Source organism: Tachypleus tridentatus, chromosome 12 (assembly GCF_004210375.1).
Source record: "Tachypleus tridentatus isolate NWPU-2018 chromosome 12, ASM421037v1, whole genome shotgun sequence".
Classification (NCBI taxonomy): domain Eukaryota; kingdom Metazoa; phylum Arthropoda; class Merostomata; order Xiphosura; family Limulidae; genus Tachypleus; species Tachypleus tridentatus.
In genome coordinates, this window is record NC_134836.1 from 112,124,869 (window position 1) to 112,183,042 (window position 58,174).

The 58,174-nt window shown below is 36.0% G+C and overlaps 1 protein-coding gene across 1 annotated transcript; it reads left to right on the forward strand.

The window, feature by feature from the left end:
- Positions 1 to 14,538: 14,538 nt before the first annotated feature.
- LOC143234348 (glutamate receptor ionotropic, kainate glr-3-like) lies at positions 14,539 to 38,124 on the forward strand. The gene is made up of 9 exons (XM_076471637.1): positions 14,539 to 14,921; positions 15,549 to 15,629; positions 19,594 to 19,694; positions 21,125 to 21,218; positions 23,522 to 23,680; positions 27,696 to 27,849; positions 29,935 to 30,152; positions 33,533 to 33,819; positions 37,520 to 38,124. The coding sequence occupies exons 2-9, from the start codon at positions 15,594 to 15,596 to the stop codon at positions 37,743 to 37,745; spliced, it is 1,275 nt and encodes a 424-aa protein (XP_076327752.1). The 5' UTR covers positions 14,539 to 14,921; positions 15,549 to 15,593; the 3' UTR covers positions 37,746 to 38,124.
- Positions 38,125 to 58,174: the final 20,050 nt, after the last annotated feature.

Below are 58,174 nucleotides of genomic sequence, written 5' to 3' on the forward strand. Positions count from 1 at the left end.
TAGACCCAAAGATAAGTGCTACAAGATGACTAGTAGACTTGGTAAAACAGTAAAAGACCAGAGGAGCTATCCATAACTGCGTTATATCAACAAACATCAGGACCGTAGATAAAACTTCGAAATTAGATCGAAGAGCAAAATCGAATAAAACAAATATTTTTGATTAATGTTTATGTATTTTTATCTTATCAACCACAAGGTTCTACTGCACTTTTTTCATTCTTTACAAATATCTATTAAGTGAAACATAGAACTATAGACGTTCGTTGGGTTTGTTTTTAGAAAATTCCGCGGAAAGCTACACGAGGGTTATCTGCACTAGCTGTCCCTCATTTAGTAGTGAAAAAAAAACAAAAAAAACTAGAGGGAAAGCAGCTAGTTATCACCACCCACCGCCAACTCTCGGGCTATTCTTTTACCAACGAATAGTGGAACTGATCGTCACATAATAACGTTCTCATAGTTGAAAAGGCGATAATTTCTTTGTCTGGGGATCGACGAATATTCGAACCCGTGACCCACAGATTTTTATTCAAGCATCCTAACCACTTGGCCATAGGCATTAGAAAGTAGCATGTTAACGCTATTGGAATACATCAGGTGCACCATAGATTTAAAACCATAGGTGTTAGAAAAAAGTGTATTTACCATATTGGATTGCATCAAGTTCATCGTAACTGTGACATATGATTTCATAAAGTGAATTTTGTTTGTTTGTACGTATTTGTGTTTTATTGTATTGGACAATAAGTATTTTGTGTTTACATATATTTACTCAAGGCACCTCCCAGAATTTGATTTTCCATAAAATCAATAACTTTATTCTTATTTGCATACGACACTTATTAAGAAACAAGCCAATTGTATTGATTATGTCTTAATAGCGAAGGATGCTAGTTATTGGTTAGTATTCTAACTCGGTGAGATATGAATAAACTTCCCAGTAAAAGATTGTTCCCTAAACAAGTCAGTGTGACATTATAATGCTGCATTCTTCTCAATTTTAGGTACATTTGACCATTCAAAAACTGAAATAAGTGTCAAAAGGGGTGAGTAATTTTTTGTACGTTCCACACTTCTATCTCTAAAAGAATAAATATTTTATTCTGAAATCGTTTTCTTAAGTTACTTTTCTGAGTTGAATGGTATTCCAGTAATTATTTCTCTTCCTATCTTATTTGTTAAAAACCGACATTAGAAAGAAACGATTGCAAATACTACTAGAAGTATAGTTAGCCTTAAACGTAAACCTAAATGTACTTAATGTCATTATACTTATGCTTAATTTACAGTAAATGTATGCTAATTCTTAATAGACTGTTAAGCAAATTAAATGCGGATGAACATTAAAAAAGTTAATTAGTTCACTTGTTGGTTTCCTTTAAAGAATTATTATATCACTATTTTAAAGTACCAAAAACGGAACTAGGCAAGGTCAAGGTACTCGGATTCTAAATTAAGCCTAAAACCAGTTAGCTTCAAGCAGATTTGAAAACGAGCTGAGATGCTATTGTGATGATATAACAAATATTGAATTGTCATTGGTTTAGAAATTTTTGATAAATATTCAAATATCTGTTCTATTCACAGCCTATTTGCTGTACAAAAAATTATCTCTAAGTAATAACATTTCATTATATAATTTTATGTCTATTGATACTTGAACGATAAGTTTACGGACCTACAGTGGTAAATTCTGGGGTTCGATAATCCGCGATGGGTAGGGCGCAGGTTGCCGTTTTGTAGTTTTACATTAAAAACTAACAAATGTATAATTTTATTAAATACATGGAACACTGAATTGTCGATGAAAGATACATAGCATTTACTCAATATTACACCACAAAAAATTTGATATTGAAATGTTTGTTAAGAATTGAAGGTTTCTCCAATTAACTTGTATTACAAGTTTTAGAAATCAATAGTGTAAAGAACGCGCTAAGATCTCCGAAAGTACTCAACAAGCTCGAAAAAATATTCATTATGATTGTACTATATTTTTTTGCACATACAGAAATGATGAGTCATGAGGTAGATCGCTGCATTTTTCGAAACAATCCTTCTCTAGTGACTCTTTTGCCCAAAAAATGTCCTGAAAGCACAGTGGCGATTCCTACAAAAAGATGGGTCAGGTTAAAATGGTTTGTTGTAGCGCCTACACCAAGACATCAGCAAAACCAAGCCAAAAAGATAGCGACAAAAAGGCCTTCATAAATCACGTACAAAACTGCCTCATAAGTTCGGCTAACTTTCCTCGATGCTTAGAAAACGGGTCACAAAAATATCAACTTTTTTTTTCTTCTCTGTCATTTGTAACTTATAAATACCAGCGCAGCCTAAACACAGAAACTCTTCTCAAGACGGCTGGTATGGGTATTAAAACTTTAATTAGAATAAAGTAGAGAACAACGTTTCCATCTTCTTAGGCCATCTTCAGGTTAACAAAGAGAGTTTGTAATTAATCATTGTCACTCTCGTCTTCGGGACGAGAGTGTAAACAAGTACTTTATTTTAATTAAAGTTTACATACCCATACCAGCCGTCTTGAGAATACATTTTTACTTCCAGTGGGTTTCTCGTCATCATGAGTGGACAAAAATACGTCACTGTTCCCTCGGATGTACCTTTTTCTTACCAAGACTAGGAGGTGATTCTTGATGGGTTAGTTACAGCCCAATGTACTGATCATAGTCTCTGATCAGTAAGTCCTAATGTGCGTTATATGGAAGTAGATAATTTACCGTATGTTCCATAACCGCGCCGCGCATTATCCTGGTTACGACTTACCATAAAGTCTGTAGAATATATTATGGTTCCATACTAGAATAGAATAACATAGTGCCTTCCACTCAGAACTTACAGCCACACTGGAAACCAAGACTTTGATTTGTAAAAAAATGCAGAAATTAGTAACAGAAAAATTTATTCTAAAATCGTAGATTGAAAAAAAGACCAGAAATCACAGAGCGTTTTGGATGGGAGGAAACTTACATTACATATTCCAGTGTTTCACCACTCACACTATACTCACGGGGTGGGTGCATGTATATGTTAGGTAGTGGAATGCAGGATGGGTAATACAGAATATTTTTCCCATCCCAAATACTCTTTAATTTCTGATTTTCCCTTCATCCTTACATTCCAATAATTTTGGAATAAAAATATTTGTAACTAAATGCAGTGTGAAGTTTAGAAGTAGGTTTGAGTCCAAAATGTCTTTCAAAAATTAATGAAAATGTTATTGAGTATTAATTACCTTTTGAACAGTAAGATGAATAAGATAACAATTTATACATAAATGGAGAATCCTGTAATTTTTTACTTGTAGGAGCCTCAAAGGCCTTTTTCAGATGAGCTTTTCATGAATTTAAGCTTTTGTATCTCAGGACAGCTGGTATGGGTATTAACACTTTTACCAAAATAAAGCAAAAAGTTTATGAGAAAAAGTTTATGTTGGCAAAACTGTAAGATATTTAGAGAAGAAAACTTGCAGAACACGATAAGGATGATAAAAATAGTCAAGCATATAACACTATTTTGCTAAACACAAGGAAGCTTGATCAGCAAGTAAACTGGAAATCAGTCAAAGTGTACATAAACTAGTAATTATGTGGAAAGTTGGTTAATCCAAATATGAACAAACTTTAACACCTCTGATGGTCATTCCTTTCTGACGTCAAATTTATTTCAAGGAAATCGAAATTTGCATTAAAAATAAACGGTGAATATTTTTCTATCACTAATAAGTGTTGGTCTTAAAAAAACAAGTACACATGTCACGACTTCTGTCATATAAATTTACCGTTGACCTGTTGTTGTGAACTTAAGCTTTGTTTTAAACATACTTCAGCTTCCAACAACAGTTGTTAGGGGGTGTACGTTTTACAAGTAGGAGAATTATTATAACAGTCATACTTGCCAATAAACCTCAGTGACACAACGGTATTCTGCAGACTAACAACGCTAGAATCCGGGTTTTGATATTTGTGGTAGGCGGATATTTGTGTAGCTTTATGCTTCGTTAACCTTCTTAGGTTATCTTCAGGTTAACAAAGAGAGTTTGCAAACTCAACTCTGTTAACCTGAAGATGGTCTAAGAAGGTCGAAACGTTGATCTGTACTTTATTCTAATTCAAGTTTTAATACCCATACCAGCCATCTTAAAAATACATTTTTAATTCACTGAAGTTGAATGGTTTGTACTGTTCGAAATCTGTACACGTTCGTGGTCAAATTCTGTAGTTTTTCAGTTAATAAGCATGAATCACAATTATGGCGTCCGAGGCTTATAGCACACTTACTGTAGGTACCATTAAAAATTTTCTATTATTGTCTCTCAGCTAGCTGCTTTGATACGAATTACGCGAGTTTATCGAAGTTTCAACAATGTTTGAAAACGCGTTATCATTTTCATAAAACAAGTATTATTGGTTCTTACTCTCAAGAATTTTCTACAAATTTAGAGAACAGGCGGGACTTACGCAATACACATCAAACAATATACGTCACACGCATCAAACCGAAACGAACAAAGTTTTTAAATAAACATAGAACAGTAAATCCGTTACGTAGGCTTTCCGTTAGAAATGATAAATGTATACTGGCTAAATATATTATAGCTTCACAGGTTTGACTTGAAAAAAACTGGCCAACTAAATTTGTTCATCAGAATATATGACAAATGCAAATTTAGCATTGAAATAAATGTGAAGTATCAAAATACATAATGTGAGAGATAAATAAATTCTGTCGGTTGTGAAAGATATAGTCAGGAAAAGTTTATTGTCTATGAAGTGTGTTAATACGACAATGCTAACACTAAAATAACACAAACAGGAATGTTTAATGAAATAGAAGGGTGAAGTGTTAGAAACAAAAACTCTAATACTGTGTTACATTATTACTTCTTTAACACTTTAGTAACTGGACTTTATTACATGTATGTGCTACAAAGGTAGAAACATAAAGTTACTCCTACAATCGTTTATTTTGAATTTCGAGCAAAGCTACACGAGGGTTATCTGCACTAGCCATCCTTAACTTAGCAGTGTAAGACTAGAGGGAAGGCAGCTAGTCATCATCACCCACCGCCAACTCTTGGGCTACTCTTTTACCAACGAATAGTGGGATTGACCACACATTATAACGCCCCCACGGCTGAAAGGGCGAGCATGTTTGGTGTGTCGGGGATTCGAACCCGCGATCCTCAGATTAAGAGTCGAACGCCTTAACCTACCTGGCCATGCCGGGCCTAACTATTTATTCAACCATAGAAAAATTGCACTTGCGTTACATTCGACTAATGTAATTTATTTATTTAACCTAACAACTCAACACATAGTGTGATGCTCCCCCTTCCGTGGCTCAGCGGTAATTATGAAGGTTTATAAGTTAAAAACTGGTTTTCGATACTCGTGGTGGGTTTGTTTGCTTGGAATTACGCACAAAGCTACACAATGGGCTATCTGTGCTCTGCCAAACACGGGTATCGAAACTCGGTTTCTAGCGGTGTGAGTCCGCAGACATCTCGCTGTGCTTCTGGGGGTTGTAATGTTCGAAATCTGTAAATGATCCTGGTCACTATGTAGCCTTGTGTTTAACGGCAAACAACCCGTTTTATGTCTAATTTGTTGTTAGTTTTAACACTCCAGGTAGGTGCACAGTGCACGTACTAAAATTTGAGTAGACACCATCTTAAAAATATTTACAATAATGATTCGAAGAGTTTAAAGAATAATTACAGTCACATAGTAAGACAAATTACACTAATAAAATGTGGCATTAACCATTTGATTATAGACATAGTTATAGATTTCTTTCCACTAATCGATAAAACTAGATTCTTCTGAATATTTATGTATATTGTACCAGTCATTAGTTGTCATGTGAAAAATGGTAGGCATTTTTTTCCATGTTGTGCAACTTGGTACCTACTACGCATGCGTGTATCATTTCAGAAACATTAAATGCACGAAACTTATAAATAATCAGGGAAGTAACACTTTGATTTGAAAATTTTTGAGGGTGATTTAATTTTTATTATTATTAATATGTTTCAATTATTTGTGTTAATTACTCAGCTTTAAATATTCGTTTAAAGACAGTAATAATTTTCTATATATTAAAATGGTGGATAGCTACAGAATAATAACGTTATTTCTTTATGTTTGCGATACGTAAATTACATTGGGGAAGGTTGGTTTTCTGTTAGAGCTCTGGTTTCAGAGCTGACAATTTTGCTGTTCTTAGTGCAGAATTACAATAGGCCGTCTGCACCTCTGTCTACTGCGTGAAATCGAACCATAAATTTTAACGTTGTAATTCCGTAAAATTACTTCTGATCAACCGAGAAACGAAGTGGAGGGAACCAGATTCGTATCCGTACGATAACACAAAATGTTATCTGTAATTTAAGCTGAATATGCGTTATAAACGTGCAGTCAATCTCTAAGCGTGAATGGTCGGTTATTGAGAGCTGCTGATTGGCTGCTTTTAGTCTAGTGAGTAATTCAAATTTGCTGACGACAACAGATAGTCTTAATAGCTTCATTGTTTGTGTTTTCTTATAGCAAACCCACATCGGGCTATCTGCTGAGCCCACCGAGGGGAATCGAACCCCTGATTATAGCGTTGTAAATCCATGGACATACCGCTGTACCAGCGGGGGTCTAACTATTAGGAAACTACATGAACAGGACCCATAAAAATGTCAAACTTGTGTCTATGTAAACTGGGGCTCGGCATGGCCAAGCGTGTTAAGGCGTTCGACTCGTAATCCGAGGGTCGCGGGTTCGAATCCCGGTCGCACTAAACATGCTTGCCCTTTCAGTCGTGGGGGCGTTATAATGTGACGGTCAATCCCACTATTCGTTGGTAAAATAGTAGCCTAAGAGTTGGCGGTGGGTGGTGATGACTAGCTGCCTTCCCTTTACTCTTACACTGCTAAATTAGGGACGGCTAGCGCAGATAGCCCTCGAGTAGCTTTGCGCGAAATTCAAAATGACAAATAAATAACTTAATGGCTTCAACATGAAAATGAAAAATTCAAGTTTATTTGTTTAGAGCCTTGAGTTTTCTTGTTGCTTAGCGCCAATGCATTGTCAGTGAGTGTCAGGTTATAATAAATGGGAATTAATGCATGCTGCCAAAGGTCTTTGCCAAGTATTGAAAATTTAGAGAGTAAAATGCATATTAGTTTGAAGACATTTTCGGAAAATGCAGCTACTTTTGGCAATCTTCAGTGTAATTAAATCGAAAATAAAGAGTGAATATATATTGTGAACCGTAATGTCTGTCCGAGCTTTCGTTTGTCTCCCGTTTGAAAAGCTGTGCACGCAGACAAAGCTCAACATTCACATTTGAAATGCCTGTAGAACAGGTATGAATGATGTTGATGTCAAATTTTATTTAACAAGCAGGATATTCTACTAGTAATTAATTATACTATTCTTTATATTTCAAAATGTGACGTAACTTAAAGAATGAAAAATGTAGAGTTAATGTGTGTTATTATTGAACGGCTCTTATTATGACTGAAATGTTCAATAATTACTTTTCACTTTGGAAGGTGTAAGTAACTCTGATTTGGATCTGAGTGAAATCAATAGCGCAACACAGTTAACCTTTTATAAAGTCCATGAAATAATTTAAACTGATAAGATAACTTAAACGTTTCCAGTCACTGGGCACTTTTGCTTATGTATATATTATACGTTTATATAGAAATCAAACTATTCAACAGTGCCTTTTTGTTTGTTTAAATTAAGCACAAAGCTAGACAGTGTGTTATCTGTCCTCTGCACATTATGCGTATCAAAACCCGGTTTCTGGCGTTCTAAGTCCGCGGACATATCGCTGTGCCAACTGGGGGGGCACAATAGTGTCAAAACCTGTAATATAAGCTCAAACTTTTGGAATGTTTTGAAAAGGTTTTAGCAGTATTCACATTCAACTATTTAGCACATAACACGTTAATCATGGATTATATACTGGCTGTTGGTGTTCTCACGTAACTGGAGTAATTTAGAATTGAAATTCATCAAATTAAGTGGAATTTATGATAGAAAAACGGACAGTCGCCGACTGCACGATTTGTACGAAAACGGTGCGAGCTTACAGTCAATATTTTTACAGTATATAGAATAGAATTATAAAAAACGATGTCCGTTTCTTTAATTGTACGAAACATGAACTGGAATTCTCTATCAAAAATACGTTTTTGTATGCAGAAGTATCTCATTCATCTATATGCTGTAATACATTGTGATATAAGTTATCAGATTAGGAGGACAGAAAAAGAATCGTGAATATGCAGTAACAAAATTAAAAGATTAATTATATAGATTTTACTGGTAACAAAGTAAAATTTACATTACTGGATATATGTATATTACTAATAGTATAACCACCGAATATACCTATATCACTAATAATACGACAACCGAATATACCTATACTACTACTAATAAAACCATAGGATATACCTACACTGCTAACAATACGACCACCATATATACCTATATTACTAACAATACAACCACCGGATATAGCTACACTGCTATCCATTATTGATTTGAGTTTGGTTGTTTTTATACACAACTGGGTTATCTGTGCTAACAACGGCTGTCGAAATCCAATTGTTAGCGTAAGCCTGATAGAGCCATTGGTAGCACAGTTATGGATTTTCTTTTTGTCTTGTACAAAAGTTAACTTTTATCAAGGTATGTAGAATCGTCATAATCTGATTGTGACGTCATAACTTTGACTACGATATTATAGAAATTTTTTTTCAGAGGACGCTCTTAGGAGACGTTATACACGATATAATTCTTTAAACGGTTAATAACTACTTTCTTAATCCACCAATGAAAATGGATTCAGATCAGAACATTTTGTTGTATAGTACAATTTTTGTGGCATGAGTTTTTGTTGTACAACAGAGATTGATTTTTCTTTATTATTTTCAAAGTACCACAAAGATTTAATGTTAACATTTTGCTTTCAACAAAACAAAGTTCTTCCAAGTACTTTATATCTTCGGGTAAAATTATAAAAACACGTTTCCTCCAGAATATTATAATAAAAGATGTCTGTTATGATGGGATGTAACTGAATAAACATAAAATTCCAGGAAAAACCCATCTACCAATCCAGTTGTGTGGTTCAAAGCTTTTATTACCCCTTGATCATAGGTATTTATCAAAGTTGTTCGGTTTAAATAGAATATTGGAGTAGTAATTTAAAATGGAAGAAACCCTTAGTGTATTACGGTTCGATCAGATTTTCTTTATGAAATTATTATTATTTTTAGTTGTTTTTTCTTCAAAGTTTATAAACCTATAAACTTACTATATCCTACAATATATGTCCAATACAACTGAATTGCTGAGGTGGTTATTGTTATAATTTGTATAGACAGCTTTTCAGCACTTGATCTGGAAATCTTCTATGATGTATAATTATATTTGTCATAATGGTCAAAGTTTTTCTTGAAAAATTACAGTCGTACCTTTCACATTATGTAGTAGTTAATTTTAGTAATATTGTCATTTTTATGCATACACGTTTTACTTTAAAATAATTTGTGAGGTATAAGTTCAGCCTACGGATAATCTGATAATATTTTGCTCGTCCTTGATAATTCGTTATCAGTAAATTGATAGCAACTACGTAGCGTATCGGTGAAACAAATTTGGACTCGTTTTCTTTAAGTAGAAATTGCAAATAAAAATTGTTGAAATAAAATAATTGCACATACATGTATGTGTGCGTACACATCATTGAAATGTTAGACAACTAAATACCGAATGGCGTTGTTAACTTCACACACTTACGTGGTAAAATCTGGCGTTTGATTCCCCGCGGTGTACAACTTCTTTAACAAGGATTCAAACCCGCGATCTTCAGATTACGAGTCGAATATCCTAACCACCTAGCCATGCCGGCCCAATTAACTGGATTGACTGTCACTTTTATAATGCGCCGATAGTTGGAAGTGAAGAACGTCTTTAGCAGTATCACGTTTCGAACCAGACCCTGTGATCCGCAGCCCGATACGTGAGTCATTAGTCTAGGCCGGCTTTCTTTTGTCATAAATACGTCACTTAATAACCATTTAATAGACATTATACACAAAGCTCAGACATTGCTTTTAGAGATTCTTTGTTTGCTTGTTGTTGAGTTTCGCGCAAAGCTACTCGAGGGCTATTTGCGCTGCCGTCCCTAATTTAGCAGTGTAAGACTAAAGGTAAGGCAGCTAGTCATCACCATCCACTGCCAACTCTTAGGCTACTCTTTTACCAATGAATAGTGGGATTGGTCGTTACACGGCTGAGAAGGCGAGCATGTTTGGTGCGACGGAGATGCGAACCCGCAACCCGCAGATTACGAGTCGCACGTCTTAACCCACCTGGCCATGCCGGGCCTGCTTTTACAGACAACTTCAAAAGAAAGACATGGCCGTGTTGGGCAGGGACACGTGTGAAGAAGCTTTATTTATTTTTCTAAAAATAACCGAGTTTATCTTAATAATAAAACCACTTAAAGCTGCCATAAAAAATTCCCTTAATAAAGATTCTACCAACTAGTGTTGTTACTGGTTATAAAGATTCTACCAAGTAGTGTTGTTACTGGTTCACATGCATTTTCTGTTACAGAAGAAATTTGTATTTAATAGTAAGAAAACAGCCCCTGATTTATTTAGCTAGAACCCAGGTTTCGATACCCGTGACGAGCAGAGCAAATAACAAACAACAATAATGGTAAGAAAGCAACACCAGGAGAAATGGTACAACCTAATATGAGGAATTAAGGCTGAATTTCTGAATCTGGATTAATTTAAAGTAGAGACCAAAGACACAGTTTAAAGCAAAGTGAACATGGATACTTATTTGCCATTATAAAGATCAAAGCAACGACTGTATTCAATACAAGAAAGTACTGTTTTCTGATTTGGAGAAAGATTCTTACTTCAAAAAATACAGAAGAACTAAATACGACAGGTAGAACATAATGGCAACATACAACAATGTCATCTCTCTATCTCTCAGAGTGCTTGCACCAGCTACTACGTCATTGGTCGTTCCCTCAGTAAAAAGAAAGGGAGAATAGGTTTTCGGGAGTTACTAAACCTGGCACACCATTGAAGTGCTACAAAAACTGTTTAATCGTGAAGCGCCCTCTTATATGACAAACCTTTAAGTGACGTCTGAGAAGAGTGACCCACAACAATAAGTAACCAGTCAACCGTAAGTTATCCGTAACCGATCTACCGTGTTAAGTTTGTTTTCTTTCAGTTTTACCGTGCCTATTTTATTCGTTCCAAATTACAGAATAATCGTGAACGACTAGCTCACTTTAACAGCATATCTTTAAGAGAAAAGAAAGTGTGTTTTAATACTTGGTTGAACTCTTCAGTCCTCGTTCTTTTAATAACAGTGTCTAATGGCCTCGTTAACTTCGACTTAATTGCGACTACCATGCCTTATACAGTTTTATCGTTTACTTTTATTATATTACCTTTTCTTGTTTTATTAAAAGCAGATAGCTTTGAAAAACACGTGCAGCTAGTAAATTACAGTTGTAGATGAAGAATGTTATGGCCTTGAGAAGCTCATAATCTTTATGTTCGTTTTATTAGTTCTAGTTCCATTTCTTATGCGAGGCTTGCAAATATAGGTTAAAGGTAAAGCACAATTTATTATAACCTCTCTATGAGTCTTGCTTCGTCAGATACTTCAGTTAAACATCATTTGTGACTTAATTTCTGCCTATTTAATACCTAAAGGACGACACCTGTCGGTAGCCATTTTATCTTTCCCGTAACAGCGCTGAATGTTATTTTGCCGGGTTGAGAAACCAATGCAAATCGAGGAGGTCTGCATTGGTGTCATGCTTTTGAAAAGAATTGCTGGCAGCAAATCGCTGAAATTGAGTTCTACATATACGTACGCTGTAGTTAGTGTTTTTTATATATTATATTTTTGTATATTTGATCGGTTTATCTTGCTAGATGTACTGATAAATATATTTTGGATTTCGGGTGTTAATGAAATACGATTTTCGTCAGGAGATTTTACTTTACAATTAGTTCCATTGACACGTGTTTGTTATAATATTTAAAATATTATTTTCAAATCCATTATTGAATGGTTATAAAGACAATTTTGCATTTTTAGCTTAATATATAGATTAAGAACCAAACCAAATCTTCTAAGCTGGTGTATTCTGTTGAGATATCTCCTCTTCTTCCTATTGGCACAGCAGTATGTCTGGGAACTTAGAACATTAGAAACCGAGTTTTGATGCCTGTAGTGGGAAGAGCAGATATAGCTCATTATGTAGCTTTGTGTTTAACTTCAAAACAACCTTTTGAGATACCAGTGGGTGTACGTATGAGAATATTGATGGTATACAAACGATAATTGAATGAATTATAGTCGTTGTTTGTTTTAATTCGTTGTTTGTTGATATATGACATGATATGTTGTATACACTTATGGTCTGACAGAAGTTAAGTAAAAACATAATAAAAACAAAAATTTATTTATAATCATATAAATGGTTCATTCTATGTACCGGCCGCCATTTTCTTATTTATTATAATAATTCTTCAAATAAGTGTTAGAGTGGAGAGAGTTTCTACATCGAATAAATATAGGATCAAAACAAGATCTGAAGTGTTAGAGAAAGAACCACGGAAGTGCTTCACTTTTATGCCAAACCAAGGTCTTATTTTAGCATCCCGCAATTCAACGATTATCCACATCTTATATTTATACAGATTATTTTTATATTCGAGTTGCAGAATATATAACATTTATATACACAACAATAATATACTTTTCTTTTCTGAAATATTTAGCACAGAAGTGGTTTGAAATTTAGAAATAAACAAATATGAGGTACGAATGATCATTTGGTTTACCTTTCATCAGCAACCCTAACTAAGGGTAAAATGAAGTATAGTTTTCTTTGTTTTTATAATTTCATTCCAGTCTGGCATAGCCTGGTGGTTAGGAAGCTCGACTTGCAAAATGAGGGTCCTGTGTTCGAATTCCTGAGCACTCGTCCTTTCAGCTGTGGAAGCATTATGATGTGATGCTTCATCCTTCCATTATTTGGTAAAAGTGTGGCCTGAAAGATGGTATTGGGTGGTGTTAACTAGCTCCCTTCCTTTTAATCTATTACTGAGGAATTATGGGTGGGTAGCAAAGATGACCCTCAAGTATCTTTGCAATTTATTAATTTATACAAGTACGTACACGCAAGGTGGCGCTTAAAGAACGTTTTAACCTAAGATCTCCAGTTGGAAGAATGTTAGGATCCTGGCAATCAAGAAACGATATTTTATGAGGTAACAACGTAGATGTGTGGTGTTCTAATATATTTTATCAATTAACAACACTTTAAAAATATATTTTGTCAACCTGATCGTTTTCTTAGCTTTTGTTCTCCAATGATAACAGCGACAATAACGTCAGTACATCTTCCTATTTAGTTAGGACAACAGTCAATAAATACTCTTTTCGGTTTATTTAAAATAGCACAATTAAAAGAAAAAATAGTTTGTTCATAGCCCAACGTTGAAGAATGAGGTAACTGCGCCGTGTTTGCATCGAGGATTGAACCTCCGTACTATAAGCCTTCATACTAACTGCTGCGCCATCTAGTAAGGAGGCAAAAAGAACAGAAAGGAAGAAAAATTAAACAAATAATACACGGTTAGAGTGTACGCTACTGAAGTTTAGTTTTGCACTTGAAGGCTCGGTGGTTAGGAGGAAGCTCGACTCGCGATATGATGCACGCGGATTCGAATCCCCGTCGTCAAAGATATCCTTTCAGCGGTGGGATCATTATAATCTAAAACGGGTAATTTCACTATTTTTTACAAAATAATATTGTAGCCCAAGTGTTGGCGGTGTGTGGTGTTGACTAATTGCTATTTCTTTAGTCTGTCCCTGGTAAATTAGGTGCAGCTAGCGAAAATGGCCCTCGTGTAACTTCGCGCGAAATTGAAAACAAACCAACAAACGCACAAACTTTGTACTTACTGAAAACAAGGGATGCATTATACTTTTATATGGACGTATAGTGAGCTTCACTTGTGACTGACTTATGATAAACGGTTTCTCAATTTATATCTGATATTATTGAGATTATGCGAATAACAGCAAAGGAACCCAACTGATGAATTAAGACGTTTTAATAATAAGGGTTTGTTTCATTATCTAAAGTTATTGGTAATCGTTTGCAATGAAAACATGAGGGGTAGACGCTTGTTTCTTTGCTCGCCCACGTGTGAAATGTGATTAACTACATAGGTTTGACAACACGTCTCAGTTGCTGTCTCAGCAATTAACGACCTGTCAAGAAATATAAAACAAATACCAGTGCTTTTTATTAAGTTGCATTAACAATGGCATACGTTCGTGTCCCGTTGTGTCGAGCATGGCTTGGAAATAAAGTATGCCCACTGGCGTCCAGTTACTATAAAACAACAACAAAAAACCATGTCGTCCTTACTTTGGAGCTATAGTTAATCTACGAAATAGTTAGCTCTGTGTTTATATATATAGGGTGTTCGGAAAGTCACTGTGCAGTTTTGTATGTTAATAAATATATAAGTGCACAGTGACTTTCCGAACACCCTATATATAAGACACAACGATCTATAAGCAATGAAGTATGTTAATCCATACTATATGGGCCGGCATGGCCCGATAGTTAGGGCGCTTGACTCGTAAAATCAGGGTCGCAGGTTCGAATCCCCGTCACAACAGACATGCTCCGCCCTTTCAGCCGTGGGGGCGTTCTAATGTTACGGTCAATCCCACTATTCGTTGGTAAAAGAGTAGCCCAAGAATTGGCGGTGGGTGGTGATGACTAGCTGACTTCCCTCTAGTCTTACACTCCTAAATTAGGTATGGCTAGCGCAGCTAGTCCTCGTTTAGCTTTGCGTGAAATTCAAAAACAAACAAACATACTACATGTTTCGACAGAGCATCGTCTGCTCTCTTTAGGCGTGAACCAAATCTAGGTTTTTGCAGTAGTATACATTAAAATATTTCACTACGTTTACAAATTGTTACGTCATATACGTACAAGTCTTTTAGCGTAATGTGCTTCTCTACACTGATAAATAAATGTTTGTTATGTTTATACGAGCCTTTATCTTTCTATTCCACATAACTATAATAAGGTAAAGAATAAACGTGTACGAATTATATTAAGGTCATAATCTATTGAAAGTTTAATTATGGGTGTGTTAACTTATTAAATATTTAGCACTTTAATTATTTGTAATTCATTCCTCATTGGCTGAGACAAAGAAGTGTAGAAAATTATTTGTTATCCATTTCTCATTGGCCGCGACTAAGAAGTGTTGAAACTTAATTATTTGTTATCCATTCCCCATTGGCCGCGACTAAGAAGTGTAGAAACTGTTCAATTTTTAGATGAAAGATTTGAGGAAATCTCTTTAAATGTAATTTACTTTGAGTTGTCAAATACTTACAAAAACAGTATTCTTTCCTTTCTGTTTGCTGCAGCTTGCGTTATTGTTATCGGTTACTGATTGCCGTCAACGAACCTTGATGAATTCCACAAGCTTGATCATCGCTGTTGAGCAGGTAGCGTTCAAAGTTCTGTGATCTATTTAGACGTAACTTCTCATTAGATTTGTTCTTGCTCTTAGTTTCGACTATGATTTGTTTAAAATCGTACATGTGTGATTTGTATGTTTTCTACAAGGTAGAATACTGTTTTCATCTATTAATTGTATAATTACCATAACAGCTGCACGAGTCCTAAACTTTCACGTTTTGTACCATGTTTTTAATTTATATGTGTGTGTGTGTGTACTTTCTAGACGTGTAGTTACAGCTTGTCTGATTCTAAAAGTTTCTTTTATTTTGTTTCTATTACTCTGTTTATACCAACGTTTTATCACAAAATTACAAGTATGTTACCACGAAAATTTCGTTTTTTTTATGTAATAATTAATAGCTAAAGACATGTATTTTGTACGTAAACCTAAGTAGGTTAGAGAGAGATTAGTTTGCAATTTTTTTCCTAAGTTGCTAGTAGCATAGAATTTAGGCTTAGCAAGTGACTCAATAATAGAAAAATAAAAAAAGGGATAAAGAAACAATTGTTTGTTTGTTGATTGGCACAAATTTGTCCAATGGGTTATCTGTGTCATGTACTCACTGCAAGGATCGAACAGTGAACTTCAGTATTATAAACCTTAAAGTCTGTCTCTGAGTCACAGAGCAGAAAGTCAATAAATATGAAAGGGTTGAAGAATTATTTTGATTATTTACCCACCCATCATCCCACCCTCCCAGTATCTAAAAAACAAAAATTAATGAATAAAAGCAAAGAAGTTTCAGAATGCAAGATAGGAATATTCTGTATCTTCTACTAGTTACTAATTGACTACATATGGCACCAGTGCTCACTTGGGGTGCCACCAGTTGGTAGGGATTACAATGCATGGTGGCTATAAGTGTTTTGCAGCCTTGTATAGTAATCTCTGTTTATTTTTCTTGTCCAAATGCATAGACATGACAAATACTCTGTAAATGTCAAATCTGCACGTGGCCTCTTCACCTTCGTTTTGCTCCAAGGGGAAGTTTTTTTCCTATACATTCGAATGGAGAAACGGAGGAATGGAAATGGAAACGGAGGCGAAACGGGAGAATCGTGACCCCTATTGCAAAACTACGTACACACAGGATACAAATGTCCCGAAGTTGGGGGTTGGACATTGCATAATAAAAATGTTTTTCCAGTATCATATATATAAGTAAGAGTTTCATCATTGTATGATATTTTACGAATTACACCATCTTGTGTTTTTTCGCTTCTTATTGTCTCACAGAGTACGATATCATATTGTGAAAACGACTATTTCGAAAGCGTGAGAGAATGAATATTTCTTATAAGTCCTTGCTTATTTTCACCTGAGACATTTTATTTTCAAGCGGAATTATTTCTCTTTCTGCAAGTAAGCAACAGGTGTGGAAGATATGGGTTGTTGTTGAGCTGAATAATTTCCCAGTTTTTCATTCCGTAGCAAACGGAGTGTATCCGTTTCGCTGTGTTCGTCTTCCTTCCAACGTTATCTCTAAAATCAAGGTTTACGCTTTCAGCGATCACTAAGTGACATATTTATGACCAAATAAGGCCCGTTCGGGCCTGGCCTAGTTATTCGCTTGTGGGCTGCGGATCGGAGGGTCTGGTTCAAGACATGATGCCCGCTGAACACGCTCTTCACCTACAATTACCGGCGCCTTTTAAATGTGACAGTCAATCCAGTGAGTCGGCTTGGCATGGTCAGGTGGTTAGTATGCTCGACTCGTAACTGAGAGTTGCGGGTTCGCCCTTTTAGCCGTGAGGGCCTTACAGTGTGACAGTCTAACGATCAATCCTACCATTCGTTGGTAAAAGAGTAACCCAAGCATTGCTGGTGAGTGGTGATGACTAGCTGCCTTCCCTTTAGTCTCACACTACTATTTTAGGAACGGCTAGCGCGGATAGCCCACTTATAGCTTTGCGCAAAATAAATAAAACACCACAGAAAACAATCCAGTTATTCGATCCAAAGATCCAGACAAAGTCCTTGAGGTGGCAGGTTCTGCTGACTTCTCTTCTGGACCTTTCATCTACACATGCATAAGGTGCTTTTGAAATTGAAAATTCCATTGTTCAACTGATACAAGTCATTAGATTCATGTTTATAACAGTTGGCTGAAATGTTAAGTTTCATCTTCTTTATTATTACTTATTTTACTTCGGTTATAAGAATAAGAATGTTACACTTATTATAAATAAAACAGATGGGTGTCTATGACGAGTGATGGAAGGTTTATTTATTTGCTGAAGTTCGCGCAAAGCTACTCGACGACTATTTGCACTAGCCGCCCGTAAGTGTGAAGCGATACACTAGAGGGAAGACAGCTAGTCAACATCACAGACTGCCAATCCTTGTGCTACTCTTTTGCCAACGAATAGTGAGATTGGCCGTAACATTATAACGTCCCCACGTCTGAAAGAACGAGCATGTTTCAGCCAGTTTTGAAATTTTTGTTGGAGAGTATTTTGCAACGATCAACCAGAGACCCAATTTAACGATCCAGATAATAGATTTGGAAACGAAATCAATTGTTTCAGTTTTACATTCGAACAGTGGCATGTTACAGGAAGATGCTTTATTTTTGTAAAGATACAACTCGAAAGTGTCGTCTGAATTCAAAATATAGTTTAAAAACTAAGTATTTTATGCCGAATATAAAATATTATTTTGAATAGATTTGTGTCTGCAATCCTATTGAGATCGTCTAACGACTTCTGATAATAAAAAAAAGGCTTTCTGGATAGCAACGCGTGTTGGTGATTTTAATAAATATATGTATACATACACTGTCATTTTTACCCGCCTTGAATTTTAAATCTGCAGTATTTAATACGTTCTACTATGTGGAGACCCGGCATGGCCAGGTGGTTTAAGGCACTTGACTCGTAATCTGAGGGTTGAAAGTTCGAATCCCCGTCACAATAAACATGCTCGCTCTTTCCGTTGTGGGGGCGTTATAATGTTACGATCAATCCAACTATTCTTTGGTAGAAGAGTAGCCCGAAAGTTGGCGGTGCGTGGTGATGACTAGCTGCCTTCCCTCTAGTTTTACACTGCTAAATTAGGGACGGCTAGAGCAGTTAGCCCTCGTGTAGCCTTGCGCGAAATTCAAAACAAACCAAATCAAATCTACTACATGGAGCCCCCTGGTGGTAAAGTGGTAAGTTTACGGATTTATAATACTAAAATAAGAGGTTCGATTTCCTGTGTTGGACACGGCATATACCCCAGTATGGCTTTGCTTTCAAACAATCATTTGGAGCACCAATTTCTGAAAATATTAAGGACACTTGTTAAAAATGGATCTTTTCTCTAATATTAAAAACGTTAAAGTACGAAGATAAATAACATTAATTTATCACAGGGTGACTGTATAAGGCTCAAAATGCAAATCTTAGAACTGAAGAAATATATTACCGAATTACACGAAAACTAAATTTTTGGTTCCGGTAACTCGCAAACATCATTTGCTTTCCTTCTCCTCGTGTAGTTTTCCGTGAAATTCAAAACCAAACCTTCTCCTTAAAAATTAACAAACGTAAGTTTATTTTTAGAGATTCACATAAAAACAAAAATTCAGACATTCACAGTCAACCCTGCGTTTATTGTTTCATGTTTGAAACATATATTTTAACACAACTTCAACCCTGTTTAACATTTAACACTATGACGTTTCTTCGATTTGCCCGGTATGGCCAAGTGTGTTAATGCGACTCGTAATCCGAGGGTTGCGGGTTCGAATCTCGCTCACACCAAACATGCTCGATCTTTAAGCCGTGGGGCGTTATAATGTAACCGTCAATCCCACTATTCGTTGGTAAAAGAGTAGCCCAAGAATCGGCGGTGGGTGGTAATGAATCCATTTAATTTTATTTACCTTAGAAATAACTCGTTGCATCTCAAAGTTCTGAAAATATAAATAAACACTTTTCTCATTAAAACATTATTTTCGACAGTGGTTTCCTTGGGTAGATGTCCACGAAGAGAAAGGAAGTCTTTCCATTAGTGGACCAATGGCAGAAATATTTGATTTTCTCATTTCATCACTGAATCTCAGGTATAATAACAGAATTCCTTAATAAATTTTCTTTTGATTGTATCGAATATTATCAGGTATTTGTTCTATTATTTATTGAATTTGTAAATAGTAACGTTCTCAAACAAGTTTGAATTTCGATGTGTCCTAATTGATAAGAATAACTGCCATCATAATAAGTAAATATGAACATCGACTAATTTGTAAGAATATGTGAATATAAGGGAACTTCTTTCATTGTAGCTAGCTAATGAAACGTGCCTTTTAAGAGTTTAACAGTTTAAGTTGTGAAACTACTGTCCATTTGATACAGCGATGTTATACGTATAGGTACATAATAATGACAAAATATAGGACTGTCTAATAAACTAAAACCAAGAAATAACCGTTAACATAAAACCGGATAAATGGCTGGTGTTTCAAGCTTCTGTCTGATGGACTTGTATATATGTATGCAGTTTTCTTATCTACGAGCGTTGTACATCCGCTGATGTGCCGCTGTGCCACTAGGGGGCACCACTAGAGGAAGAAGTAACATCAGAAAATAATAATCCGGTGATTTATTTTTCAAACAATCTTTATTAAGCACAAGGTTGATCAATGGGTTGTCTGTACCCTTAACATTAAAGTATTTTTGGGTGCTAATAATTTAAACACTTTCAGTTATCGTTGTCTTTCTCTGCCACCAGGAAGACCAGAAGCACAAAAACATATAAGTGATTGTGTAAATTTTATCTTTCAATCGTAATATTTCATTAATAATAAAGTACTCCCGCTAGTGGCACAGGTGTATGTCTGTAGACTCACAACGCTAGTAACTTGGTTTCGATACCCGTAATGACAAAGTTTTTATCTAATTAACAGCGGAGATGTGCATTTTGTAAAGTAAGTGACTAGAATCTTGTCACAGGACGCTCATAATATGTGAAAAAAATATGTAGTATAGAAAGACGACTAACCTAAACTTAGACAGAATTCACAACGTTTTTTAAACTGATGTTCATAACTGGTGCATGAAATCGTCACAGCGCTCTCTTGAAGAACGTTTCAACGTACAGTAATGTTGAATTTTGAATCGTTCGATCCTTTGTTTCCCTAACGAAGACTTTCTGTTGAGAGAATAAATGTCGCGCCACGTTTTAGTAACTATCTGTAAAATAGAACAATAAAATATATATTAACTTCACATCATGGTGTAAAGGTGACGCCATTCACAATTCCTCACGTTCTGCTCTTCGTTTAGAGCTAATTATTATTATTATTTTTTAGATTAGTACAATTAATGGTAATCAGGTGGCGTCAATGTGTGAAACGTAAGTTTTGTCATGATAGTCGTACTTACTAAAATAAAATATAGAAACTTATAATCTAGAACATTTACTTTTAATGTTGGCAAGCGGGAGTTTTATATAGATAGTCCTTTTAAAATAATCCAACTTTTATTTTTTCAGTTATTCTTACAAAACACCGCAGGATGGAAAGAAAGGCGGCGGAAAATTGCGTAACGGAAGTTACACAGGAATGATTGGAATGCTCCACAGAAAGGTTAGGAAAAGTACGCTAGGTGGAGAATTTTTCTTAAAAGCCACAGATAAAAGAAACAGCAATATGTGTTTTTAAATTCCGGTTCCATTCGTTTATAAAAGTTATAAAAAAATTCTCATTTTGAATGTTGTTTACTAGTTCGGATTTCATAGTGTCAGGCCGAGGAAAAATGTTTGTACTTAAGGTATGGGCTCAGATTAAAAAAAGGTTGGGAAAGGTTGATATATATCTCACCTCACTCCCTTACTTTAGCTGAACAGCAGATAAGTCCATGTAAGTATAAAATTTAATATTCTTGCAAGATCTGTTTAAAATTTAGATTTCTTTTGCCATCCATTGTTACTTTTATTTAGAATATAACTGGTGGCATTATATTACAGAACACTCTCCAAAACTTAGTAATCAGAATTTGTTGAAAACTTTCTTTAATACTCTTATTATTTGTTTCTTTTGATTAGAAGTTTTTGTTAGAGCTTAATCACTTTCAAAACAAAAGGAATGATGTATAAAAACGTTTTAAACCAAAGCACGGTTGACTTATTTTGATTGTATCAGTCCTTATTAATTTATCTTTAACTTCAATAATCTACATTTCTCATTCATCATACTATAATAGAACTCTTGCTTATATGATACTGGAAAAAAAAAACTTTTATTGCGTGATGTGCAACCCCCAACGCGAAATTTTTATCTTGTGTGCGTGTAGATTTGTAATAGGGGTTGCGATTTTCCCATTTCGCCACCGTTTCCTGTCACGGAGAACTTTATTTTTCTCCATTCTCAGGGTACAGATATGACGCTATTAATATGTCATAGGTGGATCTAATGCACTGGTGCTGCGGGTAATAAAAAATAATTTTTCTACTTACTAAATAGTAAAACTGATCTTCCAGACTAAATAGGTAAATCTAGAAACATCATTACGATTATTTGAAACTCGTTGTGACAAAGAATGTGAAGGTTTTGAAACCAGAAAAAACGTTATTTACTTTTGTTACGTAAGTAGAAGCACGTGACTTCCTTATCCTAATGATCATCCTTTAAGCTCATTCCAATAATTCATTATCCTTTTTCAAGTAAATAGCCCAAGAATAAACACAACACTTTAAATGGGTCCGGCATGGCCAGGTGGTTGAGGCGCTCGACTCGTAATCCAAGAATCACAGGTTCGAATCCTCATCACACCAAACATGCTCGCCCTTTCAACTGTTTAGCATTATAATGTTAAGGTCAATCCTACTATTCGTTGATAAAAGAGTAGCCCAAGAGTTGGCGGTGGGTGCTGATGAATAGCTGCCTTCCGTCTAGTTTTACACTGCTAAGTTAGGGACAGATACCCTAGCGCAGGTACCCTCGTGTAGCTTTGCGCGAAATCCAAAAACAAACAAACAAACACTCCAAATATGGCCTAACCAGTGGCTTTTACTATTTTGTTATAACCTCTTTAGACTTGTATTTAATATTTCTGTAGATCCAACCAAAACATTTATCTGCCCTTCCAATAGAAACAGCATATTATTTGGACTTATCAACCAGAATACTTCTTCGAAGTGCATTTTATCAAGTGCCCCGAGCTCACAATACTATTTATATCATTGTTTCTCATCCGGATTTGCCAGACGACCTACATGGCCGGACTTTGGTCGTTACGACCCTCAATTACTCTACAAAAATGTCAAACCAGTTCGTCACAGTTTACAACAAAGGTGGTACGTGCACCCTCTCAGACACCCTGAAGATGGAAAAACAAATGTTGGCTCAGTGATGACGAGAAAACCCACTTGTAGAGAAAAATATATATGTAAAAACGGCTGGTTTGGGTTGAGAAAATTTTTTATGCAGAGGATCGAACAACGTTTCGACCTTGTTCGCTCCTCTACGTAAAAAATTTCTCAACCCAAACCAGCTGTTTTTACATATGAATGTTGGCTCAACGCAGACAGCTCGTGATCCCTCGGAAACCTGCTCGCGACCCAAAGTCAGAGAAACCTTGACCTACATTTTTATTCCCGAATTTAACTTACTGACTAATTACTGTGATTAAAAAAACAGTCTCTAGAAATTCTTTGTTTTTGGATTTAAAAAAAATCGAAGTTATTAAGAAACTCACGTTAAAGAAGTACGTTTAATAAGCAAGTTGTTAAACATTAACAAAGGGAGAAAATATTGACTGAAGTTAAAGATAATTACATCATATTACATTCAGGTGGTTCAGGTCATATGACGTACATTTATTTATTTTTGACTATTTAGTAACGTTTTATTGTTTATATTTGGCTAACATCTTTTATTATATTATTCAGGAGGCTGATATAGCTGTGGGACCTTTCACTGCTAATTTTGACCGATTTCAAGCAGCTGAATTCACAAACCCAATCTATGTGGATTACTTAAGCATCCTGACAGGAGCCCCTCACGTAAAGAACGAACTGTTTAGTTACATGATGACTTTTGAATGGAAAGTTAGTCCTTCTTTTGCTGTTGTTTTTCTTACAGCCTTGGTAAACATTCTACTGATATAATAAAAGTCACTTGTTATTCTGAGGGAAAACAACAGATAGTTTAAAGGAGATACTCTTAATATCGGCCAGGAAGTAAGGGCGCTGGACTCGTAATCTGAGTGTCACAGGTTCGAATCCCCATCGCACCAAACTTGCTCGTCCTTTCAGCCGTGGGGGCGAAATAATGTAACGGTCAATCCTATTATTCGTTGCTAAAAGAGTAGCCCAAGATTTATTGATTAATAGTGTTCCCGTTATTGTCAACCAGTCTTAAACACTATATTTATTACGTGCCATAGAGTCCTCATTATCACGGATAAAGTTTAAGGGATACATTTATATTATGGAATACAATCCTTGTTGTTTTTGATAAAACTTAAGGCATAATTTTACAATAATAGAATCCTTAAATAAAGAATTAAATAAAATGATACGCTACCAATACGAGGGTTAATTGAACTAAAATACTTTACTTCGTTAAGACACATTGTACGATTGAATTCTGTTCAGGAAACACCATTAGGTCCTGTTTGGCATTCTATACACGTTTCGGCAGCGACCTACACGTTATCTTTAAAACGATTAAGGAGTTACAGTAAATGAAAATTGATACACGTGTATATGATATTTAAATGATTTAGATAAGTATCAAACCTATTACACAAACCTATTACTACATCCCCCCTCTTCAATGACACAGCTGTATGTCTGGTGACTCGAACCACCAGAAACCAGATTTCGATATCCGTGGTAGGTAGTGCACAGATAGCCCATTGTGTAGCTTTGTGTTTGGCCTGGCATGGTCAAGCGCGTAAGGCGTGCGACTCTTAATCTGAGGGTCACGGGTTCGCGCCCGCGTCGCGCTAAACAGAACTATGGAGATCTATTTTCTATAATAGCCGGACCATAATTTTTATTTACAACAATATTACAGTTTTTCATAATTTCCGAAAATCTTCAATATGTCATTTGTTTTTATAATCAAGTTGGTTATCCAATTGCACATTATGTAAATTAAAGTTGACTAATAAAGTAAATTATTTAAATGGTTATATATGAACATATCTGTTGAGGTATATATATTGTTTTTTATTGTATCTCATTGCTTATTTTGACGATGATGGTTTATATCATCGTTAATTTACAAATGATCTGACTCCCCTCATATTAAAAAGATGTAATACAGTATGTGACAGAAGTGTTAGGACAAGAGAATATTTTGTCATTATTTCAAGTTTATGGGACTAATTCTTCCATACTATTAAGAATGTAAATTTCAACACTGTGGTAATTGATTCCTGTTGTGAACTGAATGAAGCAAAGTGAGAGTACTTAACATTCCGTAGAATTCCCATATACTTGTACCAAGGGCATGTCATGAAGGTTGTACTTGATTAAACATGCTGATCAAATATGGACAGAAGCTAGTATGTGGTACCGGTGTTTGCTAGAATAAATCAATTTAATAGCACTCCACAAATAAACCTTGATAAAAACAGTGTTTAACACTATATATTAACAATATATACTAAGTTATGTTGTCATGTCACGGCCTAGAAAAGCATACAAAATTTCAAGTAGAGCGAAGAGTTCGTATAGAAGCTTTATGATGCTGGTTGGACTCTCCAACAAATTGTTGCAGACGTGAAATGCTCTCCAAACATTGTCAACTACACAATAGATCGTGAGACTGAGACAGGTAAATCTGAAAATGGGAAAGTAAGAGACAGAACATCCAAACTGAGTGGTACTGATGTTAAGTATCTTTGTTTATGTCACCATCAGGACAGAAGGAAGACTGTCACTGATATCAAGAATGAGTTAAACAACCATGTACCAGATGACAGAAATTTGTCCAAACCTACAGTATCAAGATGACTCAAAGAGAATGAAATATATTAATGTGTAACAGTTTAAAAATCCTTTCCTTCGATGTCCGGATGTTGTCAAGAAACTGAAATGTGCTAAAAAGTACACAAACTGGAGTGTTTATGATTATAAAAGAGTGTTATGGACGGATGAATCTAAGTTTGGTAATATTTGATTCAAAGTGTAGGTGTTGTGCGTCCGGCGAAAGAAATGTGAAAGATATGCATATCTCAATGCATATCACCTACTGTGAAGTATGGGGGAGGCAGTCTGATGGTTTGGGAATGTGTTTTTGTTGCAAAATAGATGAAATAATGGACCAGAACAAGTAACATCAGATATTACTCCATCATGATATACCAGTTGTTTGTGTATTATTGGTAAAAGATTCTATTACCAAGAAGATAATGACCTCAAACATTCATCCAATCAATGTAGAAATTACTTAGCTAAGAAAGAAGCTGCTGGAATCATTCAAATGGTCCCCACAGAACTCTGATCTTAACCTGATGAAACAGATCTGGGATTTGATAAATCAGAAACTTGACAAACCAAAGGTTACTTTCAAAGAACTTTATAGGAGTGTATTTAGAGAGGTTTGGAGTAAAATCCCAAAGGACATTTTGATTAAATATATTACAATAATGCCTGAACGACTGTCTGCAGTTATTAAAGCAAAAGAGAGAAACATAAAATATTGACTGTTTGCTGAACTCAACCACTTCCACTGAGTTTCTGTTGTACCAAATTTTCTCTTGTCCTAACACTTTCGCACGGTACTGTATACTTAAACTTCATAGTGTCCTGTCACAGGGAAAAGCTTTGTTTTTTGCACTGTTATAATTAATGTTTATATTTTTTTTATTTCAATTGGTTTATGAACTATAAAAGAGTTGAGACTTTTAGAATTATTAGATTGTTTGTTTGTTTTTTTGTCTGCGCTAGCTTCCCTAAGAATAGAGTGTAAGAATAGAGGGAAGGTAGCTAGTCATCATCACCCACCGCCAACTCTTGGGCTACTCTTTTACGAACGAATAGTGGGATTGACCGTGAAATTATAACGCCTCCACGGCTGAAAGAGCGAGCATGTTTGGTGCGACGGGGATTCGAACCCGTGACCCTCAGATTACGAGTCGAACGCCTTAACCCTCCTGGCCATGCCGGGTCTTGAGAATTATTAGAAAAGCTCAAAATGATATTTTTCTACATCCCCCCTCTTCAATGACACAGCTGTATGTCTAGTGGTTCGAGATAGAGCACAGATAGCCCATTGTGTAGCTTTGTATATAATTCCAAAGAAATAAAAATATTATACAATTAAGTGGTGAACATTACTATAGTGTTGTAACATCAAATGCAAGTCGGAGAAAGAGGAAGTAAACATTTTTAGGTTGGAAAAACAAATTATCATAAAGAATGAACATTACATGCTAAAACCGTCTAAAGTTTTATTAGTTAGCAAATGACGCTTTTCGCTTTATGAATAAACGCTAGTGTTTCTGAATACCACCTCACCCCTGTGGTACAGTTATACGTCTGAGACATATACCACTAAAAAATGAATTTCGTGGTGGACAGAGCACAGATAACCCATTGTATAACTTTGTGTTTGGCCCGGCATAGCCAAGCGCGTAAGGCGTGCGACTCATAATCCGAGGGTCGCGGGTTCGCGCCCGCGTCGCGCTAAACATGCTCGCCCTCTCAGCCGTGGGGGCGTATAATGTTACGGTCAATCCCACTATTCGTTGGTAAAAGAGTAGCCCAAGAGTTGGCGGTGGGTGGTGATGACTAGCTGCCTTCCCTCTAGTCTTACACTGCTAAATTAGGGACGGCTAGCACAGATAGCCCTCGAGTAGCTTTGTGCGAAATTCCAAAACAAACAAACAAGCTTTGTGTTTAATTAAGAACAAACAAGAAATTTGTGAATAAAAGGTTTTGTGCTTATGAAATTAAATAATTTAAGAAAAAAGATACAGATCATAGCTAGTTATGATAATGTCTTCTGTTTGCCTGTGTTATGACGTCATATTTTTCACAGCACAAATACTAGCTTTCACTCATTTTCAACCCAGAGTTTACTGTTCCATTTTTAACTCGAAACACACAGGTTTGGGTGGCCATATTTACAACTATAATTCTATTGGCTGTTACGTCAGCAATAATGGAGGACGTCATCGTAGGAAAGCGCCAAAGTTTTCGACGTATGTATGTTCAGTTTCTGCATTCATTTTGGAGATTCTATCGTTGCCTGTGGCACCAGAGTACGTATAACCTATTTCTAGTATTACGAGAAAATTATACAAATAAATATTTGTTAAAATAATAACACTTTAATCCTCTAAAAGTGGAGCCCAGCATGGCCAGGTGGGTTAAGGCGTTCGACTCGTAATCCGAGGGTCGCGGGTTCGAATCCCCGTCACACCAAACATGCTCGCACTTTCACTCGTGGGGGCGTTATAATGTTACATTCAATCACACTGTTCATTGGTAAAAGAGCAGTCCAAGAGTTGGCGGTGGGTAGTAATAACTAGTTGCCTTCCCTCTAGTTTTACACTACTAAATTAGAGACGGCTAGCGCAGATAGCCCTCGTGTAGCTTTGCACGAAATTCAAAAACAAACAAATTCTCAAAGTCCTATGTGTGTTTTTTTTATAGTAAAGCTACATCGAGCTATGTGCTTAGCCCACCGAAGGGAATCGAACCCCTGATTTGAGCGTTGTAAATCCGTAGACTTACCGCTGTACTAGCGGGAAACAACGTCTTGTAAAAACTCTTGTTTGTCACACGCCCTCAGATGACTCTGAGTTGAACCAGAGTTCGATAAGTACGATGGACGGATCACATATATTCTACTGTGTAGCTTTGTGCTTAACAAATAGTACCTGTTGTCACAGAAAAATCTTTCACTCAGCCACTGACAGGAAAATAACGGTCTATTCTTACAAATTATTGATTCTTAATGTCGTTTTAATGTAAAAAAAATATATATACATAGACCAATATTATTTACAAACATTACTATGGTTACTGAACATTATTGTTTACGTGAGGTTTAAAGGTTTTGATATGAATATTTTGAAAACAAATATTATATTTTAATATTGCTTAATAGCGCAATCACTTAACGTTTTGGAATAAATTTTATATGTATATGATTCGATGGTAGTTTAACATTACCATAGGTAATGCACTAGTTAACGTTTAGTAACTCAGAAGTATCTATAATATTATAATACATATTATATGTAATGCGCTGATTGACGTTTTAATATGCGCAGCCTCTCAGTTTATACGTACTTGTATTTATCATTTTATTGTGTGTTTTCTGTCTTAATCAAAACCATTGTGAAATTTCCTGTTTATGGATAATTTAATCATTTTTTTACCATCTGTCTGATATATATATATATATAATTAATAACACTATGTAACACAAATTTTGTTCCTGGATAGTACGTGTTATTTCTTAATTTCTTATGTTGTAAAATTACAGAAAATGGCCATTATTCACTTCAAACTTTGCTTTTGTGACCTGAATAATGAAATTTAGAAATTAATTTATTTTCTATGTAAAAACGGACAAATTTGCATATTTTCATTTACATAAGGTCTGAATAAAACAACATATGAATCAAGATTTACATGTATTTATACTAAAGTTATACAAAAATGTTTAGAAGTGAGTAGTTTTTCGAGATTTGCGACTGTAATGTAAATCACTTTCACGTATCAGCCCCAAATAGTCTTCCATTATGTTTTCGTTATATGATCCCAGGTCACAAAAGCAAAGTTTAAAGATAAAAATAGGTCTTTTCCATTTATTTTCGGCATAAGCAATTGGGAAATAACACTTTCTGTCAAGGAACAAGAAAAAGTAAAAAAATTTTGTTGCATTGTGTTATTGTATGATACATAATAGTCGACAATGTGATTGAAATTTACAAAATAACAGCTAGAATATTTTAACAAAAATATTCAAAATTAATTTAAGGTTTTGAACCATTACTCTGGGGTTATTGAATACAGTTAAATGAAATCGTCATATTAAAATATCATCAATTTAGAAATGTGGTAGTAAGTGTAATTATTATTTATAGATGTTAGGGTTAAGGATGACACACTGGTAAGGTTATGTATGAATATGTTTTTATTTCCCTAGAAAAGCTGGTTGTTTGGTGTCAAACTTGTAGAAACTGGTTTGGTTATGTCAATAAAAAGTATCTTTAATTCCATTTGTTTCTGTTTATATTCTTTAGTTACGTTTTTCAGTGTGGATGTCCAGCAATTGTGTTCGTGACTCATGATGAAACTTTTAATTTGCTTCCAACTTGTATTATTTGTTTAAGGTTTACAACAGCTTCCTGAGGTCACTTCTAAGAGGCTACTACTAATCACATGGTTGCTCTCAGTTGTCGTCATCATGGCGAGTTTTGGCGGCCATATTCGGTCATCTCTTTTAGTCCAACTCAAAGGCGATCACATAGAGGAATTGAAAGACGTCCTCAGGTTTCCAAAGATTCAACCTCTTCTAGAAACAGGAAGTTCTGCTGAGACCCTCCTTCAGGTGAGTCAGTCCATCAGTTTAATGAAAGAGGGCGTTACCCTTCCAGGTCTACACCTGGTGGAGACATGTTAATACTTCAGTCCTTTTAAAACTGCTTTACACCAAATGCCTTCATTTCGCGACGTTTATTTCAGGAACCATTCCATTTGATTTCTGTATGTGACACATTTCCTGTGGGGGGGGAGACATATCCCTGAATTACCGTGTTCAGGTCTTGCATGCACTTTATCCCCCATTCCCACGTGACCTTTTCCTCTTCCGTTTCCATGTTCCCCTTTCAACAATTTGTAAGATAATCCTAGTTTCACGAGTCGTCTCCTCAGTGGCACAGCGGCATGTTTGTCTACCACCAGAAAATAGGTTTCAATACCCTTGACGGGCAGAGCATAGATAGCCCATTGTGTAGCTTTGTACTTAATTCCAAAACACTCATTCACGAGCCAGTCCATCAAGTTGATACTGATTAAACACTTTTTATAGAAATATTTCACTTGTCCATGTGTCAAACCTCTTGCTGTGGTAACGATTTAGGAACCGAAGTGAAATTATGTTATTTGTACATTTGAAAATATTTTGATTTCCGAACTTTTTGTTGAAATAAACATTTATTACTTTAAAGTTTAATTACGTGTAGCAGTAACGTGTGGTTGCCATAATAATTTGCCAATACATTATTGTATAATGCTTCGTACAGGTACGCATATAATATATCTACATGTGTATTTGTGCGTGAGTAGATATATACATTTGTGAGTGGCATGTTCTAATATGCCACATTTGTTGGTTAATATATATGCTAGTTTATTATTCTATCATCCAACATTTCTTAACTGAATCATAATACTAAAATACGTCTGTATTAAAAAAATGTTACATTTGGTCGCAAATGTGTGATACTAAAATACGCACGTTCGTAATATTCTAATGTGCTGCATTTGCCAACTGAAATACGTACAAGTGTTTTTATAACATGTAGAATTAGTAGCTGAAACATAACTCTAAAATACGCTTCTGTTATTATTATAACAGGTAGCATTTGTTAGCTAAAACGTAACACTAAAATACGCTTCTGCTATTATTATAACAGGTAGCATTCGTTAGCTAAAACGTAACACTAAAATACGCTTCTGCTATTATTATAACAGGTAGCATTCGTTAGCTAAAACGTAACACTAAAATACGCTTCTGCTATTATTATAACAGGTAGCATTCGTTAGCTAAAACGTAACACTAAAATACGCTTCTGCTATTATTATAACAGGTAGCATTCGTTAGCTAAAACGTAACACTAAAATACGCTTCTGTTATTATTACAGGTAGCATTCGTTAGCTAAAAACACTAAAATACGCTTCTGCTATTATTATAACAGGTGCTTAGCTAAAACGTAACACTAAAATACGCTTGTTATTATTATAACAGGTAGCATTCGTTAGCTAAAACGTAACACTAAAATACGCTTCTGCTATTATTATAACAGGTAGCATTCGTTAGCTAAAACGTAACACTAAAATACGCTTCTGCTATTATAACAGGTAGCATTCGTTAGCTAAAACGTAACACTAAAATACGCTTCTGTTATTATTATAACAGGTAGCATTCGTTAGCTATAACGTAACACTAAAATACGCTTCTGCTATTATTATAACAGGTAGCATTCGTTAGCTAAAACGTAACACTAAAATACGCTTCTGCTATTATTATAACAGGTAGCATTCGATAGCTAAAACGTAACACTAAAATACGCTTCTGCTATTATTATAACAGGTAGCATTCGTTAGCTAAAACGTAACACTAAAATACGCTTCTGCTATTATTATAACAGGTAGCATTCGTTAGCTAAAACGTAACACTAAAATACGCTTCTGCTATTATTATAACAGGTAGCATTCGTTAGCTATAACGTAACACTAAACTACGCTTCTCTACCTCTAAATATTTTACCTTTGGTTGAATGTCCTTGCATGTGTGTGTGTGTTTGTCCACTTTCTCAGTTTGTACTCCCGTCACACCAAACATGCTCGCCCTTTCAACCGTGGAAGCGTTATAATTTACGGTCAATCCCACTATTCGTTGGTAAAAGAGTAGCTCAAGAGTTGGTGGTGAGTGGTGATGACTAGCTGCCTTCCCTATAGTCTTACACTGCTAAATTAGGGACGGCTAGCGCAGATAGCCCTCGTGTAGCTTTGCGCGAAATTCAAAACAAACTAACAAACAGTTCGTACTTTGTTATTTTATACTTCAAAAGAACAGTAAACAACATATTCCCAACATATGTACATAAGTATCTTTGTTTTAACCGGCTTATGTTTTGCTTGAGTTACACACGCTTGAATATTTCATTTATATGACCAAGGCCGGATTAATAGTTTTATTGGCTCATGGCTTTTCAACTTACAGATGCTCCCTCGATACAACACCTCTACGTGCAATACATTTATAGTCAAAGCTTTAGGTCCCCTAATTAGTGTGAGGCTCTGGGCTTCAGCCCGGTAAGCCCATGTCTTAATCCGGGGTTGTATATGACCCTTACAAGTTTAGAGATTAAAAAAATTGCATTCAACTTTCACCTTGTTTCCTTGTTTTTAAATTTGAATTTTCTTTAAACTACAAAGCTAAACAGAGACGAAAATAAACAAAATAACGAAGACAAGAGATTTCTTTTTCCTCATCAATTTGTTTTCAACCATTAACTGGAGAAGGATGCGACACAGGAACTAGAATCGTCTCGTGAGGACGTTAACCTTACACTGTTATACTAGTAAGAATTTAGATACCTTTAACTCTATCACCATACATCGGACGAGAGTTTGTAGTAATATATCTTGATTGCTAACCACGTGACTTCTTTACGTAATCATATTGTTGAAAACAAAATAAGTCAGCAGTTGTTAACCTTTCAACTGCGCGCAACATTTTGAATGGTCCACCCACGAAAACATCGCTAATATTTGCGCATGGGGTGGTTGTCAGATTTACGTAAACCGTCGATGTTTATTTGAAGTTATGCACAAAGCAATACAATGGGCTATCTGGGGTCTGCCCACCACGGGTATCGACACCTGAATTCTAGCGCTGTAAGTCCGCAGACATACCATTGTGCCAATGGGGGACAGTCGGAGAGGAAGGGTTAAAGAAATTATAATTTCTTATCTCTTTTTATCCAGTTTTTATTTGCTTATCTTTTCTTCATCTAAAGACGAGCGTAAATATTTATATATAATAGTATGAGGTTAGTTATATTATTTTGCACACATACAGATATATATGTATGTGTGTGTATGTGTCCAAAATAATGTTTTTTTTTAATTTTCAGATTTTATTATAAAATTGTTTACAGTTTATTTAAATAGATTAATTATAAATCGATTCCTCGTTTTAGCTCGGTGCACATCCTACTTATAAAAATGTGTGGACAAGGATCGCAGCTAACCCTAGTTCGAGAATGTCTTTTAATGAGCTTCTATCGGAAGACACTTTGGATAAAGTGGAGAAAAATACTCATATGATCATTACAGAGGTCAGTAGTTTGATGGGGGCGCTGGCTGAACGATACCAGAAGAAAAAACAGTGCTCGTTTCACTTAAGCAACACGTTCTACCAGAAGAATATGGTTATTGCCATGAGAAGAGATCTCAAACAAGAGTTTAAAAGGGAAATCAAGGACAGGTTAGTTACTTTAACTGTTTCCCATGTATAATTAATAAAGACTATCATATGTTTAAAAAAAAGTGGACAGGTTGATAGGGCTGATTAAATTTAATGATTATTTGGAAAATTCTGGTAAACTTAGTGAGTGAGTTATTGTTAATGTACTATGAGTAACTTCCTTTGTTTGTTTTTTTAATTTCGCGCAAAGCTACACGAGGGCTATCTGCGCTAGCTGTCCCTAATTTAGCAGTGCAAGACAAGAGGGAAGGCAAGGAGTCATCACCACCCACCTCCAACTCTTGGGCTACTTTTTTTACCAACGAATAGTGGGATTGATCGTAACATTATAACGCCCCCACGGCTGAAAGCGCGAGAGTTGTGTACTAAAATTATTTGAAAATGCTCTTCAAACCAAAATCTTTAGGAATGGTTGTGGAGTGGTTTAAACAGTAAATTTAAATGAAATAATGAGTAAAATAACATGAATTTTAATTGCATTTCATAAAATTTTTAAGGACAACCGTTTAACCCCTTCTTGTAAAATTGTACAGAGATACTACAAAGACGAGATGCAATAAATCAACCAGATATTTGATGCAATTATTAAAAACAAAAGAACTTATAACAAAGGTAAACCGTTATAGCATCAAAACTGTTTGCGAGTTACCAAAGGTTAACAAAACAATAATTATCCTAAGAAACCTATTGTTTCTAGTATTGGATGTTGTTTAAAAACAACAACAACAAAGGCTTCGAAATATTTAGTTTAAAACTAAAAAAAAAAAAAATTCAGCAAATGAATTTCTGTTAAAATCCGCAAAAAAAGATATTGATGACAATGTGTTGAGGCAGATCGAATATCCAATCAAATGAAACCATAGATAGTTTTGGTTGTTGAACATGAAGTTTGTCTTTATCGTGGTGAATTCTATGAGGGTTGCTAACTGGTTACTGGGAATTTCTATAGTTGGGTTAGGGTCTCGGATATAGAGTTCTAAGGCTACCTTGCAGGCTTCAGTGGTTGGAACTTCTGTAAAGAGGGATATAACATTGAAACTGGCCATTAAGGCTTTATGATTAAGTTGATTTATTAGGTTGAGGAATAATTCGTGAGCGTTTTTAAATAATTTCATTCAAGCATTACATGCAAGACTATACAATACTTCAATGCATGAACGCATTACACCCAAAACATTTATTATGATACTTTATTTCATGTAATACCTAGGTATATAGTATGCATTGTTTTAAATGAAATTGCAAGAAATTAAATGCGAAAAGCAGATGGTGTCGAAAATGCTCGATTTTGTCCACTTGACATTCCATTTAATGAGCTGAAAATGAAAGCAAAAATTAAAGACATATGAAAATCAAACACACCATCTATTAGAGCAAAAAATTATCTACCAAATGACATGAACTATTTTGCGAAAGCGTTTCATTTATGAATATATTTTTTAACTTGAAAAAACGCTCACGAATTATTCCTCAACCCAATAGATTAGACTTGAAATTAAAAGAGTCTTTGATGAATGAGCTGGCTGATGTTACATATTTGGAGAATGCCCATGCTATGTATTTACCAAGATTGTAATTAAACGATTCATATGTGGACATTATTGGTCGTAATGGACAATCTGGTTTATGAGGTTTGGAGATGCCGTATATTTGCGGTGTGCGTGAGTCGGTTTTACGTAGGTAGGAATAAAGTGTTTGTGAAATTGTGTTGGCTTTTTTCATTTGTAGTAGTAATTTGTTCAGTTGCGACTCGTGTGTCTTTGTTGGATTTCTGTGTATTGGTTTAAATTTGTTCGTGTCTGATAGGATGTTATTCATTTTTTGGATGTATTCATTCGTGTTCATTATGACTATAGCGTTACCTTTATCTGCTTTTAGAATTTTTATGTTTTTGTCTTGTTTTAGGTTTTTTAATGGAATTAATGTCTCTTTTTGTAAGGTTGTTTTTTAGTTTTCTGTTTTGTGAAATTATGTTGATGATTTTGTGAGAAAATTCTTTGAAAAAATTGTTTAAGATGTTGTTTTTAGGTGTTTCTGGAAAATATAAATTTGTAATTTTACCTGGGAAGTTTGGCTGCTGGATGTCAATAAAATTATCTAAGTTGTCTTCTTTCTGTTGGTTGTTTTTGTTCTCTGTAGAAAGAATCACAAGTCTTCTGGCTAGGTCTTCTAAACATGTTTTGATTTCTATGGTTGGAATGTACCTAGGTGCTATTGCGAAGTTGAGTCCTTTGTTAAGTAGATGTATCTCGTCTGTGTTTAATTGTCGGTCGGATCTGTTAATTATGAGGTAAGTCAACGGTTTGTCGTTTTGGTGTCATTTCTGTTGTTTGCATCTTAGTTTTTCTAGTTTTTTGTTGTGGCAGATCTTTTTGTTTCTATCGTTCTTAGTATTGATTTGGTTTATGTTTCGTTGTATAAGTCCGTAAATCTCTGGTTTAATGCAGCATGCCAGTTGATGGTCTAGGTTCATTTTTTGTTTTTCAACAACCAAAACTATATACAAACAAATGGCCTAAGCATGGGCAACCCAGTATCACCAATTGAAACCATAGATACTTGTTTACATTTAATGTATAAAAATGTAAATAAAAATTAGGCTTAAGGCGTGAACTTGTAAATAATCAGGAAGGGGAGGAAAGCAATTATTTTGAATTTCGCGCGAAGCTACACGAGGGTTATTTGCATTAGTCGTTCCTAATTTATTAGTGATAGACTAGAGGAAAAGCGGCTGGCCACCATTGTCTCCCTCCAACTGTTGGGCTACTCTTTTACAAACAAGTAGTGAGATTGATTGTTACGTTATAACGTCCCCACGGCTAAAAGGCCGAGGATGTTCGGTGGGACGTGGATTCGATTGGTATGGTAGAAAGCAAAGGGTATTTAAAAAAAAAAACTGTGTGAAATATCTACTAAAGAATGGTGAAATAGGATATAGTATCTAAACCTGTTTATGGACTTTGTGTATGGAAACCTTCCATACACAAATGACTTGACTGAATTGTTAGAAGAATGCAGAACATTTGGAACAACTTTACACAAAGCTGTATCCATAAACTTATGATAGCTTTAACATAGTGTACGTTTTTCAAGTAACTACCAAATAAGAGTACGTCGTACGGCTTATTTCATTGTCTTCTGTATTTCCTTAAATACTGAATTAAGCTAATAATGAAAGTCATCAAATTATTCTGCTAGAGAAAATAAACCAATATATCATAATTAATAGTGTTGGATCGAAATCTTTCTACAGAGAGAGATGTAAAGCTGGGGAGGGGTAAATGAGACTTTTTTTACAGAGAATGAAATTCCCCCTGTACACCCCTTGAATTATACACTGATAATTAAATCGAACTGTATGCATACTTTATGTATCGTATCGATAACCACGTGACAACTAAGACTCTGTATTGTAGCATATTCAAATTAAAGATAGTGGTTCACACGTCGAGTATAGAGTAATCACTCAGAACTAGAAGCCCCCGCTAGTACAGCGGTAAGTCTACGGATTTACAACGCTAAAATCAGGGGTTCGATTACCCTCCGTGGACTTAGCGGATAGCCCCATGTGGCTTTGCTATTAGAAAAAACCACACACAGAACTACAATTATCACTAAACAGTCCCCGTATTCTCATATTGTTACAAGTTTTATGATTGGTTGTTCTTACAGATAATGCAGTATCTTCTTACCTCCACAGAATCGGTAGGTTTTACCCATTCGGAGTCATCGGTCATAAAATAACGAACCGAACACAGGGGTACAGAAATTGTCTTTGGATTGCTGAGTCGGTCATCGTTTCTTCCATGACTGCGGAGGATTTTCAAGGTGTTTTCTATCTGTGGATAGGTGGTATTGGATTAGCATCTGTGGCCTTCATTGTGGAAGTTATTACAGAATCAGTTTGTTGCAGACCAAGCATCTAAAGAAAGAACATTTTCCAGGAGGTGAGAACACGACACTGGTTTCTAACTGATAGACTAGAAAGAAGTCGCAACACTCTCCACTAACCTTTGAGATACCCTTATCTGATCTAAAAGTAGGATTTGACAGTCACTCCTATAGCACATCACGAACACTTGAAATCTCAGTCTGGGTACGCTAACCTTTTGGCCACGATCGACACTGCCCATAGAAGAATTGAAGAATTATGAGATATGTTTGACGGCACAACCAGTCTTGAATTATGAGATATGTTTGACGGCACAACCAGTCTTGAATTATGAGGTATGTTTGACGGCACAACCAGTCTTGAATTATGAGGTATGTTTGACGGCACAACCAGTCTTGAATTATGAGATATGTTTGACACAACCAGTCTTCAGGTATGTTTGACTCTTGATTATGAGGTATGTTTGACGGCACAACCAGTCTTGAATTATGAGGTATGTTTGACGGCACAACCAGTCTTGAATTATGAGATATGTTTGACGGCACAACCAGTCTTGAATTATGAGGTATGTTTGACGGCACAACCAGTCTTCAACTGATGTTTCAGTACGAAACCGTATAAATAACCGTTATAGTTGTTAGCTATTACAAAAGACAGTAGCCATTATGATGAAACGAAATTAAGCTGCTAATGAAATAAAACTCACGAAAAAAAGAAAACGGCTCCCTGCTAGTACAGTGGTAAGTCTCCGGATTTACAACGCTAAAATCAGGGGTTCGATTCCCCTCGGTGAGCTCAGCAGATAGCCCGATGTGGCTTTGCAATACAAAATGCACACAAAAAAGAAAATGACTCGTTAGGTTATCCAAGGAAGAAAATCAGTTACCATTTACAAGTTAAATCAGTTACCAGTTAAACCCCAGAGAAACAGAGTAAAAAAATAATTCAATTATGAACATAAACTAAGCTTGTAAGAATGTGGAACTTATTAGCCTGTAGAATGAGAAATTTAATTTTACATTGTTATTATGATATGACACACAGATTATTACCTGAAGTGAATGTTTACAGCAGTTGTTTTACCGATAAAAGTAACGGTTTCTTTGTTTAAAGTGATAGAACTGAAAGCCATAAACCCCTCAAGAATGATATAAGAGTTAGTGTTATTTTTGTTTAAACGGGTTGACAAAATGCAAGGACCTAACAGTTTTTAAATTCTAAAGTATATGTACTTCTGCAGGGTTTCCGAATGTGTTATGTTTCAAGAGTAAATAAAACATAAATTAATAGTACAAATACTTTTTATTTCTTCTTTTGAAGTTCATATGTAATGCTGTATTGTAGCCTACAGAATGTATCATTCTTCTCGTGATTCATGGCATGCACACTATTCACTGACGTCACTACAGTGCAAATTGCAACGTTAAGCGTCCTTTACGTGACGTTATTTTGATGTCTACTGACTGACAGACGACACACTACTGTACGATAGTGGTTAAATACAGGTAACCTTTGGCTACCTTTCGAGACAATTAGAAGTACGTGCAGCAAAATAGAGTCGGTGTCTTGCTATCATGCGTGAAGGCTGAAAATAACGGTGATAAACCAATCTATTTTAATCCTTATAAGAGTATGCTTTACAATATCTCTCGTTTCAAGTCAGACCAGTATATTAAATTAGCTACATTATTTATTACGTTAATCGTTAGTTCTATGCGTGGATAGCTTGCTTTGATAAACATTTATTAATATTTGTAAAGTAAAATTTATATTTAACCCAAATTATATTTTTATTTTACTGTCATCTCTGACCTCTAAGAAACGAAATGTACAACTCGGGGAGATATGACGTAATTCGAAATATCTAGTTTTAAAATATTTGTTTTCATCGTCACATATTCTATATAATTACGATTCTTTATAAACAAATCAACACCATTATTTAAATTAAATTATTATTATTTTTTATTTTACTTTCAATGTTGTCAGCATATCTTAGATCACATAACCTCAGAGGCCCGGCATGACCAGGTGGTTAAAGCATTCAACTTGTAATCTGAGGGTCGCGGGTTCGAATCCCCGTAACACCAAACATGCTCGCCTTTCCAGCCGTGGGGGCGTTATAATGTGACGGTAAATCCCACTATTCGTTGATAAAAGAGTAGCCCAAGAGTTGGCGGTGGGTGGTGATGACTAGCTGCCTTCCCTCTAGTCTTACACTGCTAAATTAGGGACGGCTGGCGCAGATAGCAATCGTGTATCTTTGCGAGAAATTCAAAACAAACCAAACCACAGCCTCAGTTGAAACGCTGAATAAATGTACGTACCAACCCTAAACTGCTGGGTTTTTTTACGGTTTTTTTTGTAATAAAAAAGAAAACTGCAATTTTATTCATCACACCAGATATGAACGTTAGTAAAAGTAAAGTCTCGAGTTAGTAAGAGCTTAGCAGTGTACTACGAATGTTTGTTCAACTAGGCCTAAAGTGTTGCATCTACCTGATATTTTGGAAATGAGACTGAAACACAATCTAATTTATCAAGCTAAATTAGCGTTTGTTTGTTCGCGCCTTTCAGTCCGCGTAACTGAATTTTGCGCAAAGCTACACGAGGGCTATCTGCGCTAGCTGTTCCTAATTTAGCAATGTAAAACTAGAGGGAAAACAGCTAGTCAACACCACCCACCGTCAACTCTTGGGCTACTCTTTTTACCAACGAATAGTGGGATTGACCGAATCATTGTAACGCCCCACGACTAAAAAGGCGAGCACATTTGATGTGACGGGGAAGATTTGTACAGAGTGTGATTAATGTGTAACAGATTTAGGGCCTATGCTTAGTTCTGTTATATTTTCTTTTTTGCATGTGACGTATATTCTCGACTGTGTACTGCACAATTCCCGCCTGTTTTCAGAAGTTGCAGAAGATTCTTGGAAGCGTGAAGCAACAATATTGGTTTCACAAAAACGCACTAGAATATTGTTGAAATTTCTACACTCTCGCTTGATTCATATAAAAAGCAGCTAGCAATAGACAGAAGAATAGATTATTATTCATCAGCAACATTAAATTGTATTGTTTTCTTGTTTGTATATTAAAATTATTTGTGTTAAAAAAGAAAATTGTCAGCAAATATAAATTTAATACATATTAATATTTGAAATTTGTTGTATATTCAGATTTCTCATTATCTGAAATAGTATCACGTTAACATACGTAACATAATAAATGGGAGACTGGTCCGAAATAAATTATAATACGTAACAAATACGACAATAAGACGTCTTGTTTCATAATATTTATTTAAATCTAACTTACTATTCAATAATTGAATGATTTAGTTTAAGATTTTGAGATAGAGAAGGGATCTATTATCAGATTTTCCATGTTCTAACTAGTTGTTTCTCTTGTACAAAGATTAAATAAACTTGTGTTTAAAATATATTGTATTCTGTGCCATTCATTTCTCTTCTGCTGCTACATAGATAAGGTTTATACATTTACATTAGTTATTTAACTTGATTTTAAAACACAGAAGGTTCTATAATGTGCTATCTGATATTACTTAATTAAACAAAACATCTCTACCTTTTGTTTTACAAAACGAGTTTTACGAAAATATAATTATTTAATTAATCGTTTCCAATACAGTATTATTTAAATTTAATATGTGTTTTAAAATACAAAAATATTAAAAAGAAACACCCTTTCATCAGATATAGAGCGGGTGACACTACGGCCAAAAATATCGATAATAGTGAGGTCACCTAGTTGTTCCTGAGGGACACAACAGTTAAATTTACGCACTTGTAATGCTAAAATCCGGGGTTCGATTCCTCGTGATGGATACAGCAGATAGTCCAATGTGGCTCTGCTCTAAACCAAATAGACAAAGGTACACGACTGATGAAACAATACATTTTACAGTTCATGGATGATAACTTAAGAACACTATTCTATATTAGCTGTATTCATTACCCAAGGGCGTGTGACTGGGGTCGAACAGCAGACTTATACCGTAAAAACCGGGTTTCGATACAGGTGGTGAGTAAAGCACAAATAGTCCTATATATACAACAAGAAAACATAAATGAACTTAATATATAACAAGTGCTAGGACTAGTTTAGTAAAGAATCCCTTGTTAGTCCTGGTTGAGTCCTTAAAGACACAACAGATATTGTAAGTCCTAACTGGGGCTGATATGCCCAGGTGGTTAAAGCATTCGACTCGTAATCTGAGAGTCGCGGGTTCGAATCCCTGTCACACCAAACATGCTCGCTCTTTCAGCCGTGTGGGCGTTATAATTTGGCAGTCAATCCCACTATTCGTTGGTAAAAAAGTAGCTCAAGAGTTGGCGGGTGGTGATGACTAGTTGCCTTCCCTCTAGCCTTACACTGCTAAATTAGAGACAGCTAGCGCAGATAGCCCTCGTGTAGCTTTGCGCGAAATTCAAAACAAACCGAACCAAACCTTTTAAGTGTTCTTATTATTCCTAAAATAAAAATGAAACCACCCTAACATCTTAATATTTTACTGTATGTAACTCCCAACCTCACGAAGCACTTAACTTCATACTCTTAACTAATATACCATGGTTGCTGGCTAGTTTAATAAATAAAACTAGGTATTACGAAAAAAATAGTTTAATTTCGAAGTCAAACTTCAAGGTAGGTCTAGTACAATCTACACTTTGATAAACGTGTGTTATATCAGTTTTGGACCATTCCACTTTTCATCAGTAAACCTGCAACACTAGTTAACCAAAGAGAAATCAGCTGACTAGTTAATTATCTGCCATGATTTTAAGGTGACAACTAAGATTGACATCGGATTCTTTACTGTTGTCTTCTCAACGCTTATTTTATAAAATATTAGATCGTTTCATAAGGTCGACTTTCACTTGGTTGAAGAGTGACTGCGATCAGGATAAGTTGGATACAGTAGTTTGATTGTATGCTATTCAGTATTGATGACAGTGCTGTGTTTTTATTCGTCTGTCATGCCAAGTTGTATCATAATTGCTTTTGTGTTTCTTTGGAGCCCTAAACAAGATCATGTCTTAAAAAAAACTGAGACTACTTTTTTGCATGAGTTCAAATTTGATAAAATACGCAGCCAAGGCTCCTAAAAACACTAATTTGGCGTTTGAAGATGGAACTACTTCTCAACGGACTATTCGGCGTTGGTTCAAGAAATTTTGTTCTAGTGATATGAACCAGGAGGAAGGCTTCAATCTGTTGTGAATGAGGAAAGCTATTGTGGAAGCTAACCCACAAACAACAGTTTGAGCACTTGCAGCAGACCTAGGAGTTTCTAGTGCAAATGTTTCTTGTCACCTGGCTGCAACCAGAAAGGTTAAAAACGTGGACAGCTGAGTACCTTACGAATAGACAGAAGGACAAAACTGGTTAGGAACAATTGGGAGTCGTTCTTGAAGCAAATCGTTACCTGCGACGAGAAGCTGATTCTTACGACAACCGGAAGAGATCAGGACAATGGTTAGATGTAGGTGAGTCTCCAAGACATGCACTGAAACCGCCTTTGCACCCAAAAAAGGTTATGGTGACAGTATGGTGGTCTGCAGAGGGAGTTATTCATTACTCCTTTTTGTAACCAGGTAAGACAATTAAACCACGATCTTACTGCCAACAAATGACAAAATGCATCGAAAATTAACCACCAAACAGCCATCATTGGTAAACACACATGGACCGATTCTGCTACAAGATAACACCAGACTCCATACCTCACAAATCACCATTTCAAAATTGAAATACGAAATTTTAGAGTATCCACCATACTCACATGACTCCAAATAATTATCACCTTTTCCGGAATTTGAAGCTGTTTTTCTCCTAAACAAAACATTTAGGAATCAGGAGACTATTGTTGAAGGCCTTTAAAGAGTTTGTCTCCAGAACAATGGAGTTTTATAGAAACGGGATATTTTCATTAGTATCCCTTTGAAAGAAAACAGTTGTAGCAAATTGAGCGTATTTTGATTAATAAAACTGGTGTTTGTTAAAAATATGGCGTTTTAGTTTCCACTTATAGTCTTATACAATCGGCCATTTTATATTAAACGAACTAATCATATTCTTTGATAGATTGTTTAGTATTCATGTTGAAACTTTGTAGAATGGACGGCAACTGCCTGTTGTGGAGACACAAGTGTAGAGGACGACTTGAAGACAAAAGGCGGAAGACTTTCGAAACGTTGTCTTCTACACTTGTGTCTCCACAACAGGCAGTTGCCGTCCATTCTACAAAGGTTCATCACGAATTAATTATACAGTTATATATAAAAATTACTGGTTACAACCTTCATGAATCATTGTTTTCCATATGTTTTCCATAAGTCAAGCCTATGTTGACTGATACTTTAACAACTTTCCTACGTTTTCTCGTTTAGTTAGAGTTTGCATAACCAATGAAAAGAAATTCATTGAACAACAGTTGCATTTGTGAAGGATATTTTATTACATGCAAAATATCCTTTGTATTTCCACTCTTTTAATTGAGCATACTTAACAATAATGTTAATGTTGTTGTTGCTTTTCAAAAGAAATTATCGGATTTCTATGCTAAACGCCAATAATGTATCAGCTAGCAACATTAAAACAATGCGAAATTCGCTGTGTTTATTTTATATTATGGTGTGTACCTTGTTGGTAACCTTCCTAACAAAAACAACATTAGGAGATCTGAATACGATTACTACCAATAGCAATGCATTTCTGCTACGTTTATTTATCTGGTCTTCAACCAACAAATATGGAATCTGCCGACTTTATTAACTTTCCGCTTTCTATACGACTGAATTTGTTGTCTTCTATTGTGTTGTGTGAATACTTCCAACAGCATTACCTTCTGCTCTCTACTGTTACCAGTTGAATACTGCCAACACACTCTGAATTTGTTGTTTTCCACTGTCTTGTGTGAATACTGCCAACACACTCTGAATTTGTTGTTTTCCACTGTCTTTGTGAATACTGCCAACACACTCTGAATTTGTTGTTTTCCACTGTCTTTGTGAATACTGCCAACACACTCTGAATTTGTTGTTTTCCACTGTCTTGTGTGAATAGTGCCAACACACTCTGAATTTGTTGCCTTCCACTGTCTTTGTGAATACTGCCAACACACTCTGAATTTGTTGTCTTCCATTGTCTTGTGTGAATACTACCAACACACTCTGAATTTGTTGTCTTCCATTGTCTTGTGTGAATACTGCCAACACACTCTGAATTTGTTGTCTTCCATTGTCTTTGTGAATACTACCAACACACTCTGAATTTGTTGTTTTCCACTGTCTTGTGTGAATAGTGCCAACACACTCTGAATTTGTTGCCTTCCATTGTCTTGTGTGAATACTGCCAACACACTCTGAATTTGTTGTTTTCCACTGTCTTGTGTGAATACTGCCAACACACTCTGAATTTGTTGTCTTCCATTGTCTTGTGTGAATACTGCCAACACACTCTGAATTTGTTGTTTTCCACTGTCTTGTGTGAATACTGCCAACACACTCTGAATTTGTTGCCTTCCACTGTCTTGTGTGAATACTACCAACACACTCTGAATTTGTTGTTTTCCACTGTCTTGTGTGAATACTGCCAACACACTCTGAATTTGTTGTCTTCCACTGTCTTGTGTGAATACTACCAACACACTCTGAATTTGTTGTTTAACACTGTCTTGTGTGAATACTGCCAACACACTCTGAATTTGTTGCCTTCCACTGTCTTGTGTGAATAGTGCCAACACACTCTGAATTTGTTGTTTTCCACTGTCTTGTGTGAATACTGCCAACACACTCTGAATTTGTTGTCTTCCATTGTCTTGTGTGAATACTACCAACACACTCTGAATTTGTTGTTTTCCACTGTCTTGTGTGAATACTGCCAACACACTCTGAATTTGTTGTTTTCCACTGTCTTGTGTGAATAGTGCCAACACACTCTGAATTTGTTGTCTTCCATTGTCTTGTGTGAATACTACCAACACACTCTGAATTTGTTGTTTTCCACTGTCTTGTGTGAATACTACCAACACACTCTGAATTTGTTGTTTTCCACTGTCTTGTGTGAATACTGCCAACACACTCTGAATTTGTTGTCTTCCATTGTCTTGTGTGAATACTACCAACACACTCTGAATTTGTTGTTTTCCACTGTCTTGTGTGAATACTGCCAACACACTCTGAATTTGTTGTTTTCCACTGTCTTGTGTGAATACTACCAACACACTCTGAATTTGTTGTTTTCCACTGTCTTGTGTGAATACTGCCAACACACTCTGAATTTGTTGTCTTCCACTGTCTTGTGTGAATACTACCAACACACTCTGAATTTGTTGTTTTCCACTGTCTTGTGTGAATAGTGCCAACACACTCTGAATTTGTTGCCTTCCATTGTCTTGTGTGAATACTACCAACACACTCTGAATTTGTTGTCTTCCATTGTCTTGTGTGAATACTACCAACACACTCTGAATTTGTTGTTTTCCACTGTCTTGTGTGAATACTGCCAACACACTCTGAATTTGTTGTTTTCCACTGTCTTGTGTGAATAGTGCCAACACACTCTGAATTTGTTGTTTTCCATTGTCTTGTGTGAATAGTGCCAACACACTCTGAATTTGTTGTTTTCCACTGTCTTGTGTGAATACTACCAACACACTCTGAATTTGTTGTTTTCCACTGTCTTGTGTGAATACTGCCAACACACTCTGAATTTGTTGTCTTCCACTGTCTTGTGTGAATACTACCAACACACTCTGAATTTGTTGTTTTCCACTGTCTTGTGTGAATACTACCAACACACTCTGAATTTGTTGTCTTCCATTGTCTTGTGTGAATACTACCAACACACTCTGAATTTGTTGTTTTCCACTGTCTTGTGTGAATACTACCAACACACTCTGAATTTGTTGTTTTCCACTGTCTTGTGTGAATACTGCCAACACACTCTGAATTTGTTGCCTTCCACTGTCTTGTGTGAATACTACCAACACACTCTGAATTTGTTGTTTTCCACTGTCTTGTGTGAATACTGCCAACACACTCTGAATTTGTTGTTTTCCACTGTCTTGTGTGAATACTACCAACACACTCTGAATTTGTTGTTTTCCATTGTCTTGTGTGAATACTACCAACACACTCTGAATTTGTTGTCTTCCATTGTCTTGTGTGAATACTGCCAACACACTCTGAATTTGTTGTTTTCCACTGTCTTGTGTGAATACTACCAACACACTCTGAATTTGTTGTTTTCCACTGTCTTGTGTGAATACTGCCAACACACTCTGAATTTGTTGTCTTCCACTGTCTTGTGTGAATACTGCCAACACACTCTGAATTTGTTGTTTTCCATTGTCTTGTGTGAATACTACCAACACACTCTGAATTTGTTGTCTTCCACTGTCTTGTGTGAATACTGCCAACACACTCTGAATTTGTTGTTTTCCACTGTCTTGTGTGAATACTGCCAACACACTCTGAATTTGTTGTTTTCCACTGTCTTGTGTGAATACTACCAACACACTCTGAATTTGTTGTTTTCCACTGTCTTGTGTGAATACTGCCAACACACTCTGAATTTGTTGTTTTCCACTGTCTTGTGTGAATACTAGCAACACACTCTGAATTTGTTGTTTTCCACTGTCTTGTGTGAATACTACCAACACACTCTGAATTTGTTGCCTTCCATTGTCTTGTGTGAATACTACCAACACACTCTGAATTTGTTGTCTTCCACTGTCTTGTGTGAATAGTGCCAACACACTCTGAATTTGTTGCCTTCCATTGTCTTGTGTGAATACTACCAACACACTCTGAATTTGTTGCCTTCCATTGTCTTGTGTGAATACTACCAACACACTCTGAATTTGTTGTCTTCCACTGTCTTGTGTGAATACTGCCAACACACTCTGAATTTGTTGCCTTCCATTGTCTTGTGTGAATACTACCAACACACTCTGAATTTGTTGTCTTCCATTGTCTTGTGTGAATACTACCAACACACTCTGAATTTGTTGTTTTCCACTGTCTTGTGTGAATACTACCAACACACTCTGAATTTGTTGCCTTCCATTGTCTTGTGTGAATACTACCAACACACTCTGAATTTGTTGTCTTCCACTGTCTTGTGTGAATAGTGCCAACACACTCTGAATTTGTTGCCTTCCATTGTCTTGTGTGAATACTACCAACACACTCTGAATTTGTTGTCTTCCATTGTCTTGTGTGAATACTGCCAACAAACTCTGAATTTGTTGTTTTCCACTGTCTTGTGTGAATACTGCCAACACACTCTGAATTTGTTGTTTTCCACTGTCTTGTGTGAATACTTCCAACAGCATTTCTGCTCTCTACTGTTACCAGTTGAATGCTACCAACACACTCTGAATTTGTTGTCTTCCATTGTCTTTGTGAACACTGCCAACACACTCTGAATTTGTTGTTTTCCACTGTCTTGTGTGAATAGTGCCAACACACTCTGAATTTGTTGCCTTCCATTGTCTTGTGTGAATACTACCAACACACTCTGAATTTGTTGTTTTCCACTGTCTTGTGTGAATACTGCCAACACACTCTGAATTTGTTGCCTTCCACTGTCTTGTGTGAATACTTCCAACAGCATTTCTGCTCTCTACTGTTACCAGTTGAATGCTACCAACACACTCTGAATTTGTTGTCTTCCATTGTCTTTGTGAACACTGCCAACACACTCTGAATTTGTTGTCTTCCACTGTCTTGAGTGAACACTTTCAACAGTATTACTATCTGCTTTCTACCGTTATCGGTGTGAATGCTATCAACAAATTCAGAATTTACTACCTGGTTACGGTTCTGTCTGAAAGTTTTAGGCCTGTGAATTACAGAAGATTTATTGATGGCACTTATGTGATGTTTAACAATGTTACGTCATGAAGATGCTGCGTACAGACAAGCTGAGTGAACATTTCTGAAAAGTACACAAACAAACAAGTAACACTAATAATGAAAACAAAACCAAAATTTCATATTAACCAACAACAAAAGTTGAGAAAAGAAAAAGAACAAAGATGTTATCTCACATATTACACTGCAGACAGCTGGCATAGCAGCTCTGGAAGTGAAAACAAACAAAAATGTGTAAGTAAGCACGTGGTACTCCAGTATGTTAAATCTTACATCATGTACTTTAAAAAGATTCTCATTAAATTTTCTACGATATATTTATTTTATTGATGTATTTCATACGTTTTTTTCTCTGTGTGTGTCACGTGAAGGGGTCAGCCCACGACCCCGTCACGGGCAGACCGAGTGGGTTGAATAGGTTTAGCCGTTGGAGCTTTGACAAATACTACCCGTGTCACGTGCAAAATTTATTTTTAAGTCAGGATGTCGTGACGAAGAGAGCTCATAGGCACTAACTCTAGGCTTTACAGTTCAAACAAAAGAGGTTCGAACCCCAGACGTCCAATAAAACACTTTATTTATACTTTCAAACATTTAACACACCACACATATATAGAGTCTAATTTGCTAAGGTTTATTATACACAGTTACTTCTATTATCATGGTGACTGATTTTAAGGAATAACAACAATAATTATACTGACAAAGAGCTCGGGTATGAAAACATCTTCCTGTTCTCCCTTTGATACAGGTGCTTGTGGTGTAGTGGTTATCACATCCGCTTTACATGCGGAAGGTTCTTGGTTTGATCCCTGGCAGCTACATGGTCATCTTCTTATTGGCCCAGGAATGGTCAGGTGGTTAAGGCATTCGACTCCTAATCTGAGGGTCGCGGGTTTGAATGCCCGTCACACCAAACATGCTCGCCCTTTCAGCCGTAGGCGTGTTATAATGTTCGGTCAATCCCACTTTTCTTTGGTAAAAGAGTAGCTCAAGAGTTGGCGGTGGATGGTGATAACTAGCTGCTTTCCCTCTAGTCTTACATTGCTAAATTAGGGGCGGCTGGCGCAGATAGCCCTCGTGTAACTTTGCGCGAAATTCAAAACAAACAAACCGTTGAGATTCTGATTGAGATACTGAGCTGACTAACTAACAAACCGTTGAGATTCTGATTGAGATACTGAGCTGACTAACTAACTCCTTGGGCTTATTTTCCAAGCCCTTTTATATTTGTAGATGCCCATCGCTAGTACAGCGGTATGTCTCCGGATTTACAACGCTAAAATCAGGGGTTCGATTCCCCTCGGTGGGCTGAGCAGATAGCCCTTCGTGGCTTTGCTATACGAAAACACACACACACATATTTGTAGATGGGCGATTATCGGCCTAATAAAGAGCTGGTTTCCTATTTACTATTGTTCTGAGACTGTTTCGTGAAAAAACTCTTACCGACATACCATTAAACTGTCAAACTTTGTTTACGAACTTATACGTTCTCCAATGAATTACTAATCCTGTTTTTAACACGGGCTTGGTTGATTTAACCGTCCATGTGACCTCTTTTCTATACATGTAAAGTATTTCCTCCACCATCCGAGAATAATGGTCCGATTACAGCGTCGTCTCATTAATCAAGGTCTTCAGGTTCAACATCTAAGTTTGTATATCTCCCTCCTTACAAGCTCGCTGATGTCTGCTTATTTAGTTCAACATTCACAAGACATAAACTCGATTTTCGTATAGCTTCGGTAACCTCCTATACCTCCGACAGCATCTATTTGTTCAATCTAAATACATAACTGAAGACCCTCGCTGTGTTTCTCTGATGTAATGTCACAAGTGGTGCCTCTGCATTAATTTGATCTTTGGTAGCGTCAGGTATTCATCAACAGGTTAATTGTACTGTGACACGTCTCTCAGGGTTTGCTTAAGATATCGTTGTTTTGTCTATAAACATTATTGCTTTTAAAAATATATACATGTTCGCTTTTACTGTATTTTTATATTGCTCGCAGGACAACACGTTTCCTTTTGTTCATTGCAACAATTAATCATGCGGGACATCCACTTACTTACTGATGTCTTATTTGTTTTTATCGTTGTTTCAAACAACTCCATCAAAAACGTAAATCCGTTTCGTGACTTGTGTCAGTAAATACCATTATATTCTTCTGGTTATTCTTATAGATCTATTTTACACCTGTTACGTTTCACAATATTTCACCGATAAAGTTTTATTATTATTATTATTACTTTTCGCTTAGTGCAGTTTTACCAACGAGTTCATAAAACGTACACAGTATTTTAACACATGCTTGTGTTACCATAGATTTGCTATAAAGACTCGGTAATAAGACCTCGTAACGTTTTATCCTAACCGTAACTCGTTAATAGAATCGATTTTCTGAAGAAAATCGTTGTTTTAGTTCCAATAAAATCCTGTAGGAAACCGACATTTATGTATATAGTAAGAATTTTTATTAAAGTTTTTTTTTTCAAATCAGAAGCGCTTCAATCGAATTCTCCATTAAACTCATTGAAAGAAAGTTAATACTTGTGGACTACACGAGTACCTGGTTATTATCACCCGCGTTAGTCGATTGGATAATTTGCAAGATGCAAGAGTAGTGGCTAGAACTGATAAAAAATGTCGTGTCCCCGGAAAGGACAAAGGTCATTCTTCGGATTTACTATGCTAAAATTAGGGGATCGATTCCCCTCGCTGGTTTTGTTTGTTTTTAAATTTCGAACAAAGCTACACGAGGGCTACTTGCGCTATCCATCACTAATTTAGCAGTATAAGACTAAAGGGAAGGCAGTTAGTCATCATCACCCACCGCCAACTCTTGGGCTACTCTTTTATCAACGAATAGTGGGATTGACCGAAATATTATAACGTCCCCACGGCTGAAAGGGCAAGCATGTTTAGTGCGACGGGAATTCGAACCCTGAACCCTCAAATTACGAGTCGAGTGCCTTAACCACCTGGCCAAACCGCCCCTCCAACCCCTTTGCTATAAGCAAACACGACACTAGAAACGTGAATTTACCAAATAAAACACGAAATATGAGCGACTTCTACGAAAATAGTTTATATTAATATGTGGAAAAATAAATATATAAATCATTAAAACCGATATTAATCTTTTCACAATCAAGTAAAAAACATTATTTTAATAGTTTTATTTTATGACCAATAAAAATTTAGAAATAAAAATATTAAAACGTGATATAACTACAGAACTTTTAATCTTGTAAGCTCTTTTACCATTACGACTCGTACGGGTCGCGTGTTCGAATCCCTGTTGTATCAAACATGCTCGCCCTTTCAGCCGTGGAGGCGTTATAATGTAACGGTCAATCCCACTATTCGTTAGTAAAACAGTAGCCCAAGAGTAGATCACTCCAAAAAAAAAAAAAACTGTTAGTTTAGAGCTAAGCAAAAAGCCACATAATGGGCTATCTGTGGTGTACACAACATTGGTATCTCAAACCCGGATTTTAGCTCTGTGAGTCTTCGGACTTATTGTTGTGTCACGAGGCGGTGGAGTAGCTGTGACAAAATAAATAAGGTTAGGTTTGGTTTTGAATTTCGCGAAAAGCTACACGAGGGCTATCTGCGCTAACCATCCCTAATTTAGCAGTGTAAGATGAGAGGGAAGGCAGCTAGTCATCACCACCCACCGCCAACTCTTGAGATATCCTTTTACCAACGAATAGTGGGATTGTCCGTAACATTGTAACGTAGTTTTTCCCACTACGGGCATCGAAACCAGGTTTCTAGCGGTTCAAGTCCGGCGACATAATGCTGTGGCACTGGGGTTCTACACACTATAGGTCATCCTGGTCCCTTAAACAACAATAAACTTTCACTAATAATTTTCTTCAATTAAACTTCTTGTTTTTTACGTGTTTCACACTCAACATTGCACGGTTCACAATACTTATGAACTTATGTGTTAGCGTTTTCATTATAACAATAAGAATTTTTGAATCGAAGCTAATGGTGACACAATCACTGCAGTTGTTTATTATGTGTTTGTGTTTTCACGGTTATTTTTCCTAAACCGACTTGAAAATACTTTATCTCAGCTCACACTTTTTCAGCCTGCCATGTCCTGGTACTTAGGGCACTTAATGTGCACACCCTTTCAGTTGTGGAACGTTATATATTTCGGTCAATCTCATTATTTGTTGGTAAAAAGACCAATCTAATACGTATGTAGTTGTAGGTGCTCCGCATTGTTTGCCTCTCCTCTGGTCAGTAATTCAAAATTAAATGGGACGGAGAATGGTTTTAATATCTTTGTTATAAAGCATTATTTTTCTGTTGTTTAACTGTTAATTTTCGACTATTTCTGGTACAAAACTGCTTGAAACTATATTTTAAATTTACATCTTTTTGATCTGTTATACGTTGCTATTTTTCCGTGATCAACCAACGCTATTTCTCAGATCTAACAATTATACTGTGATAAGATTCTCTATTCTAATCTAAATTGTAAAATGATCTGAAACTTTTCAGTGCTTATTTTACGGCTTGAAAAGGTGGGAAAGTGGTGGGTGGATGTGAGGTCTGATACAGGATGACTATGGATATGTGGGGCCCGGCATGGCCAAGCGTGTTAAGGCGGGCGACTCGTAATCTGAGGGTCGCGGGTTCTCATCCACGTCGCGCTAAACACGCTCGCCCTTTCAGCCGTGGGGGCGTTATAATGTTACGGTCAATCCCACTATTCGTTGGTAAAAGAGTAGCCCAAGAGTTGGCGGTGGGTGGTGATGACTAGCTGCCTTCTCTCTAGTCTTACCTTGCTTAATTAGGGACGACTAGCACAGATAGCCCTCGAGTAGCTTTGTGCGAAATTCCAAAAACAAACAAACAATGGATACGGGATAAAAAATAGAATTTCAGGACCATAACTGAATCAATTCCAGCAATTACTGTAGATTATTTTCTTATAAATGTATAATTTTGGAGACAGAAGCAGTCATCGACCGATAGACTCTTAAGTAATTTGTTGTTTATTACTGCTTATTTTACTCAGAATACGATGTGACCTTTTTCTAGAACTCTAATTGTGGAAACTTGGTTGTCGACATTTTTTTCGTTTTGTTAGAATGATAATCTTGAAATCAGTGGATTCTAAGTTAACTAAGACATTTATATCCATGCTTCAGAAATATATATCAAAATTTTCTACACTTGATTATGCGATGTGATGGTATTTCAAAAGTTCTCAAGAGATGGCGCTACCTCGCATCAGGCATACATGCTTGCCACGACATTAAGTCGTGGGGCTTTATTATGTGATGTTCAATCCCATTATTTGTTGGTAAACGAGTAGCCCAAGAGTTGGTGATGGGTGGTGATGACTATCTGACTTTCCTCTTGTCTTACACTGCTATATTAGGGACGGTTAGCGCAGATAGCGCTCGTTTATATATGCACGAAATTAAGAAAACAAACAAAAAAATTATTCTGAAATGACCCGTTTTCAAGTTGGTGGTGACTTTACTAGTTGTGCTCCTCCTTTGTTTATTTATTATTAATTTTAGATCCTCCATTGCAACTCTTTAGCTAGCGATTTGGATATCTGTGGTGGGCACAACACAGGTAGTCAATTATGTAGCTTTGTGTTTAATTACAAACAGTTTAACTCCCCCGGTGTCTCAGCAGCAAGACTGAGTGATTCGAACCCGTGACCTTCAGATCGCGAATAAAGAGCTCTAACCACCATGCCGGGTCAGTATCGAAAGCAGGTTTCTATCAGTATAAGTCCTGCAGACATACCGCTTTGCAGTGAAGGGTAAATGCTTAGTTTTTCTTTGAATTTTCCATAGCATTCTTAAAATAAGAACAGTGTAGTCTCTTCAATAAGTTTGATAAATCGTATAAGAATGGTTACAAAGAAAAACTTTATAGCTAGCTTAAGAAACCACCAAGAACAACCATGTTTATTAACGTTAATTAAGATAATAGTAGATTGAAATAAACTACAAATGAAACCTAAGAACAATAATAACTAGTGGAAGGCTCTCCGAACTATCAGCCAGTAAAATTTAACAACTTCCATCACAAATCATGTGACTAAATGCTCTTATCTTTTACAGTGCATTGTATTTATTAAACCCTCAATCTGTGTATTTCCCCTTCACATACACCTCCTGTCCTCAAACGCTTCACTGTTAGAAACATAAAATTACATTCCTTTTTATGGATACATTTGTTTGTTTGTAGTTAAGTACAAAGCTACATGATGGATTACCTGTGCTTGGCCCATCACTAGTATCAAAACCCTAATTCCAACAGTAGAAGCGCGCAGCGTTACTGCTGTACCAATGTACCAGTGGCTCGTAAATAGGAATTTTGGGTATTTTCAAAGCTTTCAAAAGATGGCGCTACCTACCAGTGGGCAATGTGGTTGAAGGTGCGAAGTCTAAACGGACATAAGAATTAAGATAGAAGTATTCTGTATATTTGGTTCGTTTGTTTTGAATGTCGCGCAAAGCTACACGAGGGCTATCTGCGCTATCCGTCTATAATTTAGCAGTGTAAGATTAGAAGGACCCACCGCCAACTCTTGGACTACTCTTTATTAACGAATAGTGGGATCGATCGTATCCTTATAATGCACCCACGGCTGAAAGGGCGAGCATATTTGGTGTGTCGGGGATTCGAACCCGCGACCCTCGGATTACGAGACGAATGCCTCGACCACCTGGCCTGTATTTTGTATAATGAATATATATTAGTCAGATACGTCTAATATTTATTTATACTTGGGCATGGTTTCTAGTCCATAATTACAGTGTAATGACATCAGGACTGGCTCCTTCTCCTCTCCTTTGGGGTAGCAATAAGATTTATTCTGGCTCTTCTTAGCGATTTAAAACAGATTTGCGAATTTTAAAAATTAAGTTTTTGAAACCATTAGGGATAACGAATTTGGTTGAACCAGCAAATCCCCCTAGCATCACCTCTGACTTACTTTATTATGTATTTGACATCTTTTAAACTAATAATTATCTGTGAAAGTATATCAATAGATTAAACACACAGTGACGAAGAAGTCTTTTATCCAATATCAGACTGGCTGGAATATGACAGTTGCAGCAATAGTTGAGAAGAGACGCCATTTATATTAGAAAAACGTTTGACAACAGCTGTTTTGTGAATTGGGTGAAATCGATTTGATTGATTGTTTTGAATTAAGCACAAAGCTACACAAGTGGCTATCTGTGTTCTGCCCACCACGGGTATCGAACCCGGTTTCTAACCGTGTGAGTCTGCAGAAATACCGCTGTGGTATGCATAAGTTTTCATCGATAATAAGCATACCAAGAGTTAGGTAACACGCTGTTCCTGTTAAGCCGTTGTGCTGATTAGAACAAAAACAGGTTTATATATATATGTATGTGCTTCTTTTCTTTTTTTTTTTTTTTTGCTTCTCCGTGGAATTATAACCGTTTATAGGTTCAAACTGTATTCTTTTGGTGATGAATTCTTACAAAAGGAAATATTTCCTACGTTTCACTTTGCTTACTGACGTCATTTTGTTTTTTCCGTATATGATACCAGTGCTCACAATTTATGAGATCTATTCCTTTAATTATACCCCAGTGGCTCAGCGGTATGTCTACGGACTTACAACGCTAAAAACCGGGTTTCGATACCCATGGTGGGCAGAGCACCGATAGCCTCTTGTGTAGCTTTGTGCTTAATTCAAAACAACAATAACAACCTTTGATTATAAAGATATTATACACTAGCGTAGGAAGTGAGTGCGCGCGGGAAAGGGGGTTACCTTTCAATGTGTCCCGGTAAAAATGTATCAAAATTATGAAAACTACTCAGTTAAATATATCTTACCTTCCCTCCCCAACTTTTAACTTGCTTCGTACTTTTCTGGTATAACGTGAAGTGAAATAGTTTCAGTTAAAAACCCTGACCAAACTATAACATGTTCTAAACTATAACAAACATTTTCGTTTTTCGTAATTAAAGATATCTAAAAAAGTTTTTGTTGAAAAACGGAAAACATGAATTGTATCTTGCCTATTAATACAAACAATTTTTATTTGCGATTGCTTTTAGTATTGTTACATTTCTCACAGGTAGCTTGCATTCTTAAAACAGGAAGTCGAATGTAGGTATGTGTAATTCACACATATATTATATTTTCACGCTGCATTTCAGCGCCATCTGTTGAGCTAGATGTTTCGCTTGTTTGTCGTCTGCTATCCAATCGAGCGTCACTTCAAGCGCTTTGCTAGAAATTAAACTACCCGTGTTGAGTGTGGAGAGACGCGAAACTAAAATTGCGTTGTGTGTTGTCAGAGGAATGTCACCGATTTTTATTTTTATCTTGGTTCATCGAATAGAAAAGTCACTTTTGAAACTATGTTGATAACATGAAATTGTATACCAAAACGAGTCATGACCACTGAAAAAACAGAGCTTGGATGTTGGCGGAGTCATAACAACCTTTGTTTAAAATTGCAGGCGGATATAAGGATGATGGAAATGAACGAAAAACCCCATGCATATACGCTGGACAGATAACTATTATAACGTTGATTTGAAGGGAATAATTCAGTTTAATAAAAAAATGAATATAGTGTAACAGAAAGAAACTCAAAGGTCGTGAGAGAAAAAACGAAACAAGAGCTCAATGTTGCTAATGTCATCTTAAGTAAAAACGGAGTCATTTTTAACAAGAAGAAAAGAATGAAGCAGATAGCCTAAAATCACTGCAGATGAAACGATTGAAAGCCATTACGATCACAATTTCGAAACAAATACTATTTGACAGTCAACTGAGTACTGCTATTATATTATGGAATGTCTAATGATTACTTCATATGTCTGCCTTTTACAATATACTTTCATTTTACTTCAATCTCACGAGATGCAGTAAAAAACAAAAAAAAAGTATGGAAGTGACCCAAAATTGAATATAATTGAGGCCTAACATTTTTCCTTAGTTATTGATATATTGTAATAATGCAGTGACTTGTTACTTATAAAACATTAGGTGTTTTAAAATTCGGACACAGGATAACATTGTTGAAGAGCTTGGCGTTATGATTTACTGTTACATTATTAAACACACGTTGTAACATGAAAGTTACTGTAAAATTTGGAGATGTAGGTGTCATTGTACCTTGTGGAAATGGTGACATTCTAGTTCAAGATCTAATGAAACTTGCTATTACAAGGTATAAAAAAGCAACAGCTAAGGTAAGTAAAATTATGTGAACGTTTTTTTAAATTTTCTTGTAATAAGTTCTAAAGTTATCTTTATAATTTATGATATTAATGATGAGTTATTGAACTGCAAGTTCAATGGTTGATGTCATGGTAATATATAAACCAGTGTTTTCAAAGTAGCATATTGTTCTTCCAATTTTGAAAACTTTAGTGTATTGACCAGTCTTTCACAGTACCTAATAGTGATATAATATATGATTATTTTATACAGAACTTTGAACTACTAGTTGAAACATTTCCTTTCAAAATGTACAGGCACTAAAATAGAATATATTATCATACTGAATT

Bases quoted from the DNA above. Each gene is read 5' to 3' on its own strand.
- LOC143234348 (XM_076471637.1), top strand. From the start codon at position 15,594: ATGAATTCCACAAGCTTGATCATCGCTGTTGAGCAG. The intron at 23,681-27,695 runs GTTAGTCCTTCT...CGAAACACACAG, and splicing joins TGATGACTTTTGAATGGAAA to GTTTGGGTGGCCATATTTAC. The intron at 33,820-37,519 runs GTTAGTTACTTT...TTACCTCCACAG, and splicing joins AAAAGGGAAATCAAGGACAG to AATCGGTAGGTTTTACCCAT.